This window comes from Pseudophryne corroboree, chromosome 1 (genome assembly GCF_028390025.1).
Source record: "Pseudophryne corroboree isolate aPseCor3 chromosome 1, aPseCor3.hap2, whole genome shotgun sequence".
Lineage (NCBI taxonomy): Eukaryota > Metazoa > Chordata > Amphibia > Anura > Myobatrachidae > Pseudophryne > Pseudophryne corroboree.
The window spans coordinates 1,219,062,144-1,219,134,232 of record NC_086444.1 but is presented as its reverse complement, the minus strand read 5'-3'; the positions used below and the strand labels follow the sequence as shown (position 1 = coordinate 1,219,134,232).

At 43.6% G+C, this 72,089-nt stretch overlaps 1 protein-coding gene and 3 pseudogenes across 1 annotated transcript; 3 read left to right on the top strand and 1 right to left on the bottom strand.

Moving 5' to 3' along the window:
* Positions 1-18,219: 18,219 nt before the first annotated feature.
* LOC134954563 (5S ribosomal RNA) lies at positions 18,220-18,338 on the bottom strand (annotated as a pseudogene).
* An 8,417-nt stretch (positions 18,339-26,755) lies between these two features.
* On the top strand, positions 26,756-26,874 carry LOC134933153 (5S ribosomal RNA; annotated as a pseudogene).
* Positions 26,875-33,325: 6,451 nt separating this feature from the next.
* Positions 33,326-33,444, top strand: LOC134936011 (5S ribosomal RNA; annotated as a pseudogene).
* A 1,919-nt stretch (positions 33,445-35,363) lies between these two features.
* On the top strand, positions 35,364-56,645 carry LOC135051978 (vomeronasal type-2 receptor 26-like). Its single transcript, XM_063957415.1, has 2 exons — positions 35,364-35,490; positions 55,741-56,645. Exons 1-2 carry the CDS (start codon positions 35,364-35,366, stop codon positions 56,643-56,645), a joined length of 1,032 nt encoding a protein of 343 aa, XP_063813485.1.
* Positions 56,646-72,089: the final 15,444 nt, after the last annotated feature.

Below are 72,089 nucleotides of genomic sequence, written 5' to 3'. Positions count from 1 at the left end.
CAAGTCCTGTAACTGGATAAGTAAGGACGTAGTGTCCTTTAAGTAGGACGGTATGGATTGTACACACGGGTTAAGGTTCGCGTCTAAATAGACAGAAATGGGCTGATACAGCGATCCCCTGGCCGACACTATAGGTTGGCCTGGGGGAACAATAATAGTTTTGTGGACCTTGGGGACCGTGTAAAACAATGGAGCTTTAGGAAAATCAACTAGCAGGGCCTTATGGACTTGTGGACTAATGATCCCCTGTTCTAGGGCATTCTTCAACATCAAATCATCGAACAGGACATTTTGTACAGCTCACGTTTGTGATTCATGAGGAAACTATTAATTATCTGGACGTAACCATAACAAATAAGGATGCCCATTTGGCCACCTCTTTGTATGTTAAAACTACTGATAGAAACACTTTATTAAAGTACCAGAGTTTTCATCCAGCTCCCTTACGTAAGGTGCTCCCATACTCGCAATTCTTGCGAGTGCGGCAAATCACTTCAGATCCAGAGGAAACCCATAGGGCACTGGAGGAGATGGTGCATAAATTTGTGGAGCGAGGTTACCCCATAAGGGAACTGGAGTTCTCTAAACAACGGGTATTGAATATGACAAGACAACAGGTGTTGGAGTCGGGCCCTAGAAAGCAGCCGACTCGAGACATTTTTCCCTGGGTTAACAAATACACTAGTGGGAGTCAGAAAGCAGTCAAGAAAGCAAAATAGATGTGGCCCATCAAACAAACAGATGGTGCATTGTCATCTCTGGCTAATACAGCTTTACTACCAAGTCACACCAGAGGGAGAAATATCAATGACCATATAGTTAAATTAGACATCACAGAATTGGCAAGGAATAGGGAAACCCATTTTCTAAGGCCAAAGAACGGATGTTTTCGTTGTTTGGGGTGTGCCACATGTAACACATTAACAGTAGGCACAGCCTTTACTCATCCGTCCACAGGTCGCAAAATCCCTATCAAACACCGACTGACGTGCACTACCACACATGTGGTTTACTTACTCACGTGTCCCTGTGGTCTTGCATATGTTGGCAAGACCATAAGACAATTTCGTGAACGTATGGCTCTCCATAGGAGTGCCATTAAGAAGGCTTTTGAAAAGAGGGAGAGCGAACAACCGTTTGCACGGCATTGTATGCTTAATGGCCATGGGGTAGCCAGTATTAGGGCCATTCTAATTGACCATGTCCCCCGTAATCTCAGGGGGGGCAATAGGGATAGGGCCTTGTTACAGTTAGAATCCAGATGGATTTTTAAATTGGGAACACTGTCCCCCGGGGGGCTCAATGAGAACCTGGGGTTACAGTGTTTTCTCTAGATCATAGAATAGGCCCCACTATAGGTTAGTTATGGCTCTTCTATACTCCTCTATATACTCTTTTATATACTTAGTTAATTCTAAGAAATATACACCTGATCAAGCACATTAATGTTGTGATTAGTAATGTATTGGTCCCCGCTGTCCACACTGTGTTGGGCGCACTATGAGTTTTTATTATCCTTTACACATCTATGTATGTTTTTTATCCATTATATAATTGATGTATGTGTAATTTTTCCCTTCCATAGCTGACGTATCGCTCTTTGTGTTCAGTCACTATGGTTACCTCTCTGCGAAGCGGAGCACCGTGACGTCAGCGGAAGCAACACGGAAGTGAGGCCACTCGGACTGACGGGCGGTCGCGCCGTGGAGCAGGTGAGTATGATCTGCCTTAATGTCTTTGTCTGTGTTCTATAAAATGTTGTTTGTCTGATCCATTCGGCTTGTCTGGCCCTGAGGACGGGGCATTGTCCCATGAAACATGTTGGCAATAAAATGACTTAATTCAACATTGTTGCTGAGTCTGCTCGAGTGCCGCCCGTGAACCTATTGCTGTTTATCTGGGATCAAGTATCTCACATTGGGAGGGCACCGCAGCAAGTTGTTACTAATACCGAGTGGAGTGCCGGGATATCCACCCCTATTTATATATATATATATATATATATATATATATATATATAGATGTAAGGATATGCATGCTGATCCACACAGTCCAAGTATTAATCAAGGAATATTTGATGCTCCTGAAGAATCCTCAATGGAAACAATTAGCAGTCCTTTGCAGCCTCCTCAAGATATTAACCGTACCAAAGGCTCAATAGAAGTACATGTGAAAAGTACAGATAAGGGGCGCAAAGTATAAGTAAAATCATACAGCACTTGCTTTAATTGTAGTATACATATACATACATTTAAGTTTAAAAAAAATGGCTCAGTAGGTCACCCTCGGTGACTCCGGATAGCGTCCTATACGGAAAGACCTCCTGCCGGCAAATTCACCGCTCTCGAGTTGAAACTCAAGCAGAGTCAGGGTAGCACTTGTGACGTCAGCACGTCTGGTTTTGTCATTACCACAAGAATGCATTTCGAGCAATCGTGGTCTTCGTCAGGGGAAGTGGCTACAAAATGCTCTGTCTTATATTTATACCACTGGTATTAATTATCTAATCACATTACTAGTGTTCAGCAATAAAACATTATCAGCACTAATATAACATTCATTTGATCAAAAATACATTAATATAATACTAAAAATACATACAGCTATATAACATATCATAAATATAAAAAAATAACGCATTTATTTAAAAAGGGGGGGGGTTAATTCCCATAGAATGCATACAGAAGACTTCAATCTTAATTAGAAGCAGGTGATATTTACTTCTACTAAGATACACCCGATACAAGCAGGGAGTAAGATTTAAAAATAAAGAACCAAATTCATATTAAAAAAGCACATAATGTATTAAAAATGGCATCTTAGGGGAATGACCATTAATTCTTAATATCTAAAAAATAATCAATTATTATAATACAACTAGGTGCTTCATCGCGCCCTACGGGCGCTCTTCACACCGTCGCAAGGGGCTACGCCCCCTTAACCCTTGCATGCCTTTCTGGGGTTCAATATTTGTATTATATGGAGTATTACCTGCATTCCTTTGTTAGTGGTTAAATATTGCACAATGAAAGGGCGTGCGATGGTGAAGGAGGCGCAGCCCTTTGCGATGGCGTGAACAGCACCTGCAGGGCACGATTACAGAATGTAGTGGGAACGGGGGGGGACTGCGGATGGGGGGAGGGTGTCTGTAGATGCTGCGGGTGAAGGGGCGGCAGAAGCGGGGGGTCCCGGATGGGGAAGGGTCGGGAGGTGCTGTTGGTGGGGGAGGGGCAGAAGAATGGGGGCCGCAGATGGGGGAGGGGTCCGGAGGCACTGCAGGTGGGGTGGGGAAGGGATGCCACGGGTGGGAGAGGGGCAGGTGTGGGGATGTTGTGGATGGGTGAAGGGTTCCGGAGTTGCTGTGGGATGGGAAGGGGCAGGGGTGCCGGGGGTGGGGTAGGGGTCCGCAGATGCCGTGTGTAGGGGAGGGGCAGGTACGGGTGGTGCGGTGGAAGGGGAAGGAGGTCCGGAGGTGCTGCAGGTGGTGGAGGGGCAAATGCGAGAGTGCCATGAGTGGGGGAGGGGTAGGTGAGGGGGGACCGCGGATGGAGGAGGGTGTCTGCAGATGCTGCGGGTGGAGGGGGAAGGTGTGCGGGGAGACATATATGTGGGGTGGATGGTGGAGGGGGTCTGGAGGTGCTGTGGGTGGTGAAGGGGCAGAGGAGTGGGAGCCGCGGGTTGTGTAGGGGGTCTGGAGGCACAGCGTTTGGGGGAGGGGTGGAGTGTCGCATGTGGTGGAGGGGAAGGTGCAGAGGTGTGGTGCATTGGGTAGGGGTCTGGAGGCGCTGCGGGTACTGTACCTGCCAAAAAGGTAGTTGGAGGGTATGCAGTAACAGGGCCAGGACAGGGGTGACAGAGTCAGAACAGGGGTGACGGGACCAGGACCGGGGTGACGGGGCCAGGACAGGGGTGACGGGGCCAGGACAGGGGCGACGGGTCCAGGACAGAAAGGACAGGGCAGGATAGGGGTGACAGGTCCAGGGTAGGGGCGGCAGGACCAGGACAGGGCCAGTATAGGGTTGACAGGGCAAGCACAGGGGTGACAGGGCCAGGATAGGGGTAACAGGACCAGCATAAGGGTGACAGGGCCAGGATAAGGGTGAAAGGGCCAGGATAAGGGTGAAAGGGCCAGGATAAGGGTGACAGGGCAAGGCCAGGGGTGACAGGGCCAGCATAGGGGTAACAGGGCCAGCATAAGGGTGACAGGGAAAGGATAAGGGTGAAAGGGCCAGGATAAGGGTGAAAGGGCCAGGATAAGGGTGACAGGGCAAGGCCAGGGTTGACAGGGACATGACAGAACACAGGGCACGGGAGAGATTGGTATTAGGGACAGAACAGTGGTGACAGACAGATGTGTTACCGGAGTCACTGCTGCTGCTGTTCCACTCCAACCTGTTGGGATCTGCTGCTGGTGGAGACTTGGCATGGCTGACTCTCTCATGCTGGAGTCCTGCTTCCTCTGCCCGTCCACATCCCTCCCCCCCTCCTCAGTCACACACCACAGACCTCGCACAGCTGCCGGGCAATGTGGTAAGGGGAGACTGGGAGTGACTGGTTAGCCCCCAGGTAACGCTGCGGCTGGAGGGAGAAGGGGGTCATAGCATGCACGCGGTGCGGACCTCGCGGCTGCTGGGCACTGTGGTAAGGGGAGACTGGGAGTGACTGGTTAGCTCCCAGGAGACACTGCGGCTGGAGGGAGGACGGGGTCGGAGCCTGCAAGCAGCTCGGACTTCTGCAGCGCTACCCGCTGGCTAAAGTGTGTGAAGGAACTGGGCGCACCTCACTACGGGCGGCAGCGCTGCAGCTAGCGGTGGGGTTCCCGGAGCTGGAGATAACAGAGGCAGTATGGAACCTGCACAGCGGCAGGTGCCCCACAAAACTGCAGCTAAGAAGCGTAGAGTGTGCCAGAAAGTGACGTTCCTCCGTGCCAGAGAGACCCTGAGTATGCTGATGTGGAGGGTCAAGCACACAGTGAGCCGGTGCCCGTCTGTCTGTACGGCATACCCCCTCACTCCCATACCTCCCAACTGTCCTGATTTTCGCGGGACAGTCCCATTTTTTGGGGTCTGTCCCGCTGTCCCACCCACGGGTCGCAGTGTCCCGCGGTGGGGGTGGGGCAGTTGGAAAGCTCCTGTACTCGCTGTTCTGCTTAGCAGAGCAGCGTTGAATAGTGGAGACAGAGGGAGAGGGGGCATCAGGGAGTACGGATTAAGGAGGGTTCCAGCAGCATAGCCGAATTAAGGGGGGGGCAGGGGGTACATACCATTGGCCCCACAGTTTTAGGGGGCCCCCCGGCTCGAGTAGCTCTGTCCCAGCTCAGAAGCTCCCCCGTCCTGCCAGCAACAGCGGCAGCATTGTGCTACAGTCAGCACACGCTGCTGCGTGTTGGCAGGTCTGTGGTATTGCATGGAGGCAGCAGTCTCCCTGCTTTCTTCTGCCTGTGCGGGTGTGTAGGGGGAGCGACCACCCCCTCTGGATTTACCCCTAGCTGAGGGGCCAAAATTCCATTAAAAAAAACAACGGAATTTGCATAAGGGGTTGTGGCCTCGTGGGCGCGATTAGGCCACGCCCCCAGTCCCCCAGCAGGCACAGCAATGAGATAGGGCTCCACTGTATCAAGAGCCCTGGGCGCTCTGGACTCATAATCAGCCCCGGGGGGCATGCCAGCAGCTCACAGAGCACTGGGCATTCCCCCTCACTGATGAAAACGGGGACCATCCCGTGAAGCCAAGCCCCCTTTTCGCTGAGTGTGTTTCCCTCCTTCTGCCTGGAGAAAGCTCCTGAAGAAAGCTGGGAGGTATGCACCCCTGTCTGCCTGAAGAAACTGGGAGGTATGCACCCCAGCCTGTGCTATGCCCATAATATCTGCTTCTGCTCCTAGTCTCCTATAGATTTGGCCAGATCTGTGACTCATTTGACTAACTCCACCCAGTGTTGTGACTCCGCCCAGTGTTAGCAAATGAATCACAAAGTCACAGATCTGGGCTATTATATAGGAGATGTTTAAAAAAGAAGAAACACTTCTAAATTGCACAAATAAATCATATAAATAAATATTTTCCTAAGAGAGAGAGAGAACAGAAAACGTAAGTACAAAGCAGGGATGTACATAAAATGTATTTTACTACGATATCAAAATATTGCACAGAACTAATACAGAGATGGAGCACTGATAAGCAGAACAAAGAATCCATTGGATCAACAACAATGTACTGCAAAGTAAACCATTCCCATATATAGTCTAATGCAAAAAAGGAGTGATATCATATGTTTCATTCAATCCGTCTGGGCTTAATGTTTTCAATGTATGTATCCAATATGTCTCTCTCCTGCTGAATTTTTTCAAAATGTCACCACCTCTAGGATCTGGAATAACGTGCTCAATAGCTTTAAAGCTAAAGTTATTATGCAAAGACCCTCCACTACAGGATACAAAATTTCACCACCTCTAGGATCCGGAATAACGTGCTCAATAGCTTTAAAGCTAAAGTTATTATGAAAAGACCCTCCACTACAGGATACAAAATGTCACCACCTCTAGGATCTGGAATAACGTGCTCAATAGCTTTAAAGCTAAAGTTATTATGCAAAGACCCTCCACTACAGGATACAAAATGTCACCACCTCTAGTATCTGGAATAACGTGCTCAATAGCTTTAAAGCTAAAGTTATTATGCAAAGACCCTCCACTACAGGATACAAAATGTCTAGGGACAGAATGATTAATTAATTTATTATTTATACTCCTCATATGTTCGAGTATTCTTATTTTGAGTTGGTGTTTACTCTTGCCAATATATCTAGCCCCACATTGACACTCAAGGAGATAGATAAATGTAGTTGGACAATTCATTAACTCCTTAATATTCCAATTAATTGTATGAGCCTGGTTCCAAACCTTTTTTCTATCCTTACTAACAAAAGGACACACTTTACAGTGATTGCACGGAAAACACCATGGACATCTTTAACCAAACATCTTCTTTAATGCTAGGTAGAATACTTGGTGCCAAAGTATTTTTAAGAGTTCTTGTTCGTTTAAATATTACCTGAGGCTTTTTTGGGAGAACCCCTTTAATAACCGGATCTAACTCTAAAACATCTCAATGTTTACTGAGAATTTCTTTTACTTGTCTATTTTTAATGTTATAACCAGTAACAAATGGTATAAAGGGTTTGCAAATTTTATTATTTTCCTTAAACACCAATAAATCACTTCTCAGCAACTTATCTGCTCTCTCCTTACAATTATTAATCACTTTTAAAGGGTATTTCTTTTCCCTGAAACTCTCCTTATAAAGTTTTGATTGTTCTTCATACATAACAACATCCGTACAATTTCTCTTTACCTACAGGAATTGAGAACAAGAAATTTTAGAAACCCAATTCTTCAGGTGACAACTATTAAAATGGACGTAGTTTTTACTGTCCACCTTTTATATAAGCATAGGTACTAATACTTTTCCATGGAATCCATTTAATAGTATCTAATACAAGGTCAAGGTATTCAGTTTTTCACTTTGAAAATTTGAAGTAAATTTAAGATTATATTGATTAACTTTAATATATTGCACAAAGGAATTGAACTCTTCCTGGGTTCCTTTCCAAACAACCAGTATATCATCTATAAAACGATTATATTGAACAATATTATCTTGGAAGAGATTATTACTGTAAATAACTTCCGACTCCCACTTCCCCAAGTAAAAATTAGCGAAGCACGCGTATAGGGAGTTCCCATCGCGTAGCCTCACTGTTGATTATAAAACTGACTCTCAAAAACAAAGTAATTATTTTTTTAAACATAATTAATACACAATAGAATAAATTCTCTCATGGACTCTCCCTTTTCATCATCACTTCTCAGAAAAAAATCAATGGCTTCTGCAACTTCTTGATGTGGTATGCTGGTGTACAACGATTCTACATCTATTGTACACCAGCTATACCCAGGGTTCCATTCCAACTTACTTAAAATGTCCATATATACCTCATCTTATACCTTGTATTGAGTACTGAGGTCTGATCACCATCACCACTAAAGACAGATACCCCTTACCCCCGATTTCAGTGCTTTTTAATATAAATAAAGGGGCAGAGGACTTCACCTTACAAAAACATAGTGGGGCCTATAAAATAATCAGAATAAGAGCCAGTTTTGACTATGAAAACAGGCATTTAAATAAACTGATGGGCATTACAAGTACTTGGCTATGCCTTTTGGCTTAAACCAGGGGAAGGGAGATTGACGAGAAGATCTGAGCACTGGTAAAGTAGCCTGAGATGCAAATAACACAAAGGGTAGCTTCACTCTGTCCATCTCTAATCCACTCAAGTATACAAGTAGAAAAGAGAGAAAGGTTCTGTACTCTCTTGGTTGGGACACTGATCGATCAAAATATATTGAGTAATACAAAATTTAACAACTTTTAGTTAGAGATGAGCCAGAAAATCTAGATCCAAAACCAGTGATGTATCTGTAAATTATTGAAATAATATTATTTTGAAACTACTGTAATTCCTTATCTGTACTGTGTGTATCACAGATCCAGAATCAATGTATCAGTGATATTTGGCTTGCAGATACTTTGCTCTTTACATCTTGCCTCTGGTGTATTGAACGAGTAGGACTGAGTTTCCAACAACCTTAGATCTGAATATAATATAAGATAATGTTATCTTTTGGGCTTTCCCTCATCCTCTGCTTATTCTCCAGTGGGTACACCTCAGCATCTATCCATATGGATGTCTATCCTGGCTGCTCTGTGCCAGGTACATAATTACAGTGGTGACACCATGAGGTCTTTGTAATTATACAGTAGTTGTGTGAAAGTCAGATCTGCAGAATAATAATAAGTATTACAGCAGAACGACATTTCTGAAAGCTCCCTTGGGAATCAACACTGAGCTTTCATGTTAACCATCTGCTTGTCATAAAAGACCTACAGTCTGTGAGAAATATAATCATTTGATCCTAGGATTATGTTACATAAGACTGCATAATTATCTCACACACCCTTTATGTAATCAGATAACGTGTAATGGATTATCATATATTCCCCATCTATCACATTACATGACTGAGAATTCTGATTTATTTCTAATAAATATTTAAAATGCCAGTGTTAATATATGCTGAAGACGCAAGACACATCTTATTACCATATACGATAAAAGTGCACTGTACATCGCAAACACTACATCCTTTAAGAGAAAACAAGTACTCGCACCCATAGGCTGAGGTCCAATGCTCAGAGATGTATATATTTGATATTAAAAAGGGTATGCATAAAATATAACACATGTACAGTCTATATATGGTTAAAGAGTTACAATTACACAAGAAGCAGTTGTAGTTACATATCAATCACAGCCAGTATACTTTACCATGTCCCTCAATGCACAGCCCTCTCCATATTTAAACCTGCCTCAACAGCAACTGAGCAAAATCGAACTTCTTGGGTGAGGTTAAATACCTATATACTCTGTATCAGGGTGGAAGTACATGTCTGGGACTGAGTCTTCTGTTATTGGTCCAGGGGAGGGAGATATATCATTCATGATGTGTCATTGGTCAGTTAATATGCAAGTAGCATCCAGCCTTGAAGATGCCATCATAGGGGTTAGCCACTTGTTTCTTTCTGCACACATGCTGTCTTTCAGGAGATTCTTTTGATCACTTTAGAACAGTGTTTCCCAACCACGGTCCTCAAGGCACACTAACAGTCCTAGTTTTGGTGATATCCCTGCTTGAACACAGGTGACTTATTTAGTACCTCAGTTATTTTGATTTAACCATCTGTTCTGAAGCCTGAATATCACTAAAACCTGCACTGTTGGTGTGCCTTGAGGACCGCGGTTGGGAATGCCTGCTTTAGAATGTGGCTTCATATTCATACATTTAATCATAACTAATTGTTGCAATGTGCTACAACCTAACCACAGCTATCAAATGAACACACTCATTCCCCTAATTATTTGGACACCAAGCATGACATGTCTATATTGTTCCGATACAATAATACATATATATCTGATGGTAAACTCTATTATATAATTACATTATAATGTCTGGTGCTTGACATGTGTGATTTATGTGTGGTAAGAAATACGTGTTGAATATATCTTTGTGGCTTGTCTGTATGAATGCGTATGCTACCATATATCGCTTTGCACACTGTGTGTATGCTCATGCACAGCAATCCATCTGTTTGGAGTTTGTATGTGATGTGTATGTAATATTTTTTTACTTCAACAGTTCACCCTTTGAAGTAGACAATAACTGTCATAACTATCACACTAAACATAATTACAAAAAAATATTTCAAACACATAATCGATGACCTAGACACACGTATGTTTTAATTTCACAAATCAGACATTGACTATATTTTGGGAGGACAGGAAGGAGGACAGGACATCTTCTATATGCACTCGGCAGTCACGGAACCACTGGTTGGGTGTGGGATGACATTCAACTTATAGAGTATGCTGGGACAGTGCTATGGCCTATGATATCTGATTTGAACAAACGTTGCCTACATACATGTACCTACAACTTTGCACACTGATGTTCGAATTCAATAGAGGTTTTGCTGGGTAGAGGGAGAAAACACAAACAAATCGTGAAAGAGACATATCCTATCGCTCCCTGAACATTGTTTCCATTTCAGGAACATATTGCTAGGTATGTTTCATCATTGGAGAAGGGTTATTATTTCAGGTAGTGTCCTTCCTAGATAACATAAACCTTCGGCGTTCAGGAAAAGCCACTCATACACTTCTCTTCAACATAAACTAATGAGCTCTTTATCTGCTATGTGTGAATAGCCATTGTCTGATTGTTCCTGATTACCTCCCAGTTTCCTGATTTCCTGAAATTGGTGAGATTTAAACATACCAGGGATTTTTCAATGGTACTGGTGGATCTTAAGACTAGGGGGTCTTGTTATATTATATTTCTTGTCCACTGGTCCCCTCCGTTCTGTGTCATTCAAGTAACTCAGCAAACTCTAAATAATATGGCACTAGTCCTGCATTATTTCATCTTAGAGGTACCTGTGAGCACATCCAACATTCCGTTTGGTTTAAGACTTTACCGACTAGTGAGTGGTAATCACTCAAGGATGTCTGTCAAATGCTGCCTTACTGTTAGACTGACATCTCTGTATCATCTTCAATTATGGGGTCACAATAACTACAAAATACAGCATTCTTCAAACAATAGCCTATCACGTTACCTCTGAACTCCGTAACTTCTAGACCTTTGATTATTTTCTGGCTTTAACAAAGTGATAGGCTGATCATTGGATGCTATATAGACATCACTCCTTTCTCCAGAACCAGTTCCAGTCCCACACTTAACTCCTCATGAAAACCTCACAAAAATAGAATATCCCAGAAAAAAAAATGTTGTCAACAGGAAAAAAAAGATAGAACAAAACAAATCTTGCTTATAGCAAATCCATTACTATGACTGGTGCCACCTCTCAGTCTACACGGAACAGACTCTTGGGTGATACTTCTACAATCTCACTCCCTTTACGAGTTCCTTCTGGACTACTGACTTTCCTGCGATGGGAATCGTGGACCCAAGTCTCTCTCTCGGCTACTTTCACTGGGATTGTGATGTCAACAAAGCTTTGTATGGTCCTTCCCACCTGTCTATTAGGCAAGCTGAGCATAAGAACAATCACACAGTCTCTTGGTTCACAATCAAGACAGTTAGTAGTTGGCATACCAGGAATCAGTTTCAAGTTCTTTTGTTATGTTCTCAAATGCTGGCTCATCTTGATAAGGTACTGCACTGTCACCTCATTTGTGTATTTCTGATCATGGTGCAGATCAATTATGGCATGAGATTGTCTTCCAAAAAATATTTTTTTTTAAAAAGAGGGTGATTCATTAAGTGGGGATCTGGGAGTGGTGCAGATGCTACGTATCACTAGTGGCAGTGTCTATGACCACAATAGTCCAGTTTCAAGCTATCACTTAGCTCCTACTGCTAAGGATACCCTATCTACATGCAAATTTTTGCACAATTTTCTTTGCGGTAAACACAGCAGTATTTGTGGCAGCAGGAAATGCCTCAACCCAGTTTGAGAAAACATCAGTGCACACCAATACATATTTCAAATTTCTACAGGGTGTTAACTGTATGAAGTCAATTTGTATTACCTGAAAAGGTCTGTCTGTAGGAGGAGTATGGGATGGCTCTGTTAGTACTAACTTACCAACTGTTCTTCCTCATGCAAGTAAGACAGGTCATTGCTTTCCTGCTTGCCTGAAAAGAGAACCCTTATGCATGCCAGTAAGCTCTTACCAATTTGCACATACCTTCCTTACCCTAGGTGAGTCACCATGTGCCGCCTCAGCTGGGCCTAGGAGATACGTCTTGTGGGCCACTGGCTTACCTTGTCCTTGTCCATCTCTCCAGAGTTCTGAGGACCCCTTTTCCTTCCAGACCTCCTTTTCCTGTAGGGAACAGAAATTTGCATCTCAATTTAATTGTTGTGTTTTTGCAATGTAGAGTACCATGAGCATAACGCAAAAAAAAAAAAGAAAAAAAAATCTCTAGGGGGAAGAAGAAAAAAAAATATCAGGTCTGCATTTGCCAATGGGCTGTCACTTATGTCTGGTCTTGTAGTAAAGGTCTGATTCAGATATTCCATACCATCATGCATATCAGTGTCTATTAAAAATTTCCCTTCACCGGTATTCTCATCCTCCACCATTTGTGCATGACAAGGCACACTGCAGTAATATACTGGTGCCATTGTGACAGTCATCGTGCTGATAAAACATACCTGGTTCGCGCAGAACTTTGAAGGACCAATACGGCATGTGATGTATGAACTGTCATATCTTGTACCAATACTACGTACTAGGTATGTGTCCCTTGTCCTACACAACTGTAGTTTATCCCTAGAGACCTGGTGTCCTGTTTGGAAGAGATGAAACAGAAACTATTTTGTATCTGCCAGGGACGACTCAAATGAATCAACGCATAACAAGTCATGAACATATTGTATCAGCACCGACCCATTCTCAGGCTGAAAGGACTGTAAACAGTCATGCAGGGCTTGGGAGAAAATGCTCAGGCTGTCACTTGAAACCTTGGGAGAATCGGGTCCATGTATTGTACCCCCTTTGTGAACACAAAGATGAAGAGGAAACTGTGAAGAAAAACAGAATAGAGGTTGGTAACAGAAAAGTTTGTAGAGGTGGAGATGATTTTATTAAAATGACAACTGTATTGGGCAATACGGGGAATTCATTAACTACTTGGTCTACCTCCCTTAAAGCTTGTGCTTGCTGTATCACTACTGGGACTACCTCAGCCATCAATCGTGTCCTGTTCATCCTAAATTCATAGGGAACCCAGTATCTGTGAGATAATTTCCTCTACCTGTGATGGACATGAATCTAGAACAGTGGAATGCAACATTAATCTTTGAGGAGTATCTAACATACCTTGTACTTCCTGAGCGGGAGCACAAGATATGCCTTTCACATTTCAATTTACACAACAAAATCTTTATCAAATAAGTTAATCAGTGGCCACTGCTGCTAGGATAAAAATAAAAAGGGTTTAGCATATTAGAGGCCCAATCGTAACTTCAGCAGGTTTTGTCAAAGGGTAATGTTGCACTTCTCTCGTTCCTCCCATTTGCCAAATTAGCGTTTATCAGTGGTCTGGTCCTGATGGAGAATATTCTAGTACTGCAAAAAAAATAAGCTTCTAGGTCATGCAAAGTATTCATTCAATCCTTCTCATTCCGTATTAAGGGTCTGTACATGGTCAAACAAACATTTCTGAGCTTATCTAGACAAGAGCATTCCTAGAAATAAATACTTCTTATGTGGTAATTAAAAAGAAATACCCTGGGTATTTCTTTGGGTTACCCCATCTCTGCCGCTTTCCTTCTGGGAAATACTAATGTGCGTATAGGATATTCTTAATTTATTACACTGCTTTCTTGATTTATATTTTATTTTTGGGTTTTACCATATATGTACTAGAATGGCTCCATACTTACCAGTTTCACTGGTCTCAGCCACTTCCCCTGCAGGCTACAGCTCCTCTTTTACCAGTTGGATACTCCTCTGAGTGCATGAGAAATGGCTGAAACCAGATTCGAGTTACCTTCTCCTCCTAAATAAAACTTTGACATTCATTAGTACATATATAGGTTACATTCATATTTTTCATATTCTTATTATTTTCTATAGTTTGCATGCTGGCTATAACTACTTCCACATCCACATATGGCAGTGCACTTGCTTTCTCTTTTTTTTTCTTATTTATTGTTGCTACAAGATCAAACAGTTATTATGTGTTCATTCTTGTCTTATATGACTTTGGTTAAACATACTACCTGCAATACCTCAGGATCAAAACCATCAATCACTGGAAATGATATTTCACCATTTATATGTTCTCAGTCAAAAAGCCTCTGCGTGTGGACCATAATTACCACACATATTATACCGAGCGGACACTCTTGGCTTCTGCTCCTCAGCCTGAACCCTGGCTCCTAAATTCCTCTCGCATGCCCATTTGGCTCCCATTGTGGGCTTTTTTCACAACACACCAAATGGCCCACACGAGACGACGGTGAAAAGTCCGCTGGACAGTACCATGACTCACTCCATTGGTGAACCCTGCATACCCAGACTAGGCCATTATCAGACCCCTTAGCACTGGAAGTACTGAAGTGTTAAAAGCAATAATTAATACCCCACCTTTTTCATACTTGTTATTTGTGTGCCTTTCAATTCTACAAAACAATTTTACTTTTAGAAGGGTATGTCTCTGTCACCTGGGGTAAACTGGATAACCCCACACCTGGCCTTAAGCGTGCAGTTGCAATCCGCCACGCAACTGTAGCTTCTCCTAGCTTGAGTGTCTCGCCCTATGGGATCCCAAATTTCAGGGTTCAATACAATCACACTTTTCAACAACCCATACTTTTAGCTTTCCTGTGCAGAAAAAAAGTAATTTACCAGTGATTGATAACCTCCTCTTAAAGGTTTTACACTTTAAACAAAGTATTATAGTAATGTGCTTTAAAATTGGTTAGTTACCTGTTAAAATGTGTTTTATCCCACCTTAGCAATCAATTTCTATCATGTAGCTAACTTTCGTTTGCGTAAATACTCACTCACGTTTCCCACCTATGCGTCCACGTGTGTACCCCTGCGTCGCTATATATATGTCCACGTACTATGACACGTGTATACTTGCATACATAAATGTGTATCGCTGCATATCATTGCAAGCGGCTTGCCACACTCTTTTTCCCAACTCTAGTAATAAAATAAAAAAACACTATTTGTATTGTAGTAATTAGATAAATGCTTCCACATTCCTTTTGACCACAGGAAGTCCCCTGTCGGAAACCTTCCGCTACGTGCTACCTAAACCTTTAGGCATGAATGGAGCTTCACTTATTAAAATGCAAATATTTTGCGAATTTTCGTCAACAAATAACACTTTAACAAACAATTTTTAAAACACTTTAATATAATATGGCTATTGACTATAATTTAAATGCCATGATTCAGATTGGATAGCTATCTTGCAGAACATGCACTGATATAAATATCCATATAATAATAGAACATTTTATATATATATATATATATATATATATATACACGCATACATATATATATACACATACTCACACACATTATTTATTGCACTTTCATGAAACCCCTCACACAGTATATGTATTCATATACACATACTGAGTGAATGTAATTTCTACAGACCCTCTAATTTGCATATCAACAGATGTTTACATGCTTGCTGTTCCCTGGTTGAACAGGTTCATTAACATTTCAATTGAGCAAGCAGAGGGTTAAGAAAACCTGAAGAAAATCTGTGTGAAAATTCTTACATTAAGCCAAGTATTTATCTCACTATTAACTCTCACTAGGCCCAATTGAAACTCTGTGTATAATTGACTCTGGCATGGGATAATTAAATTAATTGGTAGCTTTTAAATGGTGTTGGATTTGAACATATATATTGTTTATTTGTGACAAAGGAAACAGATTGTTTAAACACACTGAAAGTCAGCTGTTAGCTAAGTAGATAGAGAGTGGCTTTATGTACCTAAAATGGCCACTGCTGCTCTCCCTTATTCCCAGCCATGTGCATGGACAAAATGGTGGTCACACCATGCAGCCAGAAATAAAAACTAGCTCCTTTGTCACAAATAAATCACAAGTTATACAAGCTCCAGAAGTCTGTTATTTCAGGCCTATGTTAACAGTATGTAAATAGGTCTCAGCATGCTAACACAGCTATATCATACCTATGCACCAACTTTTTAAAATACTTTTTAAATTTACTTAACAGGTAAACAATCCAATCTGAATCAAACACAATATGACTTATTTGAACTTTGTGTGCAACAATAAAAAAATGCTGTAGCATTTCAAATATTGTGCATGTTTTTCACACTCACGCAACAAAGAGATATATTGTCCATTGAATTTCATATTAGCGCATTACTGATAACACATAAAAACAAACGTCATAAGGTTCAGCAGCATCTAGATGCATACACCCTTATCTGGTAGACCACAGCAGCGTCTGTACTGTGCATCATTTATTAAGTTATATCACGGATGGAGCCCCCAACTAAGAATTATGATTTATTTCTAATGAATATTGAAAATGCCAGCATTAATATATGCTGTGGATGCAAGGCGCATCTTATTTCCATATACGATAAAAGTTTGCTGTACATCGCAAACACTACATCCCTTAAGAGAAAACAAGCACTCGCACGCATAAGCTGAGGTCCAATGCTCTGAGATGTATATATTTGATTTTAAAAGGGTATGCATACAATATAACACATGTACAGTATATATATGGTTACAGAGTTACAATTACATAAGAAGCAGTTGTAGTTACATATCAATTACAGCCAGTATACTAAACCCTGTCCCTCAATGCACAGTCCTCTCCATCTTTGAATCTGCCTCAACAGCAACTGAACAAAACAGAACTTCTTGGGTGAGGGGAAATACCTATATACTGTGTATTGGGGGGAAGTACATATCTGGGACTGAGTCTTCTGTTATTGGTCCAGGAGAGGGAGATATCTCATTCATGACTTGTCATTGGTCAGATCATATACAAGCAACATCCTGCCTTGAAGATGCCATCATAGGGGTTTGACACTAGTTTCTTTCTGCACACATGCTGTCTTTCAGGAGATCCTTATGTTCACTTTAGAATGTGGCTTCATATTCATACATTTAATCATAACTAATCATTGCAATGTGCTACAATCTAATCACAGATACGAAATTAACAAATTCATTCCCCTGATTATTTTGACACCAAGCATGACATGTTTATCTTGTTCTGTTCCAATAATATATATATATATATATATGATGTTAAACTCTATTATATAATTACATTATGCTTGACATGTTTAATTTATGTGTGGTATGAAATATGTATTAAATATATATGTGTGGCTTGTCTGTGTGAAGCTATAGAGAAAGTGATACAAAAATGAAATGCAATTAAAATAGAGAAATAGTGTTAAGAAATTAATAAGTGAAAAGTGTTAATAGAATGGAAAGGTATTCCACACTAAGGCCGTCCAGCTCAGCCAGTCCAGAGGCACCACACCTCACACCTGCATTACCCCAATCTGGGTCTAAGATTAACCAGCTAGGAGCCACGTGATAATGGCTCCTTACTACAATATGTCTAAGCTAAGAGCTACCTACCTTGGAGCAACCCCATAACATATAGAAAGAAGTACTTAAAAATTAACTTTTAATGTTGACATTTATAACAAAGTTACCCATATAGTTGATCCATATAAGAGAAAGATAGAATAATAAAGATTTTAAAATGTTCTGGTCTGTTTAATCACAGTGTGTGATTGGAATGGTTGTAGACATTTGATCGTCTTCCCCCCATTTCCCCTGACCAGTACAGAATATCTGTATTGATGGGACCAAGGAGTGGTCATAAGGAATATCTGATAAGTACGTCCCAATAGGGCTACTTAAATTCAAAGGTAGATAGTCTTCTGCATTCGAAGGGACCTGACTTTCTGACGTAAGCCACAATAATTGGTCGTAGGCCTCAAGTATGAAAAAATCTGATAGGAGTGAGAATTAGTGGTGATACTGCTGTTGGCGTCGCAAATTCACATAGGAAGGGAAATAATCCCTGCTCTACAACACCAGGTATTCGCAGGAAGTCTCCTCTCCCGGTACTAACCCGGCCCAACGCTGTTTGGCTTCCAAGATCGGACGAGATCGGGCATTGACAGCGTGGTATGATAGTAGAGAATTTATATGAAAGTACACCAATGAGAGTGCACCTATATATGAGAATTAGAGAAAGATAAAGGGATGAAAGCAATGAGGACAGTTTGCCAAGGAAAGAGATGAAATAGTAAAGTACAACTAGGTGGATCTGCTTTCTGCGTTTAGACACAGTTCATCAAAACCCACATCTGTGGTATTGTGCTCTGTGATACTCAAGCGGTTATTTATTGTATAACCTGCAGATGTAACCTTAAATATGTCAGCATGACTACATGAAAACTCAAAGAAAGAGTTCTGGAACACCTGGGCAGCATACGTAATGCAGCGAAAGACCTTGCCCGCATGAAACAACTCACTTCGGTTGCCAGGCATTTCCACTATCACCACAAGGGATCCATTAAGGAATTCAAAGCCTTTGGCCTAGATCGTGTCCACCTGGGCATACGAGGTGGTGACATTACCAAGGAACTCTACAAGAAAGAGAGCGAATGGATTTTTTGTCTCAACAGCCTCAGGCCTCATGACCTGAATGAAAATATCAATTATGCAGTTTTCTTGTGAATAATCCTCCCAGAACTTTAACCAGCTCCAGTTCCCTTTGTTTCTCCCTAACAGATTTATTTTCTCCTCCCTTCTCTTTCACCTCCCCCCTTTCTGTCTTCCTTTCTTCCCCTCTTCCCCTTTCTTCCTTCCCCCCCCTTTTTTTCCCCACTTCCCATTCTTTTTCCCCCTCCCCCCATGTGTGTATGTGCAGTTAATGTGTATATATATATGTATATATGCAGAGGCGTATCTAGCACGGGGCGAGCAGGGCATGTGCCCTGGGCGCCATGACAGCCCCAACAGAGGGGGGCGCCACCGGCACGGCCCACTCGCCCCATGCGTCAGGGATTCCGCCGGCGCTACCCGCGGCGGTTTCCCTGTCTCCCCGGCTGCTGTGCCTGTCACAATAGACAGGCAGCGGCAGCCAGGAGCCTCCCCCTACTCCCCCCTGCAAAGTGTACGCGATCGCGACCGCGGAGGTGCGCGCATGCGCGTGCGCGACCTCGGGGGGGGCGCGGCCCCTGAACAGCAGTGAGTGCAGCCTTGCAGGTGAGCGGGGTAATCTTCTTTATACTTCCCTGTCGGGACAGGGGGTGCGGGACATTTTGTGTGTGTGTGTTAAGTGTGTGTGTGGGACAGTGTTCTTGTGGGACAGTGTGTGTGTGTTAATTGTGTGTGTGTCGGACAGTGTGCGTGTGTGTTGTGTGTGGGACAGTGCGTGTGTGTTAATTGTGTGTGTGTTAATTGTGTGTGTGTGTGTGTGTGTGACAGTGTGAGTGTGTTAATTGTGTGTGTGGGACAGTTTGAGTGTGTAAATTGTGTGTGTGTGTGTGTGTGTGTGGGACAGTGTGAGTGTGTATTAATTGTGTGTGTGTGGGACAGTGTGCATGTATTAATTGTGTGTGTGTGTGTGGGACAGTGAGTGTGTTCATTGTGTGTGTGTGTGGGACAGTGCGTGTTTGTTAATTGTGTGTGTGGGACAGTGTGTGTTATTTGTGTGTGTGGGACAGTGTGCGTGCGTGTGTGTTAATTGTGTGTGTGTGTGGGACAGTGTGCGTGTGTTAATTGTGTGTGTGTTAATTGTCCCGGCGGTTACTGGCGTCTGTAGTGTGCGCCCCGTCCTCCTCCGCTGCCGCTGACAGGAGCGGCGGTGTGCGGCTCTCCCCCTCCCTCGCCGGCTCCGTCCTCCCGTCGTGGCCCTGCAGTGTGTGCCGGTCTCCCCAGCAGCAGCAGGTTAGTCTCTCTCTCCCCCCCCCCACTCCTCCTCCTCCTCCTCCTCCCCTCTCTCTCTCTCTCTCTCTCTCTCTCTCTCCTCCTGTGGATTGAAGTTTGTAAGTATCATTTTCATTTTTACAGGTACCCCTATTGGATTCTACTTGACAAGTGGACGTGACCAGCGTGGGATGTAGGTAAGTAATCTGTCTCTTATTTTTACAGGTACCCCTATTGGACAAGTGGACGTGACCGGCGTGGGATGTAGGTAAGTAATCTGTCTCTCATTTTTACAGATTCCCCTACTGGATTCTACTGACAAGTGGACGTGATTGGCGTGGGATGTTGGTAAGTAATCTGTCTCTCATTTTTACAGGTACCCCTATTGAATTCTACTGGACAAGTGGACGTGATCGGCGTGGGATGTAGGTAAGTAATCTGTCTCTCATTTTTACAGGTACCCCTATTGAATTCTACTGGACAAGTGGACGTGATCGGCGTGGGATGTAGGTAAGTAATCTGTCTCTCATTTTTACAGGTACCCCTATTGAATTCTACTGGACAAGTGGACGTGACCAGCGTGGGATGTAGGTAAGTAATCTGTCTCTCTATTTTACAGGTACCCCTATTGGATTCTACTGGACAAGTGGACGTGACCGGCGTGGGATGTAGGTAAGTAATCTGTCTCTATTTTACAGGTACCCCTATTGGATTCTACTGGACAAGTGGACGTGACCGGCGTGGGATGTAGGTAAGTAATCTGTCTCTCATTTTTACAGGTACCCCTATTGGATTCTACTGGACAAGTGGACGTGACCAGCGTGGGATGTAGGTAAGTAATCTGTCTCTCATTTTTACAGATTCCCCTACTGAATTCTACTGACAAGTGGACGTGATCGGCGTGGGATGTAGGTAAGTAATCTGTCTCTCATTTTTACAGGTACCCCTATTGGATTCTACTGGACAAGTGGACGTGACCGGCGTGGGATGTAGGTAAGTAATCTGTCTCTCATTTTTACACATTCCCCAACTGGATTCTACTGGACAAGTGGACGTGACCGGCGTGGGATGTAGGTAAGTAATCTGTCTCTCATTTTTACAGATTCCCCTACTGAATTCTACTGACAAGTGGACGTGACCGGCGTGGGATGTAGGTAAGTAATCTGTCTCTCATTTTTACAGATTCCCCTACTGAATTCTACTGACAAGTGGACGTGACCGGCGTGGGATGTAGGTAAGTAATCTGTCTCTCATTTTTACAGATTCCCCTACTGAATTCTACTGACAAGTGGACGTGACCGGCGTGGGATGTAGGTAAGTAATCTGTCTCTCATTTTTACAGATTCCCCTACTGAATTCTACTGACAAGTGGACGTGATCGGCGTGGGATGTAGGTAAGTAATCTGTCTCTCATTTTTACAGGTACCCCTACTGGATTCTACTGGACAAGTGGACGTGACCGGCGTGGGATGTAGGTAAGTAATCTGTCTCTCATTTTTACAGATTCCCCTACTGGATTCTACTGGACAAGTGGACGTGATTGGCGTGGGATGTAGGTAAGTAATGTGTCTCTCATTTTTACAGCTACCCCTATTGGATTCTACTGGACAAGTGGACGTGACCGGCGTGGGATATAGGTAAGTATGTGTGAGTGTGTCAGTGTGCTTTAATAAATTTTTACTGTCACGGTGTGTGAGTTGTGTTTTTATTTGGGTATTTTTTCTGTTGTAGAACTACAGGTACCGGCGGGCCCGTTATTTCCCTGCATGTTGGTACTTGAGGTTCTCCAAGTACCAGCAAGCGGGGGAGGCTTTCTGGGCCTTGTAGTTCCACAACAAAAAACAATATTCTTTTTTTACTTACATGGTTATCAGCCTCCCATCCACAGCCCACGGATGGGGGGGACAGACTCGGGCTTCACCCCTGGCCCTTGGGTGCCTGGAGGGGGGGTGACCCCTTGATTTAAGGGGTCCCCACTCCTCCAGGGAACCCCGGCCAGTGGTGACTAGTTGGGGGGGTAATGCAACGGCCGCAGGGACCTACATAAATGTGTCCCCCGGCTGTGGCATTATGTCCCTGGCTAGTGGAGCCCGGTGCTGGTTTTAAAAATACGGGGGGACCCCTACATCTTTTGTCCCCCGTATTTTTGGAACCAGGACCGGACTAAGAGCCCGATGCTGGTTGTCTAAATACGGGGAACCCCTGTCCAATTTTTTCCCAGTATTTAAACAACCAGGACCGGCTCAAAGAGCCCGAGGCTGGTTATACTTAGGAGGGGGACCTCACGCAGTTTTTTTTTTACATTTTTAACCCATTCAGACCCTTCTCCATTAAGTTAATGGAAACCCTGGACAACAAAATTGCATTCATGTCCTCCCACTCCCTTCCCAGTCCCAAACACTAATTATTAATTTTTTCTATAAAAATGTACAATATATCACAAGTATGATGAGCAGGCATGCAGCGGGCATTGGCGGCTTTGGACTGAGTTGCAAATTAGTGGCGGAGGGCTGGGTCAGTTGATGGTGGGCGAGTTTGTAAGCCATTGGTGGTGGCAGCGGGCATCGGCTCAGAAGCAGTGGCGGGCATTGGCTTGGTGGCGGTAGGGGTCATCGGCAGGATTCGGCGGACATTATGGCTGTAGTGCCTCACCGCACGCCACTGACCTCACCGCATGCCACTGGTGTGTGGGACAGTGTGCGTGTGTGTTAATTGTGTGTGTGGGACAGTGTGAGTGTGTGTTAATTGTGTGTGTGTGGAACAGTGTCAGTGTGTGTAAATTTTTGCAGTCCAGTGTGTGTGTGGGGGAGAGGAAAGTATGAGAATGTGTGTGTGTAGTCTGAGTGGGTGTGTGTAGGATTTGGGGGTGGCAAGTCTGTGTGTGTGTAATCAGTGTGTGTGGGATGTACTAATGGCCATTTACCGAAGACAGATATGTATTAAACCACGGGCACTGAGATGCCCTTCTCACTCACCATCCAGCTAGGTGGGCGAGCCGGGCGGGTGGAAAGCCAGCAGCAGGGGCAGCATGCCGGATATCAGCAGCCGAGGGTGGGGGCTGTAATGCACGTGTGGAGCCCAAAGCCGGAGATCAGCAGCATGCTGACCGGCAATAAGCAGCTTCTGCTTCCGCGTTCAACATGCTGCTGATCTCCGGCTTTGGGCTACGCAGGGTTCGGGGGATGGGTGTCCTCTGCCGGTGTACTGCAGCTCCGGGGGTGCGGGCTCCGGAGGCTTTCAGCACTGTTGAATATCCAGCTGCCTCAAGTATGTACAGCCCGCACCCTCTGCTGCTGATATCCGGCATGCTGCTGCTGGCTGTCCCCCCGCCCGGCTCGGCCACACAGCTGTATGGTGAGAAGGGCATCTCAGTTCCTGAGGTTTAACACATATGCCTCAGAAAATGGCCTCTGCGGTAAACGATACTAATGCTTACCATGACAGTAACAGCGGGGAGGAAGGCGCACATCGGGATCCTGCAGCATGAAACAAGAACCCCTTCGGAGCGCAGCAGACCACACTGAAAAGGGTGCATACCCGGTGCGGTGCTCTGCATCCCGGGTGGTGCCGAAGATGTGGAGTGTCGGAGGTGGCAGAAGCGCCGCAGCTTGGGGTGAGAAACCGCTGCAGCCCTTCCGCTGCTAAACTCTGCAATTAGTCTATTAAGGGGGTGGGCTCCCCTCATCATAGTGCCCCACAGGCCATGTTAATTCTGGGGGTAGGATCCCCTAACTCTATAATGGGAATTTTGGCTCATATCATGTGCTGTAATGTGAATTTTGGCTCATACCGTGTGCTATAATGTGAATTTCGGCTCATACTATGTGGGGTAATGTGAATTTTCGCTCATTCCGTGTGCTGTAATGTGAATTTCGGCTCATACCGTGTGCTGTAATGTGAATTTCGGCTCATACCATGTGGGGTAATGTGAATTTTGGCTCATACCATGTGGAGTAATGTGAATTTTGGCTCATACCGTGTGCTCTAATGTGAATTTCGGCTCATACCGTGTGCTATAATGTGAATTTTGGCTCATGTGGGGTAATGTGAATTTCGGCTCATACTGTGTGCTATAATGTGAATTTCGGCTCATGCCGTGTGGGGCAATGTGAATTTCGGCTCATACTGTGTGCTATAATGTGAATTTCGGCTCATACCGTGTGCTATAATGTCAAAGGGGCACCAGTACTAGATAGTATAAGGGGTCCTACTACACTGAAGGACACGCCCCTTTTGAGTGACCACGCCCCTTTTCTGGAGCGCGCGCGCCTTTGGCGCGCGCATAATTGCTCTCTGCACTCTTACATTCCACCTTCAAAAATTCAACTTCGACCACTGCACCTACATACACATACATACACACCCTGACATCTTTATATGCAGTGACACCGGTGGCGTCTGCACATACTTTCCTTTTGTTTTGTTTTTTTATTATCATTTTATTAATTTACTATTTTTATATAAAAATTATTATTTTTTTTTTTTGGGGGGGGGGGGCGGCGCCATTATTGATCTTGCCCTGGGCTCCAAAAACCCTAGTTACGCCTCTGTATATATGTATGTCCATATATATGTAGATACACATATATACCTCTTTCATTTCTTTCTTTTTTTCAAATTTTTTTTTTTATTTTTTTCCTTTTCTCATCCTTCTCTATTTCCCAGCCCATTCTCCAACCCTTCCCCCCCCCACCTTCCCCATCACCATCACCACCACTGACCCCTTCCCATACAGTCCATCCCCCTTCACCTATTTCACACTCACTTATTCCTACATTCCTGTTTAGATCAACACGGTCACTATGATCTCCCCACACCATTGCATTCCCTTACACGCTCACTCTGTTGACTGGCACACACCCCGCCCCTTTCACCTTCAGTGAGTGCCAGCATTTCCCTCTCCCCCCACCATTCCTTTCCCCAATTTTATCTGCACACTGTCTCCCTCAAGTTATCATTCAACACGGCCCCCCATTACCTTAATCATTCCTCCCCACACTTTATCCCTCACATACACCCATTTCCAGACACATAATTGACAAATGCCTATATCTTTAGCAGATTCACACTAATCACTATTTCACTTTAATACCCACACATTCACACTCCTCTATATTTTATTATCATCATGATCCATAAATCTCAATTATTTATTTTCAAATCAATTTCCTTTTAATTCATTTCATTTAGTATCCTATGTTAATTTGATCCAGTCATCCACCTATGTTAATCCCATGCTATCTAAATTCCCATTCACCCCTTTCTCTGTCTAAAGCTCCTATCCATTACAATGTTCTGTCTATTCTGTTTTCTTACCCATTGCGCAATGTTATTTCCTCTATTACACATTTGGCACTTTCTAAAATGGCGCCCAATGTCTACCTGCCCCTGTACTATACACTTGCCATCTACAAAGATGGCGCCCGGGATCTCGCGGCTGTTCAGGGCCACCTGACCATCTCTCCCCACACGTGTGTGCACGGACAGCCAGCGACAGTGTGCCTCGAGACGGCATAATCCCCGCCCCCTACTCTACGTCACGCTCCGTCTCTGTCACATCTTAATGAAGCTCCTCAGCGGCAGCTGGTATCTCCAGCCTACCGTCCAACAATCGTCCAGCCATTGGTTAGTACTTGTATATTAGCTGCTTCCCAACCTCATTCCCCACCCATCCCTCTATACCCGGAAGTGAACAAGCCCGCCAGGGTGAAACGCGTTTTCCACGGGGGGGGGGACCACACATGGAGTGAACTTTCAGCTCCTGCACGGGCACCTGACGATGCCCTGACCTGCCTACTTTTTCCAAATCTTGGTGACCGTAAGCCCACTGCTGTTCTGTGTACAATATACACAGACAGCAACATTCTATATGCATTTATTAATTTGCTTTATCTCTGTACAATACACACAGACAACAATATTTTATGTGCATTCATTAATATGCTTTATTTTTTCAATATATGAATTGATCTGTGTAGTACACTTGCAGAGTTTTGTGATAAGCTCGATTTTCTGACAGCAAAACGTATATCACAAAATCCTTTTCTTATTTCTGATTCATTTCCTGTAATTTGCTAAACCAACACCTGGTAGAGATTTTTTTACTGGCATGCTGAGCTCTCACCAGCAGAGGCCAGTATACTGTTATAAGATTATTTCATTCACTGTGATTCTCAGTACTACTTTTTTTCTGTCTTTGATAATATTATTATTTTCCTAACTCAGTTTGTGGGAATCACTACACCTGATTCTGTTAAATTCAACTGAACTTTTACACTCAGCCCAGGCTGTACTAGGATTAATAATAGTAGGATCTTACAAATTAATGTTTAAAATACCATGTGGATTTCTTTGATGACATGTATAATCTTATTTTAATTTAATTTCTCACCAGTCCTTTGCGGCAATTTTTCACTGATAATTTAATCAAAATTGTATATTTCACACCTCTTGCTCATGCTTTACTATTTTTCCGTGGACTCTCATCCGCGATTCACAGAGCACAATACCACAGATGTGGGTTTTGATGAACTGTGTCTAAACGCAGAAAGCAGATCCACCTAGTTGTACTTTACTATTTCATCTCTTTCCTTGGCAAACTGTCCTCATTGCTTTCATCCCTTTATCTTTCTCTAATTTTCATATATAGGTGCACTCTCATTGGTGTACTTTCATATAAATTCTCTACTATCATACCACGCTGTCAATGCCCGATCTCGTCCGATCTTGGAAGCCAAACAGCGTTGGGCCGGATTAGTACCGGGAGAGGAGACTTCCTGCGAATACCCGGTGTTGTAGAGCAGGGATTATTTCCCTTCCTATGTGAATTTGCGACGCCAACAGCAGTATCACCACTAATTCTCACTCCTATGAGATTTTTTCATACTTGAGGCCTACGACCAATTATTGTGGCTTACGTCAGAAAGTCAGGCCCCTTCGAATGCAGAAGACTATCTACCTTTGAATTTAAGTAGCCCTGTTGGGACGTACTTATCAGATATTCCTTATCACCACTCCTTGGTCCCATCAATACAGATATTCTGTACTGGTCAGGGGAAATGGGGGGAAGACGATCAAATGTCTACAACCATTCCAATCACACACTGTGATTAAACAGACCAGAACATTTTAAAATCTTTATTATTCTATCTTTCTCTTATATGGATCAACTATATGGGTAACTTTGTTATAAACGTCAACATTAAAAGTTAATTTTTAAGTACTTCTTTCTATATGTTATAGGAATTTTCCTTCCTTTCTAAAGAGTGCGCCCACACAAGAGCCTTCTTTTTCTCCCCTTCCCTAGTACATGTACTCTCTGGCTCTGGGCGCACCACCAACTAGGACAATGTTATCCATTTAAGTAAAAAACAGGTGTTTTTTTCTTCCGTCTCCTACTTTGGAGTGTTTAATTGTCCAATTATTGGTTTTCTAGTATCAATACTGTATTAATCTGACTGGTGCCCGATCGCCTCCTGTCTAGTCATAAGTATTAGTCTATACTGTTTTAACAACAGTCTCTGATCGTCTGGCACAGTTCTCTACCTAATTATTGTTCACTGATTAAATCAATATTCTTCTTTTCTTTACCCATTGATCCTTTTTAGCAGCTAAGAATAATCAATATTCTGTTTAGTTTTTGGTACTGTGGAGCAACTCGCGATACCAAACAAGATTTAGTAGCAATATATTGCGTAAGACTTATATCAGAATCCAGTATGACTACATTCTCACTGAAGACGGAGCTACTAAGATGCCAGAATTTGTAAAATTTTGGGGACCCGTTCTCTGAGACCTATGAACAATCTACTCCTAATCTAGACTGGCGGACCACCTTCTCCAGACTACAGAAAAGCCTGCAGAAGAGGACACGCCTATCGTGGGATGTTACGACTCTAGAAAACTATATCAAACATAAGATTGTACCCCGGGGCCTGAGGCCAAAAATATTTCCATCTTTTCCTCTTGCAACTGACAATTTGAAAACCGAATGGGAAGCAGTTTTGCTTAAATGCTCTCATGAACTATTGCACCTCCTGGTCAAACATGACACTCTACTTATAGACCAGGTCGAGAAAGAGATTGACGAACTTGGCAAAACACTGGAAATGTGGGAAAAAGATCTATCCTTTCAAACAGCCTTCGAGAAACACAAGAAAGAAATTGTCCTGTATGAACAAGCAATAGTTGATCGAAAACGCAGTAAATTCATTAGGGATAAACACGATTTCTCACGTGGCGACGTTTTCAGGTGGAATCCTATACCTCTCAATAAGAACAGAAAAAGAAGGGAAGATCCCACCTTCTCTGAATTTGAATCTTCCAATAGTGGAGACTCGGCCAGTGAAACTTTTGAAAGTACCACATACAACCGTGAAGAGGCAGAAGACTTATCCCCACGTTTTTTAGGTCAAGGACAAAGGCCAAGAGGTCGCATCAGAACTCGGGGAAAACAAGGAAAGGGGGAAAGAAGAGGCGACGGACGCAATCAAGATTGGGACATACAGAGGACTGCCCGATATCCAGTCCGACAGAAGAAGACATTACGTTAAACCCGGCCAATTCTGTCAAACTGCAGGTCATTAATTTATCCACAAGGTCTCTCTCTCCTGATCACATGGAGGTACACGCCAAGGGACTTTCCTTCTCCCCGGCAAGATCCTTTAACAGATTTTCTTGGGAAAAGGACTTGAGGTTATTCGGGAGGAAGCTCCTACTTAAAAAATTCTTTGCAAAACAAGAATCAAGACTCTCTGAGAACTCTGCAGATCAGGATTGGTCTGCGGAAGATCTCAATGCTATCCAGGAATTAGATCAACTTCGTATGGAATCTAACATGGATGAAGTATCCACTCAGAGACCCAAGTGCAGACCTAAATCCTCTTTTTTCCCTCCCGATAACACCAGCCCAGAGATCAAGTTTTTTTTTAATAGAGTGTCGAAAGAATTTGATGACATCTACGTACAAACCAAAAGCGGTATTAACCAATTTCCGAATAACCTCAAATTTAAGGTGAGAAAAGCACTCCAGGAATTAGGAACATGGCACGATATCATTATAAAACCCTCGGACAAAGGTGGTAACATCGTTCTTTGGCCCCAAGAAATGTACATCACTGAAGCTCACAGACAGCTACATAATCCAGCATGTTACAAAAAACTTCTCAGTAATCCCACCGTCCGATTCTTGAATGCCTACAATAAGTTAATACAGGAAACCGCAGCCCATTGCACAATTACAAAGCAGGAATCACAATACCTTACAGTCCAGAGTCCGAAGACACCCACATTCTATCTTTTGCCCAAGATACATAAAAATGCCCTTAATCCACCAGGGAGACCTATTATGTCTGGCAATGGCGGTCTCTTAGAAAAACCTAGTAGGTTTTTTGGACCTACACCTTCGGGATTTCATCCTCTCCTTGCCCTCCTACCTACAAGACACATCTGATTTACTACGAAAGATCCATGATATACATTTTGAAACCAACTTTCTTCTGGTGACTTTAGATGTAGAAGCACTCTACACGAGTATTAATCATCATCATGGCCTTGCAGCTGCCAAATATTATCTGGATCAAGGGGGCGAGAAAGATTTTTCAAATTTCCTTCTAAGATTACTTGATTTTGTCCTCTCCAAGAATTATTTTGTCTTTCAGGAACAATTTTTCTTGCAGGTAAGGGGTACAGCAATGGGCGCAGCCTGCGCACCAACTTATGCTAATCTGTTTTTGGGATGGTGGGAGCATTTTTATGTCTTTAAAGCCATCAATGAGAAATATACCGTGCATGTGATATTATGGCTAAGATATATTGATGATATATTTATCATCTGGGACGGAGAGAGAGACCTTCTGATGGATTTCATAAAAATTCTTAATACTAACGGTCTCAACATCACACTGACATACACCATCAGTGCGGAAAAAGTTCCATTCCTGGACCTGAACATTTACAAATCTACCACAGGCTTTCTCGAGACCGAGCTATACCGTAAAGAGACGGCAACAAATAGTCTTCTTTTCCAGACCAGCTCACACTTCCCTCCTACGGTTGAAAACATCCCCGAAGGGGAGTACCTAAGGCTGAGGCGTAATTGCTCAGAGGAACATACCTTTAAAATCAAGAGCAGAGAACTTACTAATCGCCTCCTAACCAGGCGCTACAGCAGACGCTCACTTAAACGCGCATACTCAGCCACAGCAATGGTAAAGAGAGAAAGCCTGATCTTCAAGAAGAAGAAAGAGGACCCGGAACAGGACAATGTTATCAGATTTATAGGAACATTTTGCCCTGAGTGGAAAATGCTCAAGAATGCGATAACAAAACATCTCTCCATACTACAGTTGGATCCAGATTTATCCCCTTTTCTGAATTCACCCTTACAGATGAGCTGGCGTAGATCCAAGAACATTAAAGATCAGTTAGTTCGGAGCCACCTTGCAACATCGACACTCAAGAAACCCACCGTCATAGGCTCCTTTCCCTGTGGCAAATGTAAATCATGCCCTCAGATATCGAAAACCAATACTGTCATAGACAGGTATGGTCAAACAGTGAAGCTACAACATTTCTTCAACTGTGATACTCAAGCAGTTATTTATTGTATAACCTGCGGATGTAACCTTAAATATGTCGGCAAGACTACACGAAAACTCAAAGAAAGAGTTCTGGAACACCTGGGCAGCATACGTAATGCAGCGAAAGACCTTGCCCGCATGAAAGAACTCACTTCGGTTGCCAGGCATTTCCACTATCACCACAAGGGATCCATTAAGGAATTCAAAGCCTTTGGCCTAGATCGTGTCCACCTGGGCATACGAGGTGGTGACATTACCAAGGAACTCTACAAGAAAGAGAGCGAATGGATTTTTTGTCTCAACAGCCTCAGGCCTCATGGCCTGAATGAAAATATCAATTATGCAGTTTTCTTGTGAATAATCCTCCCAGAACTTTAACCAGCTCCAGTTCCCTTTGTTTCTCCCTAACAGATTTATTTTCTCCTCCCTTCTCTTTCACCTCCCCCCTTTCTGTCTTCCTTTCTTCCCCTCTTCCCCTTTCTTCCTCCCCCCCCCCCCTTTCCATTCTTTTTCCACCCTTCCCCCATGTGTGTATGTGCAGTTAATGTGTATATATATGTATATATGTATGTCCATATATATGAAGATACACATATATACCCCTTTCATTTCTTTCTTTTTTTCAAATTTTTTTTTTCTTCTTTTTATTCCTTTTCTCATCCTTCTCTATTTCCCAGCCCATTCTCCAACCCTTTTCCCCCCCACCTCCCCAACATCACCATCACCACCACTGACCCCTTCCCATACAGTCCATCCTCCTTCACCTATTTCACACTCACTTATTCCTACATTCCTGTTTAGATCAACACGGTCACTATGATCTCCCCACACCATTGCATTCCCTTACACGCTCACTCTGTTGACTGGCACACACCCCGCCCCTTTCACCTTCAGTGAGTGCCAGCATTTACCTCTCCTCCCACCATTCCTTTCCCCAATTTTATCTGCACACTGTCTCCCTCAAGTTATCATTCAACACGGCCCCCCATTACCTTAATCATTCCTCCCCACACTTTATCCCTCACATACACCCATTTCCAGACACATAATTGACAAACTCCTATATCTTTAGCAGATTCACACTCATCACTATTTCACTTTAATACCCACACATTCACACTCCTCTATATTTTATTGTCATCATGATCCATAAATCTCAATTATTTATTTTCAAATCAATTTCCTTTTAATTCATTTCATTTAGTATCCGATGTTAATTTGATCCAGTCATCCACCTATGTTAATCCCATGCTATCTAAATTCCCATTCACCCCTTTCTCTTTCTAAAGCTCCTATCCATTACAATGTTCTGTCTATTCTGTTTTCTTACCCATTGCGCAATGTTATTTCCTCTATTACACATTTGGCACTTTCTAAAATGGCGCCCAATTTCTACCTGACCCTGTACTATATACTTGCCATCTACAAAGATGGCGCCCGGGATCTCGCGGCTGTTCAGGGCCACCTGACCATCTCTCCCCACACGTGTGTGCACGGACAGCCAGCGACAGTGCGCCTCGAGACGGCATAATCCCCGCCCCACACTCTACGTCACGCTCCGTCTCTGTCACATCTTAATGAAGCTCCTCAGCGGCAGCTGGTATCTCCAGACTACCGTCCAAGAATCGTCCAGCCATTGGTTAGTACTTGTATATTAGCTGCTTCCCAACCTCATTCCCCACCCATCCCTCTATACCCGGAAGTGAACAAGCCCGCCAGGGTGAAACGCGTTTTCCACGGGGGGGGACCACACATGGAGTGAACTTTCAGCTCCTGCACGGGCACCTGACGATGCCCTGACCTGCCTACTTTTTCCAAATCTTGGTGACCGTAAGCCCACTGCTGTTCTGTGTACAATATACACAGACAGCAACATTCTATAAGCATTTATTAATTTGCTTTATCTCTGTACAATATACACAGACAACAATATTTTATGTGCATTCATTAATATGCTTTATTTTTTCAATATATGAATAGATCTGTGTAGTACACTTGCAGACTTTTTTGATAAGCTCGATTTTCTGACAGCAAAACGTATATCACAAAATCCTTTTCTTATTTCTGATTCATTTCCTGTAATTTGCTAAACCAACACCTGGTAGAGATTTTTTTACTGGCATGCTGAGCTCTCACCAGCAGAGGCCAGTATACTGTTATAAGATTATTTCATTCACTGTGATTCTCAGTACTACTTTTTTTTCTGTCTTTGATAATATTATTATTTTCCTGACTCAGTTTGTGGGAATCACTACACCTGATTCTGTTAAATTCAACTGAACTTTTACACTCAGCCCAGGCTGTACTAGGATTAATAATAGTAGGATATCACAAATTAATGTTTAAAATACCATGTGGATTTCTTTGATGACATGTATAATCTTATTTTAATTTAATTTCTCACCAGTCCTTTGCGGCAATTTTTCACTGATAATTTAATCAAAATTGTATATTTCACACCTCTTGCTCATGCTTTACTATTTTTTCGTGGACTCTCATCCGCGATTCACAGAGCACAATACTGTGTCTAAACGCAGAAAGCAGATCCACCTAGTTGTACTTTACTATTTCATCTCTTTCCTTGGCAAACTGTCCTCATTGCTTTCATCCCTTTATATTTCTCTAATTTTAATATATAGGTGCACTCTCATTGGTGTATTTTCATATAAATTCTCTACTATCATACCACGCTGTCAATGCCCGATCTCGTCCGATCTTGGAAGCCAAACAGCGTTTGGCCGGGTTAGTACCGGGAGAGGAGACTTCCTGCGAATACCTGGTGTTGTAGAGCAGGGATTATTTCCCTTCCTATGTGAATTTGCGACGCCAACAGCAGTATCACCACTAATTCTCACTCCTATGAGATTTTTTCATACTTGAGGCCTACGACCAATTATTGTGGCTTATGTCAGAAAGTCAGGTCCCTTCGAATGCAGAAGACTATCTACCTTTGAATTTAAGTAGCCCTATTGGGACGTACTTATCAGATATTCCTTATGACCACTCCTTGGTCCCATCAATACAGATATTCTTTACTGGTCAGGGGAAATGGGGGGAAGACGATCAAATGTCTACAACCATTTTAATCACACACTGTGATTAAACAGACCAGAACATTTTAAAATCTTTATTATTCTATCTTTCTCTTATATGGATCAACTATATGGGTAACTTTGTTATAAACGTCAATATTAAAAGTTAATTTTTAAGTACTTCTTTCTATATGTTATAGGAATTTTCCTTCCTTTCTAAAGAGTGCGCCCACACAAGAGCCTTCTTTTTCTCCCCTTCCCTAGTACATGTACTCTCTGGCTCTGGGCGCACCACCAACTAGGACAATGTTATCCATTTAAGTAAAAAACAGGTGTTTTTTTCTTCCGTCTCCTACTTTGGAGTGTTTAATTGTCCAATTATTGGTTTTCTAGTATCAATACTGTATTAATCTGACTGGTGCCCGATCGCCTCCTGTCTAGTCATAAGCAACCCCATAATGCTCCCTGTGGCATGTCAGGGCCTGCACCTCCTCCTAATGCAGGAACCTCTCTGCCTCTCACAACAAACATATATATTGGTATATGCTCAATTAGCTTAGTGATATCATTCAGGTGCTCGAAAGGGAGGGGTATTTCTAGCAAGAAAAAAAGCATTTGTTTCCCCCAGCACCGTGAATGATAACCGTAACCAGATATAAATTCCACATGATAACAGAATTCAGAGATCTTCGTTACACATATTTGCGCAAATGTGTGAATAAGCCCCAAAGCCGCATCAAGGCGTCTCTGTATATTTGGGGTCCCTAGTGCTATATCTAGGTGCAGGGTGTGGCACCCCAAAACACCAGCATAAGCCAGAAAGCCCTGCGTAGCATACCAGTGAAAAAACAATAGTGTTAATAAATTAGTATTTAGGAAGCCGAAGCTATAGAGAAAGTGATACAAAAATGAAATGCAATTAAAATAGAGAAATAGTGTTAAGAAATTAATAAGTGAAAAGTGTTAATAGAATGTAGAGGTATGCCACACTAAGGCCATCCAGCTCAGCCAGTCCAGAGGCACCACACCTCACACCTCCATTACCCCAATCTGGGTCTAAGATTAACCAGCAAGGAGCCACATGATAATGTCTCCTTACTACAATATGTCTAAGCTAAGAGCTACCTACCTTGGAGCAACCCCATAATGCTCCCTGTGGCATGTCAGGGCCTGCACCTCCTCCTAATGCAGGAACCTCTCTGCCTCTCACAACAAACATATATATCATACACTGCTGTCTTCAAAATAAGCACAGCTTTACTTACAATAATTAACTTTTTGCAATGCCGCTGTTGCACAGTTGAGTGATTACTGTTGTGTTGAGCAAGCATTTGAGTCACACTTTGCAGATTATTGACAGTCGGTGAATTTTGTGGGAGATAGTGGGGGTGGCAAGTTAAACAGAGGCATGTTGTGACCATTTGAGCTGCATGTTTCAGCCTGCATCTACATCTTCATATGCAGTTATAAAGTATCTGGCTGCTTATTTGAGAAGGCACTCTCAGCACCCATAGATTTATCCAGAGGTCCTTCAGTTGGTGTCTGTACAGATCACAGACGTTACAGCAAAACCATTTTTTCTACATATCCGCTGCATTCGAATATGCATCTACAGTTGCCTCTGAATAGGTCCTTCAGCCTTTAATGGAAAGCAGCACAGTGAAACCGGAGATTCAGGATGTGGCATAAAAATGCCAGCCAGAGTGTACACTTAAATCAGGATATCCCAGGCACAACCTGTTGTTACAATTCACCTGCATCTAATGTTTGGCTGGTGTATTACAAGAAGAGGATTAACACTGGAGGTGCAGGCAGATGCAGAATGGCACAGAAATGGTTAACCAGACTTGACTGTGGAATACTGAAGCAGATTGTAATGTTTAGCATATTATGGACTCTCCCTATAAGAATGGAATGTGCAGTACCATACTTTAACACTGGTGATGAACAGCATATGAGTAGATACACAGCTATGAGCCAGGGCTTGAATACAGGACCAGAATGTATCACAATCACTGCTGCAGGCAATGAATGTCCACAGAAGTACAGGAATACTTAGTACTTTATTGAAGCCGTGGTATGATAATGTATAGCAGGAAAATCACAGTTACAATCCAACGTACAACATGAGCAGAGAGTAAATGGTTGCCCAGAATGAGACTTGCAGCAGAGTAATGACATAGTTGAACAAGAATCCCAAGTTATAATCCACAGAACTCAGATTGCAGGACTTGCACAATAAATCAGAAATGCATGCAGGCATAGATGAATTCCACAGTAATATGTAAACATAGGTAATGAATGCAGAGAAAATCCACAGGGCACAGTGAAAGTCCATAATACTTAGCGAAGGTAGACCATGAAACACAAGCTGGCATTAACAGGAGTTGCTGGATAACATGACCCAGCAGACCAGGTTTCTCAGCATGAACAGGAGCTTGGACTAAGACACCAGGCAATGCAGATAGTCCAGACAGGAAAATAGTATATCACCAGCATGGGAGAACTGGTTTATAACAGCCACACTAAACAATCAACAAAGCAAGGCTCAGAGTGCTAATTCTAATTACAAACCCTGTGCACCTGTAGAACTGCATGTACACAGAGCCTAAAATTCTTAGCAAAGCACAGGTATTTAAATAGTAAACAATAATATATATACAGTGGGGATTGAAAGTTTGGGCGCCCCAGGCAAAAATTCATTTTAATATGCAAAAAGAAGCCAAGGAAAGATGGAAAAATCTCCAAAAGGCATCAAATTACAGATTAGACATTCTTATAACTTGTCAAAAAAAAAGTTGATTTTAATTCCATCATTTACACTTTCAAAAGAGCAGAAAACAAAAAATGGCATCTGCAAAAGTTTGCTCACCCTGCAGAGTTAATACCTTGTACTGCCCCCTTTGGCAAGTATCACAGCTTGTAAACGCTTTTTGGAGCCAGCCAAGAGTCTTTCAATTCTTGTTTGAGGTATCATCGCCCATTCTTCCTTATAAAAGTCTTCCAGTTCTTTGACATTCCTGGGCTGTCTGTGACGCACTGCTCTTTTAAGGTCTAGCCATAGATTTTCAATCTGATATCCTTATATTTTCCCAAGATATAGCAAGTGACCATGAGCATATATGCAAAGTCTTGTCCAAACTCTGAGAACAGCAATTGTATTGTAAATTGTAAAAGTACTTATTCAAGCAGCAAGATATTGCATTCCTGGGATACACTGTATCTGGATCTAGTCTGCAGATGGATCTGGAAAAACTTTCTGCCATGGCTTACTGGCCTCACCCAGTTGGACTGAAAGAAATAAAATGCTTCCAAGGATTCTGCAATTCATAAGAAATTACTTGTTAGTAGTGACAGCAATCACTGCACTCATATGGAAAGGTCAAGATACCAGAGGTTGGCCTCCTGAAGCAGAACAAGCATTCTCACACTTAAAACAGTGTTTCTTTAACTTCAGCGCCCATACACAGGCACCCCAATCCAGACCAATCTTTCTTTTTGGACATGATTACATTTATAGTCGGTGTTGAAGAAGAAACATGCCAAAGGGAAGTGTTATTCATGTGGTTTCTACTGACACAAGTTTTTGCCTCCTGAGAAAAACGTTATGGTTGACAAAGAGCTATTGGGTACCAAATTGGCTTTGTTAGAAGGAGGCAGAAAAATAACCAAACAGAAAGGTGTTTGGAAAGTAGACTCTTTTTTGGGAGCACTCTAATTCAGAGGTTTAAGATTATAACATCACTGGTAAAATCGATTTAATTAGATAGTATTTTCAAGTTGAATTTAAGGAGTACAAATATAGAGTGAATTTGCCTCGCGAACATATGAGCATAAATATTAAACATAAGTGATCAAAATGTCACAATTTACTAATTGCCGGAGATTAATGGCTGTGGTGCAAAGAATATTATGACATTGCATGATATTTCTCGTATAGAGTATGACCATCATTTGTTCTGCATATATCCATTATACTTTTTTACATGACCAATGATTTAATTCTCTGCGACCCAAATGATCCATAATGGATATATGCAGAACAAATGATGGTCATACTCTATACGAGAAATATCATGCAATGTCATAATATTCTTTGCACCACAGCCATTAATCTCCGGCAATTAGTAAATTGTGACATTTTGATCACTTATGTTTAATATTTATGTTCATATGTTCGCGAGGCAAATTCACTCTATATTTGTACTCCTTAAATTCAACTTGAAAATACTATCTAATTAAATCAATTTTACCAGTGATGTTATAATCGTAAACCTCTGAATTAGAGTGCTCCCAAAAAAGAGTCTACTTTCCAAACACCTTTCTGTTTGGTTATTTTTCTGCTAACTATATTTTGACTCAAGGGAGCACCACTGAAAGCAATAAGAACATGTACAGGGACTATAATTTTTCCAATTACATAAGTTTGCTGCACTGTGAAGCAATTCAGGAATAATTCAGTTTTTCAGAGGTCATTTATCTGTTTAAATACTGTACTTGTGCGGTCCCCAACACCATTTTCTTTCATTTGTTAGAAGGAGGTAAATTCCCTGTGATGGTTTACACTGATAACAAAAACCTCATTGCTTAAATTATGGCCAGACCAAATGGTTATTGTTCTTCAATCGATTCAATCTAGTCATCACATTCTGCCCAGAAAAGAAGAACATCAAGGCTTATACATTGTCTTGTGCATTCATTTCCTTTGAGAAAGAAGAAACTTATGAAAACAGACCAATACTGAATCCTATTTGTTTTGTGTCTGTAACCAAAGTTTAGATTCCTCCAGAAAACATATTTGTGGCACCAGAACTATGTGCAAAGTTGCACCAGTGTGCATATTCATCATACTTCTCTGGTCATGCAGGGTTAAAGAAAACTTTGAAATTACTTCCCAGAGGGTATTTGTAGCTGACTGTTCATTGAGATGTGAAGAATTTTGTGGCAGCCTGTCCTATCTTTGTTCATACCAAGATTTTACCTCATTCACCATTGGGTTCATTACATCCATTACCAGTGCCCAATCATCCAAGGACTCAATACTCCAATAACCTCAGCCCCAAAGATGGCAGAAGTATTAAGTAGAGAGATCTTCACACTGCATGGGTTTCCAAAGTACAACGTTTCAGACTGAGGGGTAAAAATTCTGTTGAGCACTGTGTGTTTTAACATTAATAAAAGTTTCTCCTAGGCTTATAATCCTCAGAGCAATTGGCAATCTGAGTGAGTGAACCTGTAGAAGTTTATTAGAGTTTAATTTTCTGCCAGCCAGGATGATTGAGCCAAATTCTCTCATAATAATCTCTATCACGAAGCCTCATGGCACTCTCCATTCTTAATCCAGTATGGATTCCATCCTGTTTTACCTGAGCTGCCAGCATGCAGATCAGTATCCCTACCAACAGTTTGAGGTACAGTTTAACAACTTATCAAGATCTGAAATGAAGTGAAAAAGAAGATGGACAAAGTTTCTGCTTTAAACTAGAGATGAGCGCCGGAAATTTTTCGGGTTTTGTGTTTTGGTTTTGGGTTCGGTTCCGCGGCCGTGTTTTGGGTTCGACCGCGTTTTGGCAAAACCTCACCGAATTTTTTTTGTCGGATTCGGGTGTGTTTTGGATTCGGGTGTTTTTTTCAAAAAACACTAAAAAACAGCTTAAATCATAGAATTTGGGGGTCATTTTGATCCCAAAGTATTATTAACCTCAAAAACCATAATTTACACTCATTTTCAGTCTATTCTGAATACCTCACACCTCACAATATTATTTTTAGTCCTAAAATTTGCACCTAGGTCGCTGGATGACTAAGCTAAGCGACCCTAGTGGCCGACACAAACACCGGGCCCATCTAGGAGTGTCACTGCAGTGTCACGCAGGATGTCCCTTCCAAAAAACCCTCCCCAAACAGCACATGACGCAAAGAAAAAAAGAGGCGCAATGAGGTAGCTGTGTGAGTAAGATAAGCGACCTAGTGGCCGACACAAACACCGGGCCCATCTAGGAGTGTCACTGCAGTGTCACGCAGGATGTCCCTTCCAAAAAACCCTCCCCAAACAGCACATGACGCAAAGAAAAAAAGAGGCGCAATGAGGTAGCTGTGTGAGTAAGATAAGCGACCCTAGTGGCCGACACAAACACCGGGCCCATCTAGGAGTGGCACTGCAGTGTCACGCAGGATGTCCCATCCAAAAAACCCTCCCCAAACAGCACATGACGCAAAGAAAAAAAGAGGCGCAATGAGGTAGCTGTGTGAGTAAAATAAGCGACCCTAGTGGCCGACACAAACACCGGGCCCATCTAGGAGTGGCACTGCAGTGTCACGCAGGATGTCCCTTCCAAAAAACCCTCCCCAAACAGCACATGACGCAAAGAAAAAAAGAGGCGCAATGAGGTAGCTGTGTGAGTAAGATAAGCGACACTAGTGGCCGACACAAACACCGGGCCCATCTAGGAGTGGCACTGCAGTGTCACGCAGGATGTCCCTTCCAAAAAACCCTCCCCAAACAGCACATGACGCAAAGAAAAAAAGAGGCGCAATGAGGTAGCTGTGTGAGTAAGATAAGCGACCCTAGTGGCCGACACAAACACCGGGCCCATCTAGGAGTGTCACTGCAGTGTCACGCAGGATGTCCCTTCCAAAAAACCCTCCCCAAACAGCACATGACGCAAAGAAAAAAAGAGGCGCAATGAGGTAGCTGTGTGAGTAAGATAAGCGACCCTAGTGGCCGACACAAACACCGGGCCCATCTAGGAGTGGCACTGCAGTGTCACGCAGGATGTCCCTTCCAAAAAACCCTCCCCAAACAGCACATGACGCAAAGAAAAATTAAAGAAAAAAGAGGTGCAAGATGGAATTGTCCTTGGGCCCTCCCACCCACCCTTATGTTGTATAAACAGGACATGCACACTTTAACCAACCCATCATTTCAGTGACAGGGTCTGCCACACGACTGTGACTGAAATGACGGGTTGGTTTGAACCCCCACCAAAAAAGAAGCAATTAATCTCTCCTTGCACAAACTGGCTCTACAGAGGCAAGATGTCCACCTCATCATCATCCTCCGATATATCACCGTGTACATCCCCCTCCTCACAGATTATCAATTCGTCCCCACTGGAATCCACCATCTCAGCTCCCTGTGTACTTTGTGGAGGCAATTGCTGCTGGTCAATGTCTCCACGGAGGAATTGATTATAATTAATTTTAATGAACATCATCTTCTCCACATTTTCTGGATGTAACCTCGTACGCCGATTGCTGACAAGGTGAGCGGCGGCACTAAACACTCTTTCGGAGTACACACTTGGGGGAGGGCAACTTAGGTAGAATAAAGCCAGTTTGTGCAAGGGCCTCCAAATTGCCTTTTTCCTGCCAGTATAAGTACGGACTGTGTGACGTGCCTACTTGGATGCGGTCACTCATATAATCCTCCACCATTCTTTCAATGTTGAGAGAATCATATGCAGTGACAGTAGACGACATGTCCGTAATCGTTGTCAGGTCCTTCAGTCCGGACCAGATGTCAGCATCAGCAGTCGCTCCAGACTGCCCTGCATCACCGCCAGCGGGTGGGCTCGGAATTCTGAGCCTTTTCCCCGCACCCCCAGTTGCGGGAGAATGTGAAGGAGGAGATGTTGACAGGTCGCGTTCCGCTTGACTTGACAATTTTCTCACCAGCAGGTCTTTCAACCCCAGCAGACTTGTGTCTGCCGGAAAGAGAGATCCAAGGTAGGCTTTAAATCTAGGATCGAGCATGGTGGCCAAAATGTAGTGCTCTGATTTCAACAGATTGACCACCCGTGAATCCTTGTTAAGCGAATTAAGGGCTCCATCCACAAGTCCCACATGCCTAGCGGAATCGCTCCGTGTTAGCTCCTCCTTCAATGTCTCCAGCTTCTTCTGCAAAAGCCTGATGAGGGGAATGACCTGACTCAGGCTGGCAGTGTCTGAACTGACTTCACGTGTGGCAAGTTCAAAGGGCATCAGAACCTTGCACAACGTTGAAATCATTCTCCACTGCGCTTGAGACAGGTGCATTCCACCTCCTATATCGTGCTCAATTGTATAGGCTTGAATGGCCTTTTGCTGCTCCTCCAACCTCTGAAGCATATAGAGGGTTGAATTCCACCTCGTTACCACTTCTTGCTTCAGATGATGGCAGGGCAGGTTCAGTAGTTTTTGGTGGTGCTCCAGTCTTCTGTACGTGGTGCCTGTACGCCGAAAGTGTCCCGCAATTCTTCTGGCCACCGACAGCATCTCTTGCACGCCCCTGTCGTTTTTTTAAAAATTCTGCACCACCAAATTCAAGGTATGTGCAAAACATGGGACGTGCTGGAATTTGCCCATATTTAATGCACACACAATATTGCTGGCGTTGTCCGATGCCACAAATCCACAGGAGAGTCCAATTGGGGTAAGCCATTCTGCGATGATCTTCCTCAGTTGCCGTAAGAGGTTTTCAGCTGTGTGCGTATTCTGGAAACCGGTGATACAAAGCGTAGCCTGCCTAGGAAAGAGTTGGCGTTTGCAAGATGCTGCTACTGGTGCCGCCGCTGCTGTTCTTGCGGCGGGAGAACATACATCTACCCAGTGGGCTGTCACAGTCATATAGTCCTGACCCTGCCCTGCTCCACTTGTCCACATGTCCGTGGTTAAGTGGACATTGGGTACAGCTGCATTTTTTAGGACACTGGTGACTCTTTTTCTGAGGTCTGTGTACATTTTCGGTATCGCCTGCCTAGAGAAATGGAACCTAGATGGTATTTGGTACCGGGGACACAGTACCTCCAACAAGTCTCTAGTTGGCTCTGCAGTAATGATGGATACCGGAACCACGTTTCTCACCACCCAGGATGCCAAGGCCTCAGTTATCCGCTTTGCAGTAGGATGACTGCTGTGATATTTCATCTTCCTCGCAAAGGACTGTTGGACAGTCAATTGCTTGGTGGAAGTAGTAAAAGTGGTCTTACGACTTCCCCTCTGGGATGACCATCGACTCCCAGCAGCAACAACAGCAGCGCCAGCAGCAGTAGGCGTTACACGCAAGGATGCATCGGAGGAATCCCAGGCAGGAGAGGAATCGTCAGAATTGCCAGTGACATGGCCTGCAGGACTATTGGCATTCCTGGGGAAGGAGGAAATTGACACTGAGGGAGTTGGTGGAGTGGTTTGCGTGAGCTTGGTTACAAGAGGAAGGGATTTACTGGTCAGTGGACTGCTTCCGCTGTCACCCAAAGTTTTTGAACTTGTCACTGACTTATTATGAATGCGCTGCAGGTGACGTATAAGGGAGGATGTTCCGAGGTGGTTAACATCCTTACCCCTACTTATTACAGCTTGACAAAGGCAACACACGGCTTGACACCTGTTGTCCGCATTTCTGTTGAAATACTTCCACACCAAAGAGCTGATTTTTTTGGTATTTTCACCAGGCATGTCAGTGGCCATATTCCTCCCACGGACAACAGGTGTCTCCCCGGGTGCCTGACTTAAACAAACCACCTCACCATCAGAATCCTCCTGGTCAATTTCCTCCCCAGCGCCAGCAACACCCATATCCTCCTCTTCCTGGTGTCAACACTGACATCTTCAATCTGACTATCAGGAACTGGACTGCGGGTGCTCCTTCCAGCACTTGCAGGGGGCGTGCAAATGGTGGAAGGCGCATGCTCTTCACGTCCAGTGTTGGGAAGGTCAGGCATCGCAACCGACACAATTGGACTCTCCTTGTGGATTTGGGATTTCGAAGAACGCACAGTTCTTTGCGGTGCTTTTGCCAGCTTGAGTCTTTTCAGTTTTCTAGCGAGAGGCTGAGTGCTTCCATCCTCATGTGAAGCTGAACCACTAGCCTTGAACATAGGCCAGGGCCTCAGCCGTTCCTTGCCACTCCGTGTGGTAAATGGCATATTGGCAAGTTTACGCTTCTCCTCCGACAATTTTATTTTAGGTTTTGGAGCCTTTTTTTACTGATATTTGGTGTTTTGGATTTGACATGCTCTGTACTATGACATTGGGCATCGGCCTTGGCAGACGACGTTGCTGGCATTTCATCGTCTCGGCCATGACTAGTGGCAGCAGCTTCAGCACGAGGTGGAAGTGGATCTTGATCTTTCCCTAATTTTGGAACCTCAACATTTTTGTTCTCCATATTTTAATAGGCACAACTAAAAGGCACCTCAGGTAAACAATGGAGATGGATGGATACTAGTATACTTATGGATGGACTGCCGAGTGCCGACACAGAGGTAGCTACAGCCGTGGACTAACGTACTGTGTCTGCTGCTAATATAGACTGGATGATTGATAATGAGATGAAATCAATATATATATGTATGTATATATAATATCACTAGTACTGCAGCCGGACAGGTAGATAATATATTTATTAGGTAATGATGACTGATGACGGACCTGCTGGACACTGTCAGCTCAGCAGCACCGCAGACTGCTACAGTAAGCTACTATACTCTATAGTAGTATGTACAAAGAAGAAAGAAAAAAAAAACCACGGGTAGGTGGTATACAATTATGGATGGACTGCCGAGTGCCGACACAGAGGTAGCTACAGCCGTGGACTAACGTACTGTGTCTGCTGCTAATATAGACTGGATGATTGATAATGAGATGAAATCAATATATATATGTATGTATATATAATATCACTAGTACTGCAGCCGGACAGGTAGATAATATATTTATTAGGTAATGATGACTGATGACGGACCTGCTGGACACTGTCAGCTCAGCAGCACCGCAGACTGCTACAGTAAGCTACTATACTCTATAGTAGTATGTACAAAGAAGAAAGAAAAAAAACACCACGGGTAGGTGGTATACAATTATGGATGGACTGCCGAGTGCCGACACAGAGGTAGCTACAGCCGTGGACTAACGTACTGTGTCTGCTGCTAATATAGACTGGATGATTGATAATGAGATGAAATCAATATATATATGTATGTATATATAATATCACTAGTACTGCAGCCGGACAGGTAGATAATATATTTATTAGGTAATGATGACTGATGACGGACCTGCTGGACACTGTCAGCTCAGCAGCACCGCAGACTGCTACAGTAAGCTACTATACTATAGTAGTATGAACAAAGAAGAACGAAAAAAAAAAAACCACGGGTAGGTGGTATACAATTATGGATGGACTGCTGAGTGCCGACACAGAGGTAGCTACAGCCGTGGACTAACGTACTGTGTCTGCTGCTAATATAGACTGGATGATTGATAATGAGATGAAATCAATATATATATATGTATGTATATATAATATCACTAGTACTGCAGCCGGACAGGTAGATAATATATTTATTAGGTAATGATGACTGATGACGGACCTGCTGGACACTGTCAGCTCAGCAGCACCGCAGACTGCTACAGTAAGCTACTATACTCTATAGTAGTATGTACAAAGAAGAAAGAAAAAAAAAAACACGGGTAGGTGGTATACAATTATGGATGGACTGCCGAGTGCCGACACAGAGGTAGCTACAGCCGTGGACTAACGTACTGTGTCTGCTGCTAATATAGAGTCTAGACTGGATGATAAATTATTGATAATGAGATGAAATCAATATAATATCACTAGTACTGCAGCCGGACAGGTACTATATATATTTATTATGTAATGACTGATGACGGACCTGCATATATCCATTATACTTTTTTACATGACCAATGATTTAATTCTCTGCGACCCAAATGATCCATAATGGATATATGCAGAACAAATGATGGTCATACTCTATACGAGAAATATCATGCAATGTCATAATATTCTTTGCACCACAGCCATTAATCTCCGGCAATTAGTAAATTGTGACATTTTGATCACTTATGTTTAATATTTATGTTCATATGTTCGCGAGGCAAATTCACTCTATATTTGTACTCCTTAAATTCAACTTGAAAATACTATCTAATTAAATCAATTTTACCAGTGATGTTATAATCGTAAACCTCTGAATTAGAGTGCTCCCAAAAAAGAGTCTACTTTCCAAACACCTTTCTGTTTGGTTATTTTTCTGCTAACTATATTTTGACTCAAGGGAGCACCACTGAAAGCAATAAGAACATGTACAGGGACTATAATTTTTCCAATTACATAAGTTTGCTGCACTGTGAAGCAATTCAGGAATAATTCAGTTTTTCAGAGGTCATTTATCTGTTTAAATACTGTACTTGTGCGGTCCCCAACACCATTTTCTTTCATTTGTTAGAAGGAGGTAAATTCCCTGTGATGGTTTACACTGATAACAAAAACCTCATTGCTTAAATTATGGCCAGACCAAATGGTTATTGTTCTTCAATCGATTCAATCTAGTCATCACATTCTGCCCAGAAAAGAAGAACATCAAGGCTTATACATTGTCTTGTGCATTCATTTCCTTTGAGAAAGAAGAAACTTATGAAAACAGACCAATACTGAATCCTATTTGTTTTGTGTCTGTAACCAAAGTTTAGATTCCTCCAGAAAACATATTTGTGGCACCAGAACTATGTGCAAAGTTGCACCAGTGTGCATATTCATCATACTTCTCTGGTCATGCAGGGTTAAAGAAAACTTTGAAATTACTTCCCAGAGGGTATTTGTAGCTGACTGTTCATTGAGATGTGAAGAATTTTGTGGCAGCCTGTCCTATCTTTGTTCATACCAAGATTTTACCTCATTCACCATTGGGTTCATTACATCCATTACCAGTGCCCAATCATCCAAGGACTCAATACTCCAATAACCTCAGCCCCAAAGATGGCAGAAGTATTAAGTAGAGAGATCTTCACACTGCATGGGTTTCCAAAGTACAACGTTTCAGACTGAGGGGTAAAAATTCTGTTGAGCACTGTGTGTTTTAACATTAATAAAAGTTTCTCCTAGGCTTATAATCCTCAGAGCAATTGGCAATCTGAGTGAGTGAACCTGTAGAAGTTTATTAGAGTTTAATTTTCTGCCAGCCAGGATGATTGAGCCAAATTCTCTCATAATAATCTCTATCACGAAGCCTCATGGCACTCTCCATTCTTAATCCAGTATGGATTCCATCCTGTTTTACCTGAGCTGCCAGCATGCAGATCAGTATCCCTACCAACAGTTTGAGGTACAGTTTAACAACTTATCAAGATCTGAAATGAAGTGAAAAAGAAGATGGACAAAGTTTCTGCTTTAAACTAGAGATGAGCGCCGGAAATTTTTCGGGTTTTGTGTTTTGGTTTTGGGTTCGGTTCCGCGGCCGTGTTTTGGGTTCGACCGCGTTTTGGCAAAACCTCACCGAATTTTTTTTGTCGGATTCGGGTGTGTTTTGGATTCGGGTGTTTTTTTCAAAAAACACTAAAAAACAGCTTAAATCATAGAATTTGGGGGTCATTTTGATCCCAAAGTATTATTAACCTCAAAAACCATAATTTACACTCATTTTCAGTCTATTCTGAATACCTCACACCTCACAATATTATTTTTAGTCCTAAAATTTGCACCTAGGTCGCAGGATGACTAAGCTAAGCGACCCTAGTGGCCGACACAAACACCGGGCCCATCTAGGAGTGTCACTGCAGTGTCACGCAGGATGTCCCTTCCAAAAAACCCTCCCCAAACAGCACATGACGCAAAGAAAAAAAGAGGCGCAATGAGGTAGCTGTGTGAGTAAGATAAGCGACCTAGTGGCCGACACAAACACCGGGCCCATCTAGGAGTGTCACTGCAGTGTCACGCAGGATGTCCCTTCCAAAAAACCCTCCCCAAACAGCACATGACGCAAAGAAAAAAAGAGGCGCAATGAGGTAGCTGTGTGAGTAAGATAAGCGACCCTAGTGGCCGACACAAACACCGGGCCCATCTAGGAGTGGCACTGCAGTGTCACGCAGGATGTCCCATCCAAAAAACCCTCCCCAAACAGCACATGACGCAAAGAAAAAAAGAGGCGCAATGAGGTAGCTGTGTGAGTAAAATAAGCGACCCTAGTGGCCGACACAAACACCGGGCCCATCTAGGAGTGGCACTGCAGTGTCACGCAGGATGTCCCTTCCAAAAAACCCTCCCCAAACAGCACATGACGCAAAGAAAAAAAGAGGCGCAATGAGGTAGCTGTGTGAGTAAGATAAGCGACACTAGTGGCCGACACAAACACCGGGCCCATCTAGGAGTGGCACTGCAGTGTCACGCAGGATGTCCCTTCCAAAAAACCCTCCCCAAACAGCACATGACGCAAAGAAAAAAAGAGGCGCAATGAGGTAGCTGTGTGAGTAAGATAAGCGACCCTAGTGGCCGACACAAACACCGGGCCCATCTAGGAGTGTCACTGCAGTGTCACGCAGGATGTCCCTTCCAAAAAACCCTCCCCAAACAGCACATGACGCAAAGAAAAAAAGAGGCGCAATGAGGTAGCTGTGTGAGTAAGATAAGCGACCCTAGTGGCCGACACAAACACCGGGCCCATCTAGGAGTGGCACTGCAGTGTCACGCAGGATGTCCCTTCCAAAAAACCCTCCCCAAACAGCACATGACGCAAAGAAAAATTAAAGAAAAAAGAGGTGCAAGATGGAATTGTCCTTGGGCCCTCCCACCCACCCTTATGTTGTATAAACAGGACATGCACACTTTAACCAACCCATCATTTCAGTGACAGGGTCTGCCACACGACTGTGACTGAAATGACGGGTTGGTTTGAACCCCCACCAAAAAAGAAGCAATTAATCTCTCCTTGCACAAACTGGCTCTACAGAGGCAAGATGTCCACCTCATCATCATCCTCCGATATATCACCGTGTACATCCCCCTCCTCACAGATTATCAATTCGTCCCCACTGGAATCCACCATCTCAGCTCCCTGTGTACTTTGTGGAGGCAATTGCTGCTGGTCAATGTCTCCACGGAGGAATTGATTATAATTCATTTTAATGAACATCATCTTCTCCACATTTTCTGGATGTAACCTCGTACGCCGATTGCTGACAAGGTGAGCGGCGGCACTAAACACTCTTTCGGAGTACACACTTGGGGGAGGGCAACTTAGGTAGAATAAAGCCAGTTTGTGCAAGGGCCTCCAAATTGCCTCTTTTTCCTGCCAGTATAAGTACGGACTGTGTGACGTGCCTACTTGGATGCGGTCACTCATATAATCCTCCACCATTCTTTCAATGTTGAGAGAATCATATGCAGTGACAGTAGACGACATGTCCGTAATCGTTGTCAGGTCCTTCAGTCCGGACCAGATGTCAGCATCAGCAGTCGCTCCAGACTGCCCTGCATCACCGCCAGCGGGTGGGCTCGGAATTCTGAGCCTTTTCCCCGCACCCCCAGTTGCGGGAGAATGTGAAGGAGGAGATGTTGACAGGTCGCGTTCCGCTTGACTTGACAATTTTCTCACCAGCAGGTCTTTCAACCCCAGCAGACTTGTGTCTGCCGGAAAGAGAGATCCAAGGTAGGCTTTAAATCTAGGATCGAGCATGGTGGCCAAAATGTAGTGCTCTGATTTCAACAGATTGACCACCCGTGAATCCTTGTTAAGCGAATTAAGGGCTCCATCCACAAGTCCCACATGCCTAGCGGAATCGCTCCGTGTTAGCTCCTCCTTCAATGTCTCCAGCTTCTTCTGCAAAAGCCTGATGAGGGGAATGACCTGACTCAGGCTGGCAGTGTCTGAACTGACTTCACGTGTGGCAAGTTCAAAGGGCATCAGAACCTTGCACAACGTTGAAATCATTCTCCACTGCGCTTGAGACAGGTGCATTCCACCTCCTATATCGTGCTCAATTGTATAGGCTTGAATGGCCTTTTGCTGCTCCTCCAACCTCTGAAGCATATAGAGGGTTGAATTCCACCTCGTTACCACTTCTTGCTTCAGATGATGGCAGGGCAGGTTCAGTAGTTTTTGGTGGTGCTCCAGTCTTCTGTACGTGGTGCCTGTACGCCGAAAGTGTCCCGCAATTCTTCTGGCCACCGACAGCATCTCTTGCACGCCCCTGTCGTTTTTTAAAAAATTCTGCACCACCAAATTCAAGGTATGTGCAAAACATGGGACGTGCTGGAATTTGCCCATATTTAATGCACACACAATATTGCTGGCGTTGTCCGATGCCACAAATCCACAGGAGAGTCCAATTGGGGTAAGCCATTCTGCGATGATCTTCCTCAGTTGCCGTAAGAGGTTTTCAGCTGTGTGCGTATTCTGGAAACCGGTGATACAAAGCGTAGCCTGCCTAGGAAAGAGTTGGCGTTTGCGAGATGCTGCTACTGGTGCCGCCGCTGCTGTTCTTGCGGCGGGAGAACATACATCTACCCAGTGGGCTGTCACAGTCATATAGTCCTGACCCTGCCCTGCTCCACTTGTCCACATGTCCGTGGTTAAGTGGACATTGGGTACAGCTGCATTTTTTAGGACACTGGTGACTCTTTTTCTGAGGTCTGTGTACATTTTCGGTATCGCCTGCCTAGAGAAATGGAACCTAGATGGTATTTGGTACCGGGGACACAGTACCTCCAACTAGTCTCTAGTTGGCTCTGCAGTAATGATGGATACCGGAACCACGTTTCTCACCACCCAGGATGCCAAGGCCTCAGTTATCCGCTTTGCAGTAGGATGACTGCTGTGATATTTCATCTTCCTCGCAAAGGACTGTTGGACAGTCAATTGCTTGGTGGAAGTAGTAAAAGTGGTCTTACGACTTCCCCTCTGGGATGACCATCGACTCCCAGCAGCAACAACAGCAGCGCCAGCAGCAGTAGGCGTTACACGCAAGGATGCATCGGAGGAATCCCAGGCAGGAGAGGAATCGTCAGAATTGCCAGTGACATGGCCTGCAGGACTATTGGCATTCCTGGGGAAGGAGGAAATTGACACTGAGGGAGTTGGTGGAGTGGTTTGCGTGAGCTTGGTTACAAGAGGAAGGGATTTACTGGTCAGTGGACTGCTTCCGCTGTCACCCAAAGTTTTTGAACTTGTCACTGACTTATTATGAATGCGCTGCAGGTGACGTATAAGGGAGGATGTTCCGAGGTGGTTAACATCCTTACCCCTACTTATTACAGCTTGACAAAGGCAACACACGGCTTGACACCTGTTGTCCGCATTTCTGTTGAAATACTTCCACACCAAAGAGCTGATTTTTTTGGTATTTTCACCAGGCATGTCAGTGGCCATATTCCTCCCACGGACAACAGGTGTCTCCCCGGGTGCCTGACTTAAACAAACCACCTCACCATCAGAATCCTCCTGGTCAATTTCCTCCCCAGCGCCAGCAACACCCATATCCTCCTCTTCCTGGTGTCAACACTGACATCTTCAATCTGACTATCAGGAACTGGACTGCGGGTGCTCCTTCCAGCACTTGCAGGGGGCGTGCAAATGGTGGAAGGCGCATGCTCTTCACGTCCAGTGTTGGGAAGGTCAGGCATCGCAACCGACACAATTGGACTCTCCTTGTGGATTTGGGATTTCGAAGAACGCACAGTTCTTTGCGGTGCTTTTGCCAGCTTGAGTCTTTTCAGTTTTCTAGCGAGAGGCTGAGTGCTTCCATCCTCATGTGAAGCTGAACCACTAGCCTTGAACATAGGCCAGGGCCTCAGCCGTTCCTTGCCACTCCGTGTGGTAAATGGCATATTGGCAAGTTTACGCTTCTCCTCCGACAATTTTATTTTAGGTTTTGGAGACTTTTTTTACTGATATTTGGTGTTTTGGATTTGACATGCTCTGTACTATGACATTGGGCATCGGCCTTGGCAGACGACGTTGCTGGCATTTCATCGTCTCGGCCATGACTAGTGGCAGCAGCTTCAGCACGAGGTGGAAGTGGATCTTGATCTTTCCCTAATTTTGGAACCTCAACATTTTTGTTCTCCATATTTTAATAGGCACAACTAAAAGGCACCTCAGGTAAACAATGGAGATGGATGGATACTAGTATACTTATGGATGGACTGCCGAGTGCCGACACAGAGGTAGCTACAGCCGTGGACTAACGTACTGTGTCTGCTGCTAATATAGACTGGATGATTGATAATGAGATGAAATCAATATATATATGTATGTATATATAATATCACTAGTACTGCAGCCGGACAGGTAGATAATATATTTATTAGGTAATGATGACTGATGACGGACCTGCTGGACACTGTCAGCTCAGCAGCACCGCAGACTGCTACAGTAAGCTACTATACTCTATAGTAGTATGTACAAAGAAGAAAGAAAAAAAAAACCACGGGTAGGTGGTATACAATTATGGATGGACTGCCGAGTGCCGACACAGAGGTAGCTACAGCCGTGGACTAACGTACTGTGTCTGCTGCTAATATAGACTGGATGATTGATAATGAGATGAAATCAATATATATATGTATGTATATATAATATCACTAGTACTGCAGCCGGACAGGTAGATAATATATTTATTAGGTAATGATGACTGATGACGGACCTGCTGGACACTGTCAGCTCAGCAGCACCGCAGACTGCTACAGTAAGCGACTATACTATAGTAGTATGTACAAAGAAGAACGAAAAAAAAAAACCACGGGTAGGTGGTATACAATTATGGATGGACTGCTGAGTGCCGACACAGAGGTAGCTACAGCCGTGGACTAACGTACTGTGTCTGCTGCTAATATAGACTGGATGATTGATAATGAGATGAAATCAATATATATATGTATGTATATATAATATCACTAGTACTGCAGCCGGACAGGTAGATAATATATTTATTAGGTAATGATGACTGATGACGGACCTGCTGGACACTGTCAGCTCAGCAGCACCGCAGACTGCTACAGTAAGCTACTATACTCTATAGTAGTATGTACAAAGAAGAAAGAAAAAAAACACCACGGGTAGGTGGTATACAATTATGGATGGACTGCCGAGTGCCGACACAGAGGTAGCTACAGCCGTGGACTAACGTACTGTGTCTGCTGCTAATATAGACTGGATGATTGATAATGAGATGAAATCAATATATATATGTATGTATATATAATATCACTAGTACTGCAGCCGGACAGGTAGATAATATATTTATTAGGTAATGATGACTGATGACGGACCTGCTGGACACTGTCAGCTCAGCAGCACCGCAGACTGCTACAGTAAGCTACTATACTATAGTAGTATGAACAAAGAAGAACGAAAAAAAAAAAACCACGGGTAGGTGGTATACAATTATGGATGGACTGCTGAGTGCCGACACAGAGGTAGCTACAGCCGTGGACTAACGTACTGTGTCTGCTGCTAATATAGACTGGATGATTGATAATGAGATGAAATCAATATATATATATGTATGTATATATAATATCACTAGTACTGCAGCCGGACAGGTAGATAATATATTTATTAGGTAATGATGACTGATGACGGACCTGCTGGACACTGTCAGCTCAGCAGCACCGCAGACTGCTACAGTAAGCTACTATACTCTATAGTAGTATGTACAAAGAAGAAAGAAAAAAAAAAACACGGGTAGGTGGTATACAATTATGGATGGACTGCCGAGTGCCGACACAGAGGTAGCTACAGCCGTGGACTAACGTACTGTGTCTGCTGCTAATATAGAGTCTAGACTGGATGATAAATTATTGATAATGAGATGAAATCAATATAATATCACTAGTACTGCAGCCGGACAGGTACTATATATATTTATTATGTAATGACTGATGACGGACCTGCTGGACACTGTCAGGTCAGCACAGCACCGCAGACTGCTACAGTAAGCTACTATAGTAGTATGTATAAAGAAGAATGAAAAAAAAAAAACCACGGGTAGGTGGTATACAATATTATATATATATATTATATACAATTATATATATATATATATATATATTAAACTGGTGGTGATTGATTATTAAACTGGTGGTCACTTCAGGACAGGTCACGTTGCAACTTGCAACTAGTACTCCGAGGCCTAAGCAGACAATCACAAAATATATTATTATACTGGTGGTCAGTGTGGTCACAACAATGGCAGTGTGGCACTGACTCTGGCAGCAAAAGTGTGCACTGTACGTTATATGTACTCCTGAGTCCTGCTCTCAGACTCTAACTGCTCCCCACTGTCAGTGTCTCCCCCACAAGTCAGATAATACACTTACAGTCACACTATCTAATCTATAAATATCACTTCAGCAAGTAGTATGGTAGTATACAGTAGTACTCCTCCTAATAATGCTCCCCGAAAATACTGTGTCTCTCTCTTCTCTAAACGGAGAGGACACCAGCCACGTCCTCTCCCTATGACTCTCAATGCACGTGTGAAAATGGCGGCGACGCGCGGCTCCTTATATAGAATCCGAGTCTTGCGATAGAATCCGAGCCTCGCGAGAATCCGACAGCGTGATGATGACGTTCGGGCGCGCTCAGGTTAGCCGAGCAAGGCGGGAAGATCCGAGCCTGCTCGAACCCGTGTAAAAAACCTGAAGTTCGGGCGGGTTCGGATTCAGAGGAACCGAACCCGCTCATCTCTACTTTAAACATGTTCTTTTCTGACAAGAAAAGGAAGAAAATTCCCTAATCTTACCTGGTGATAGCATGTTGCTTTTAACTCAACTCAGACAGTTAAATGTGGTTACTGTGAAGCTTACTACAAAATATATAGGTCCATTTAAAATTCCCCAGCCAATTTGTCTAATGTATTTAGACTGAATATTTAAGGTACACTTAAGATTTCAAATATATTCAATGTTTTCCTTCTGAAACCTCAAGTCCTTAATTGATACTCGGTTCTGTACAATACTCCCTCCGCCATTCCCGTAGACCATCAGGAGGAATACAAAGGAAAACATATTCTGGACTCCTGAATTACTTGAGGCACAGTTCAAACTCTGGTGGACTGGGAGGGATATAGGGGATTGATACAGACCTGATCGCTAGGGTCCATTTCTTTGCATCCCCACGATCAGGTAGTTGCCATCTAACAGGGAAAGGGGGATTTTGCTGTGCAGGTCTATTATCGCATCGCATGTCCAGAGAGCTGCACAAACAAAAGTTTGTGCAGTCTCTGCACAGCCCAGGACTTACTCACATGCTATGATGATCGGGGCTGGAGCTGATGTCAGAAACTCTCCCTCCAAACACCTGAATCCTCATCTTTATGGACACTCATCTAAAATGGTCAGTTGACACCCTCAAACGGCCTCTTCCTGTCAGTCACCTTGCAATCGTCCATGCGATCGATTTGCTCGCACCATCCCATCGCTGTCCTTTGCTGTGGACCAACGCGCCTGCGCATTGCATATGCATGCACAGTTCAGACCCGATTGCCCGCTGTGTGAAATTGCACAGCAATGATCAGGCCTGAATTACCCCCATAGACCCAAAGAATGTTGTTGTGTCAAAGCCTCAGATATTCATTCTCTTAAGCTTCTTTGAAAAATAAAAAAATAGATTTTTTTGCGGTGTTTGGTGCTGACCCTAGAGGGGGAAGGTAATGTCACAGTGTGCAAGAGCCTGAGGTTCACTTTCTGGGTCTGGAGGTGCTAGTCCCTCCTGTGGTGGCATCTTAATGTGGCATCCATCATTGCTAACAGCTTTCCCTGGCTTCAACTTCCCCTGTCTGTAACAGGTGGTCGTAATGTTAATGCAGCAGTGACCGACATGCATAGTCTGCCAACTATCACTTAGTTGTGACACCATCAACGTTGTGACCGCATCTGAATCAGGCCTTCTTGGTATCTAAACGTTTTGTCACATTTGGCATGAAATTTTAACTATAAAAGGAAGTATGGGCTAGTATCATCTACATTTATCGGTGTTGCAACAACCAGTATTTACACTAGTCTTAAGTGATTCAATTAAATCATTTCAAGAAATACTGTAATAAATTTTGGCAGGATTTATAATCTTATGTACTTAATATATTTCCACAAACTCTTTCAACTTGTCAATGTTTTAGCTAATAAATGAAGCAGAGAGTATATTTGATACAAAAAAAGCCCCACAAACACTTTTCACAAATAAATAATGAAAATATGAAATTAATATGGAGGTTTTATTTATTTAATATAGAAACACAACTGACAAATATTTTTTTTTCCCATTACATTTTTACAGACAGCGAGACCTGCCATAGATGTCCTGATGAAGAGTGGCCGGATGAGAGAAAAAGTAGATGCATTCCAAAAACATACGACTTTCTGTCATATGAAAAGGACAATGTGGTATTAATTTTTGCAGTAACAGCTTTATCTTTTTCTGCCATAATATTATTTATATTAGGGAACTTTATATATTACTGGGACACTCCAATTGTGAAAGCCAATAATCGGACTGTAAGCTTCATTCTCCTGGTCTCCATCTTGCTGAGCTTCCTCTGTGTGTTCTTGTTCCTTGGCCGGCCGGTGGATGTAACCTGCAGGCTGAGACAGACGTCATTTGGGATCTTCTTCTCCACAGCTGTCTCTTCTGTACTGGGCAAGACAGTCACTGTCTGCATTGCTTTCAAAGCCACCAAACCTGGCAGCTCCTGGAGGAAGTGGATCACACTCAAAGTATCTAATTATGTGGTCATTGTGTGCTCCTCTGTCCAAGCTGTGATCTGTCTTATATGGATGTCTGTTTCTCCTCCCTATCAGGAGTATGACCATCACTCCTATCAGGGAATGATCATCATTCAGTGTAATGAGGGGTCAGTGATTGGGTTTTACTCTATGTTGGGCTACATGGGGATCCTGGCAGCTGTGAGCTTTATTCTGGCTTTCATGGTGAGGACATTACCAGACAGCTTTAATGAGGCCAAGTACATCACCTTCAGCATGCTGGTGTTCTGCAGTGTCTGGATTGCAATGATCCCGGCCTATCTGAGCACCAAAGGGAAAGACACAGTGGCTGTGGAGATATTCGCCATCCTGACCTCATGTGCTGGAGTTCTGGGCTGTATATTTTTCCCAAAAATCTATATTCTGCTTATGAAACCTGAACTGAATGCCAGAAAACTCATTATAGAAAAAAAATTATAGACAATGTATAGAATAACACAAACACCATTTTTACACATCTATTTTATTTATAGCTAATGCAATATTGTATAACATATGTACTTTTTAACACTGTATTTTAAAAGTTTGTATATTTAATGGGTTTGTGTTTATTATTCAGACTTACTGTATTACAGTAAATAATGTAGTTATTATCAAGGCTAAAACTTTATAATGATATTTTAATCTATTTCTTAAAAATCATTCTATTTTACAAGCAATCAAATTTCACAAGTACAGTACAGAACATACTACATGACAACTCAAAGCAGTGCAGAGCATATTGTAGCAGGATTCAGGATTCAATACAGTGCAGTGCCTGTCTGAGTCAGTAATATCAGAGCTTCTGCTCAGAAGTAGGGGTAACAGATAGTATGATTGGGGAAAGGGAGAGAACATGAGGGTAGAGGGACCCATTCATTTGTGCTAACAATATATGAGAGGGATATTTTAAGCTTTGGGATGTTATGGAGACTCTGATAGGGACGGCAGAGGATAAGAGTTCCAGTGAGAAGAATCTACACAGAGGAAATGCTGGTGGTGGGACTGGGGGTGAGGTAATCACTTGGTAGGAGAGGCAGCAGTAATTGGAAGAGAAGGTTGAAGAGGTAGAAGTGTGGAAGGCATTAAGGATTGAGATATATTGTAGAGGGGAGAAGATTAGATGATAATATTTTACATGATAGTGATGAGTTTACCCAAGCAAGGCATTGCAGATAAAGGAAGAAGAAACATTTTGGTCAGAGAGATTATAAGCCAGGCAGCAGCAATAAGGAGTGATTGGAGTATACAGAGTCAGGAGTCAGGGAAGCCAGATATAATTCCAGTGATTTTGCCATTTATTTCCAGTGATTTGGACATATAATTCCAGTGATCCTGCCGTATAATTCCAGTAATCCTGCCGTATTATTACAGTGATCCTGCTGTATAAATCCAGTGATCCTGCCGTATAAGTCCAGTGATCCTGCCATATAATTACAGTGATAGCGGCGTATAAGTCCATTCCAGTGATACTGCAGTATATATATATATATATATATATATATATATATATATATACAAATCTGGTGAGTTCGGCACTTTCTCTATAGAAACAACTGCCCAGGTGCCTTCCTACTATCCAATATTCAAAGGTGATGTTCTTCTAGAGAGGGGTACAGATCCATCCACTCTCAATATGCAAAGAACAGGCGGCACTCCAGGGTCTTAATGAAAGATCAATATATTGTGTCACTTGCATATAGCCTTGAGAAAAGCGCCCTGCGTGGCGCTGAAACGTTGGCACAAATATGCCACTGATTTGATTTTTTTTGCACAATATATTGATCTTTCATTAAGACCCTGGAGTGCCGCCTTGAGAGTGGATGGATCTGTACCCCTCTGTAGAAGAACGTCAACTTTGTATATATATATATATATATATATATATATATATACACCCTGTTGCAAAGCCGATTACACCATTAGTGTAGTGGGACTGCAGTGCGAACTAGAGATGAGCGCCGGAAATTTTTCGGGTTTTGTGTTTTGGTTTTGGGTTCGGTTCCGCGGCCGTGTTTTGGGTTCGACCGCGTTTTGGCAAAACCTCACCGAATTTTTTTTGTCGGATTCGGGTGTGTTTTGGATTCGGGTGTTTTTTTCAAAAAACCCTAAAAAACAGCTTCAATCATAGAATTTGGGGGTCATTTTGATCCCAAAGTATTATTAACCCCAAAAACCATAATTTACACTCATTTTCAGTCTATTCTGAATACCTCACACCTCACAATATTATTTTTAGTCCTAAAATTTGCACCGAGGTCGCTGTGTGAGTAAGATAAGCGACCCTAGTGGCCGACACAAACACCGGGCCCATCTAGGAGTGGCACTGCAGTGTCACGCAGGATGGCCCTTCCAAAAAACCCTCCCCAAACAGCACATGACGCAAAGAAAAAAAGAGGCGCAATGAGGTAGCTGACTGTGTGAGTAAGATAAGCGACCCTAGTGGCCGACACAAACACCGGGCCCATCTAGGAGTGGCACTGCAGTGTCACGCAGGATGGCCCTTCCAAAAAACCCTCCCCAAACAGCACATGACGCAAAGAAAAAAGAGGCGCAATGAGGTAGCTGACTGTGTGAGTAAGATAAGCGACCCTAGTGGCCGACACAAACACCGGGCCCATCTAGGAGTGGCACTGCAGTGTCACGCAGGATGGCCCTTCCAAAAAACCCTCCCCAAACAGCACATGACGCAAAGAAAAAAAGAGGTGCAATGAGGTAGCTGACTGTGTGAGTAAGATAAGCGACCCTAGTGGCCGACACAAACACCGGGCCCATCTAGGAGTGGCACTGCAGTGTCACGCAGGATGGCCCTTCCAAAAAACCCTCCCCAAACAGCACATGACGCAAAGAAAAAAAGAGGCGCAATGAGGTAGCTGACTGTGTGAGTAAGATAAGCGACCCTAGTGGCCGACACAAACACCGGGCCCATCTAGGAGTGGCACTGCAGTGTCACGCAGGATGGCCCTTCCAAAAAACCCTCCCCAAACAGCACATGACGCAAAGAAAAAAAGAGGCGCAATGAGGTAGCTGACTGTGTGAGTAAGATAAGCGACCCTAGTGGCCGACACAAACACCGGGCCCATCTAGGAGTGGCACTGCAGTGTCACGCAGGATGGCCCTTCCAAAAAACCCTACCCAAAAAGCACATGACGCAAAGAAAAAAAGAGGCGCAATGAGGTAGCTGACTGTGTGAGTAAGATAAGCGACCCTAGTGGCCGACACAAACACCGGGCCCATCTAGGAGTGGCACTGCAGTGTCACGCAGGATGGCCCTTCCAAAAAACCCTCCCCAAACAGCACATGACGCAAAGAAAAAAAGAGGCGCAATGAGGTAGCTGACTGTGTGAGTAAGATAAGCGACCCTAGTGGCCGACACAAACACCGGGCCCATCTAGGAGTGGCACTGCAGTGTCACGCAGGATGTCCCTTCCAAAAAACCCTCCCCAAACACCACATGACGCAAAGAAAAAAAGAGGCGCAATGAGGTAGCTGTGTGAGTAAGATAAGCGACCCTAGTGGCCGACACAAACACCGGGCCCATCTAGGAGTGGCACTGCAGTGTCACGCAGGATATCCCTTCCAAAAAACCCTCCCCAAACAGCACATGACGCAAAGAAAAATTAAAGAAAAAAGAGGTGCAAGATGGAATTGTCCTTTGGCCCTCCCACCCACCCTTATGTTGTATAAACAGGACATGCACACTTTAACCAACCCATCATTTCAGTGACAGGGTCTGCCACACGACTGTGACTGAAATGACGGGTTGGTTTGGAACCCCACCAAAAAAGAAGCAATTAATCTCTCCTTGCACAAACTGGCTCTACAGAGGCAAGATGTCCACCTCATCATCATCCTCCGATATATCACCGTGTACATCCCCCTCCTCACAGATTATCAATTCGTCCCCACTGGAATCCACCATCTCAGCTCCCTGTGTACTTTGTGGAGGCAATTGCTGCTGGTCAATGTCTCCACGGAGGAATTGATTATAATTAATTTTAATGAACATCATCTTCTCCACATTTTCTGGATGTAACCTCGTACGCCGATTGCTGACAAGGTGAGCGGCGGCACTAAACACTCTTTCGGAGTACACACTTGGGGGAGGGCAACTTAGGTAGAATAAAGCCAGTTTGTGCAAGGGCCTCCAAATTGCCTCTTTTTCCTGCCAGTATAAGTACGGACTGTGTGACGTGCCTACTTGGATGCGGTCACTCATATAATCCTCCACCATTCTTTCAATGGTGAGAGAATCATATGCAGTGACAGTAGACGACATGTCCGTAATCGTTGTCAGGTCCTTCAGTCCGGACCAGATGTCAGCATCAGCAGTCGCTCCAGACTGCCCTGCATCACCGCCAGCGGGTGGGCTCGGAATTCTGAGCCTTTTCCTCGCACCCCCAGTTGCGGGAGAATGTGAAGGAGGAGATGTTGACAGGTCGCGTTCCGCTTGACTTGACAATTTTCTCACCAGCAGGTCTTTCAACCCCAGCAGACTTGTGTCTGCCAGAAAGAGAGATCCAAGGTAGGCTTTAAATCTAGGATCGAGCACGGTGGCCAAAATGTAGTGCTCTGATTTCAACAGATTGACCACCCGTGAATCCTTGTTAAGCGAATTAAGGGCTCCATCCACAAGTCCCACATGCCTAGCGGAATCGCTCCGTGTTAGCTCCTCCTTCAATGTCTCCAGCTTCTTCTGCAAAAGCCTGATGAGGGGAATGACCTGACTCAGGCTGGCAGTGTCTGAACTGACTTCACGTGTGGCAAGTTCAAAGGGCATCAGAACCTTGCACAACGTTGAAATCATTCTCCACTGCGCTTGAGACAGGTGCATTCCACCTCCTATATCGTGCTCAATTGTATAGGCTTGAATGGCCTTTTGCTGCTCCTCCAACCTCTGAAGCATATAGAGGGTTGAATTCCACCTCGTTACCACTTCTTGCTTCAGATGATGGCAGGGCAGGTTCAGTAGTTTTTGGTGGTGCTCCAGTCTTCTGTACGTGGTCCCTGTACGCCGAAAGTGTCCCGCAATTCTTCTGGCCACCGACAGCATCTCTTGCACGCCCCTGTCGTTTTTTTAAAAATTCTGCACCACCAAATTCAAGGTATGTGCAAAACATGGGACGTGCTGGAATTTGCCCATATTTAATGCACACACAATATTGCTGGCGTTGTCCGATGCCACAAATCCACAGGAGAGTCCAATTGGGGTAAGCCATTCCGCGATGTTCTTCCTCAGTTGCCGTAAGAGGTTTTCAGCTGTGTGCGTATTCTGGAAAGCGGTAATACAAAGCGTAGCCTGCCTAGGAAAGAGTTGGCGTTTGCGAGATGCTGCTACTGGTGCCGCCGCTGCTGTTCTTGCGGCGGGAGTCCATACATCTACCCAGTGGGCTGTCACAGTCATATAGTCCTGACCCTGCCCTGCTCCACTTGTCCACATGTCCGTGGTTAAGTGGACATTGGGTACAACTGCATTTTTTAGGACACTGGTGAGTCTTTTTCTGACGTCCGTGTACATTCTCGGTATCGCCTGCCTAGAGAAGTGGAACCTAGATAGTATTTGGTAACGGGGGCACACTGCCTCAATAAATTGTCTAGTTCCCTGTGAACTAACGGCGGATACCGGACGCACGTCTAACACCAACATAGTTGTCAAGGCCTCAGTTATCCGCTTTGCAGCAGGATGACTGCTGTGATATTTCATCTTCCTCGCAAAGGACTGTTGGACAGTCAATTGCTTACTGGAAGTAGTACAAGTGGGCTTACGACTTCCCCTCTGGGATGACCATCGACTCCCAGCAGCAACAACAGCAGCGCCAGCAGCAGTAGGCGTTACACGCAAGGATGCATCGGAGGAATCCCAGGCAGGAGAGGACTCGTCAGAATTTCCAGTGACATGGCCTGCAGGACTATTGGCATTCCTGGGGAAGGAGGAAATTGACACTGAGGGAGTTGGTGGGGTGGTTTGCGTGAGCTTGTTTACAAGAGGAAGGGATTTACTGGTCAGTGGACTGCTTCCGCTGTCGCCCAAAGTTTTTGAACTTGTCACTGACTTATTATGAATGCGCTGCAGGTGACGTATAAGGGAGGATGTTCCGAGGTGGTTAACGTCCTTACCCCTACTTATTACAGCTTGACAAAGGCAACACACGGCTTGACACCTGTTGTCCGCTTTTCTGTTGAAATACCTCCACACTGAAGAGCTGATTTTTTTGGTATTTTCACCAGGCATGTCAACGGCCATATTCCTCCCACGGACAACAGGTGTCTCCCCGGGTGCCTGACTTAAACAAACCACCTCACCATCAGAATCCTCCTGGTCAATTTCCTCCCCAGCGCCAGCAACACCCATATCCTCCTCATCCTGGTGTACTTCAACATCTTCATCTTCAATCTGACTATCAGGAACTGGACTGCGGGTGCTCCTTCCAGCACTTGCAGGGGGCGTGCAAATGGTGGAAGGCGCATGCTCTTCACGTCCAGTGTTGGGAAGGTCAGGCATCGCAACCGACACAATTGGACTCTCCTTGTGGATTTGGGATTTCGAAGAACGCACAGTTCTTTGCGGTGCTTTTGCCAGCTTGAGTCTTTTCATTTTTCTAGCGAGAGGCTGAGTGCTTCCATCCTCATGTGAAGCTGAACCACTAGCCATAAACATAGGCCAGGGCCTCAGCCGTTCCTTGCCACTCCGTGTGGTAAATGGCATATTGGCAAGTTTACGCTTCTCCTCCGACAATTTTATTTTAGGTTTTGTAGTCCTTTTTTTACTGATATTTGGTGTTTTGGATTTGACATGCTCTGTACTATGACATTGGGCATCGGCCTTGGCAGACGACGTTGCTGGCATTTCATCGTCTCGGCCATGACTAGTGGCAGCAGCTTCAGCACGAGGTGGAAGTGGATCTTGATCTTTCCCTAATTTTGGAACCTCAACATTTTTGTTCTCCATATTTTAATAGGCACAACTAAAAGGCACCTCAGGTAAACAATGGAGATGGATGGATACTAGTATACAATTATGGATGGACTGCCGAGTGCCGACACAGAGGTAGCTACAGCCGTGGACTATTGTACTGTACTGTGTCTGCTGCTAATATAGACTGGATGATAATGAGATGTAGTATGTATGTATAAAGAAGAAAGAAAAAAAAACCATGGGTAGGTGGTATACTATTATGGATGGACTGCCGAGTGCCGACACAGAGGTAGCTACAGCCGTGGACTACCGTACTGTGTCTGCTGCTAATATAGACTGGTTGATAATGAGATGTAGTATGTATAAAGAAGAAAGAAAAAAAAAACCACTGGTAGGTGGTATACAATTATGGACGGACTGCCGAGTGCCGAAACAGAGGTAGCTACAGCCGTGGACTATTGTACTGTACTGTGTCTGCTGCTAATATAGACTGGATGATAATGAGATGTAGTATGTATGTATAAAGAAGAAAGAAAAAAAAACCACGGGTAGGTGGTATACAATTATGGACGGACTGCCGAGTGCCGACACAGAGGTAGCTACAGCCGTGGACTATTGTACTGTACTGTGTCTGCTGCTAATATAGACTGGATGATAATGAGATGTAGTATGTATGTATAAAGAAGAAAGAAAAAAAAACCACGGGTAGGTGGTATACAATTATGGATGGACTGCCGAGTGCCGACACAGAGGTAGCTACAGCCGTGGACTACCGTACTGTGTCTGCTGCTAATATAGACTGGTTGATAATGAGATGTAGTATGTATAAAGAAGAAAGAAAAAAAAAACCACGGGTAGGTGGTATACAATTATGGACGGACTGCCGAGTGCCGACACAGAGGTAGCTACAGCCGTGGACTATTGTACTGTACTGTGTCTGCTGCTAATATAGACTGGATGATAATGAGATGTAGTATGTATGTATAAAGAAGAAAGAAAAAAAAACCACGGGTAGGTGGTATACAATTATGGACGGACTGCCGAGTGCCGACACAGAAGTAGCTACAGCCGTGGACTACCGTACTGTACTGTGTATGCTGCTAATATAGACTGGATGATAATGAGATGTAGTATGTATAAAGAAGAAAGAAAAAAAAACCACGGGTAGGTGGTATACAATTATGGACGGACTGCCGAGTGCCGACACAGAGGTAGCTACAGCCGTGGACTATTGTACTGTACTGTGTCTGCTGCTAATATAGACTGGATGATAATGAGATGTAGTATGTATAAAGAAGAAAGAAAAAAAAACCACGGGTAGGTGGTATACAATTATGGATGGACTGCCGAGTGCCGACACAGAGGTAGCTACAGCCGTGGACTACCGTACTGTACTGTGTCTGCTGCTAATATAGACTGGATGATAATGAGATGTAGTATGTATAAATAAGAAAGAAAGAAAAACCACGGGTAGGTGGTATACAATTATGGATGGACTGCCGAGTGCCGACACAGAGGTAGCTACAGCCGTGGACTACCGTACTGTGTCTGCTGCTAATATAGACTGGTTGATAATGAGATGTAGTATGTATAAAGAAGAAAGAAAAAAAAAACACGGGTAGGTGGTATACAATTATGGACGGACTGCCGAGTGCCGACACAGAGGTAGCTACAGCCGTGGACTATTGTACTGTACTGTGTCTGCTGCTAATATAGACTGGATGATAATGAGATGTAGTATGTATAAAGAAGAAAGAAAAAAAAACCACGGGTAGGTGGTATACAATTATGGATGGACTGCCGAGTGCCGACACAGAGGTAGCTACAGCCGTGGACTACCGTACTGTACTGTGTCTGCTGCTAATATAGACTGGATGATAATGAGATGTAGTATGTATAAAGAAGAAAGAAAGAAAAACCACGGGTAGGTGGTATACAATTATGGATGGACTGCCGAGTGCCGACACAGAGGTAGCTACAGCCGTGGACTACCGTACTGTGTCTGCTGCTAATATAGACTGGTTGATAATGAGATGTAGTATGTATAAAGAAGAAAGAAAAAAAAAAACACGGGTAGGTGGTATACAATTATGGACGGACTGCCGAGTGCCGACACAGAGGTAGCTACAGCCGTGGACTATTGTACTGTACTGTGTCTGCTGCTAATATAGACTGGATGATAATGAGATGTAGTATGTATGTATAAAGAAGAAAGAAAAAAAAACCACGGGTAGGTGGTATACAATTATGGACGGACTGCCGAGTGCCGACACAGAAGTAGCTACAGCCGTGGACTACCGTACTGTACTGTGTATGCTGCTAATATAGACTGGATGATAATGAGATGTAGTATGTATAAAGAAGAAAGAAAAAAAAACCACGGGTAGGTGGTATACAATTATGGACGGACTGCCGAGTGCCGACACAGAGGTGGCTACAGCCGTGGACTATTGTACTGTACTGTGTCTGCTGCTAATATAGACTGGATGATAATGAGATGTAGTATGTATAAAGAAGAAAGAAAAAAAAACCACGGGTAGGTGGTATACAATTATGGATGGACTGCCGAGTGCCGACACAGAGGTAGCTACAGCCGTGGACTACCGTACTGTACTGTGTCTGCTGCTAATATAGACTGGATGATAATGAGATGTAGTATGTATAAAGAAGAAAGAAAGAAAAACCACGGGTAGGTGGTATACAATTATGGATGGACTGCCGAGTGCCGACACAGAGGTAGCTACAGCCGTGGACTACCGTACTGTGTCTGCTGCTAATATAGACTGGTTGATAATGAGATGTAGTATGTATAAAGAAGAAAGAAAAAAAAAAACACGGGTAGGTGGTATACAATTATGGACGGACTGCCGAGTGCCGACACAGAGGTAGCTACAGCCGTGGACTATTGTACTGTACTGTGTCTGCTGCTAATATAGACTGGATGATAATGAGATGTAGTATGTATAAAGAAGAAAGAAAAAAAAACACGGGTAGGTGGTATACAATTATGAATGGACTGCCGAGTGCCGACACAGAGGTAGCTACAGCCGTGGACTACCGTACTGTACTGTGTCTGCTGCTAATATAGACTGGATGATAATGAGATGTAGTATGTATAAAGAAGAAAGAAAGAAAAACCACGGGTAGGTGGTATACAATTATGGATGGACTGCCGAGTGCCGACACAGAGGTAGCTACAGCCGTGGACTACCGTACTGTGTCTGCTGCTAATATAGACTGGTTGATAATGAGATGTAGTATGTATAAAGAAGAAAGAAAAAAAAAACCACGGGTAGGTGGTATACAATTATGGACGGACTGCCGAGTGCCGACACAGAGGTAGCTAGAGCCGTGGACTACCGTACTGTACTGTGTCTGCTGCTAATATAGACTGGATGATAATGAGATGTAGTATGTATAAAGAAGAAAGAAAAAAAAAACCACGGGTAGGTGGTATACAATTATGGACGGACTGCCGAGTGCCGACACAGAGGTAGCTACAGCCGTGGACTACCGTACTGTGTCTGCTGCTAATATAGACTGGTTGATAATGAGATGTAGTATGTATAAAGAAGAAAGAAAAAAAAAACCACGGGTAGGTGGTATACAATTATGGACGGACTGCCGAGTGCCGACACAGAGGTAGCTACAGCCATGGACTACCGTACTGTACTGTGTCTGCTGCTAATATAGACTGGATGATAATGAGATGTAGTATGTATAAAGAAGAAAGAAAAAAAAAACCACGGGTAGGTGGTATACAATTATGGATGGACTGCCGAGTGCCGACACAGAGGTAGCTACAGCCGTGAACTACCGTACTGTGTCTGCTGCGACTGGATGATAAATAATGATATAAAAAATATATATATATCACTACTGCAGCCGGACAGGTATATATTATATAATGACGGACCTGCTGGACACTGTCTGTCAGCAGAATGAGTTTTTTATTTTATAGAATAAAAAAACACCACACAAGTCACACGACGTGTGTTTAACTTTTACAGGCAGACATTCACAATACAATATAGTATACTATATACTGGTGGTCAGGTCACTGGTCAGTCACACTGGCAGTGGCACTCCTGCAGAAAAAAAGTGTGCACTGTTTAATTTTTTAATATGTACTCCTGGCTCCTGCTATAACCTAACTGCTCCCCAGTCTCCCCCACAATTAAGCTGTGTGAGCACAGTCAGATATTATACATAGATGATGCAGCAGCACACTGGGCTGAGCACAGATATGGTTTGTGACTGAGTCACTGTGTATCGTTTTTTCAGGCAGAGAATGGATTATATTAAATAATATAAAACTGCACTGGTGGTCACTGGTCAGTCACTAGTATAACTAACTAATACTATCAGCAAAATTCTGCACTCTCTGTCTGAGTACTCCTCCTAAGCTCCAGTAAATGAAGTGTCACTGTCTCACTCTGTCACTAGTATAACTAACTAATACTATCAGCAAAATTCTGCACTCTCTGTCTGAGTACTCCTCCTAAGCTCCAGTAAATGAAGTGTCACTGTCTCACTCTCACTCTCCTATCTATTTCTTCTCTAAACGGAGAGGACGCCAGCCACGTCCTCTCACTATCAATCTCAATGCACGTGTAAAATGGCGGCGACGCGCGGCTCCTTATATAGAATCCGAGTCTCGCGATAGAATCCGAGCCTCGCGAGAATCCGACAGCGTCATGATGACGTTCGGGCGCGCTCGGGTTAACCGAGCAAGGCGGGAAGATCCGAGTCGCTCGGATCCGTGTAAAAAAAGCTGAAGTTCGGGCGGGTTCGGATTCCGAGGAAGCGAACCCGCTCATCTCTAGTGCGAACCCTAGATGGGCCAGATGTTTGTGCCGCACAATTGTGTCGCTTAGCTCAGTCATACAGCTACCTCATTGCCCTCTTTTACTTCTTGGCATGATGTGCTGTTTGGGGCATCCTGTCTGACACTTCCGTATATGTCCAGTGGTACTGACATTTAATTCCAGTGATTTTGCCGTATAATACCAGTGACTTGGACGTATAATTACAGTGATTTTGCAGTATAATTCCAGTGATTTTGCCATTTAATGCCAGTGATTTGGACGTATAATTCCAGTGATTTGGACGTATAATTCCAGTGATTTGGATGTATAATTACAGGGATTTTGCAGTATAATTCCAGTGATTTGGGTGTATAATTCCAGTGATTTGGATGTATAATTACAGTGGGAATTGTTTGTGTCACTTGGCTTAGTCATACAGCTACCTCATTGCACCTCTTCAACATCTTTTCATGAGGTGCTGTTTGGGGCCTAGTTTTTGAAAAGTGCCATCCTGTCTGACACTGCCATATGAGTCCAGGGGTATTGCCATATAAGTCCACCAATTGCAGATTTTTTTTTTAAATGACAGGGGCGTGCTGGAGATGCTGTCAGTGGACCGAATAATTGTGGCCCACTCTGCGTGACACTACTAGATGGGCCAAGTGATTGTGTTACTTAGCTTAGTCATACAGCATCCTTGGTGCACCTTTTTTTCTTCTTTGCATCATGTGCTGTTTGGGGCCTAGTTTTTGAAAAGTGCTCTCCTGTCTGACACTGCAGTGCCACTCCTAGATGGGCCGGGTGTTTGTGTTGCACACTTGTGTCGCTTAGCTTGGTCATACAGCTTCCTCTGTGCAACTTTTAGGCCTAAAAACAGTATTGTGAGGTGTGAGGTGTTCAGAATAGACTGGAAATGAGTGGAAATGAATGTTATTGAAGTTAATAATACCATAGGATCAAAATTACCGCCAAATTCTGTGATTTTAACAGTTTTTATGTTTTTTTCAAAATTCATCCAGATTCAAAACCAAAACCAAAACACGAAAGGGTGGTTTTGGCAAAACCAAAACAAGAAATTGGAATTAGAACCGAAATCAAAACACAAAACAAGAAAAGTGCCCGCCGCACATCTCTAGTATGAAGATGCAGTTGCAGGCTGAAACACTACCTCACCTTCCATTGACTTTACTTTTACTCAAGTGTTTTGACTATAAATATGATTAGAATAATACAAATAAGATATGTCTCATTTATTCTTTGTATTTTTCATATACTTTATTGTAACACTGTAGGGGTGCAAGGCGCCTCTTCCTGGGGAATATGGCAGCACGCAGCAGCTGAGGAACAACACAAGTCCAGTTTCTGGTACAACGGGCCCCGGCCAGTTTTATTGGAACAGAAAATAAAACAAACACCAAAAGAAAATACCTTGCCTGTCCGGCACTAACTAAACACAAGATGTTCCTAACTATCACTAAACAAAAAACACAGAGTTCTCCAGTAAACACTGTACAGCTCACTTGTATCAGGAAGCGTGTTTCTCTCACACAGATCCCTCCAGTCTTCCCAGGCAGTCTGCCCATACTAATCAGGCTAGCAGCCCTATAACACTCTTACACAGCTGAAACCCTGATTAGCCCTCTGTGAGGCCAAAGACCTGAAATGGGCCCAATGTCTAGAACTCGCCTTATCTCTCTCTCAGAGCCTTCACCCAGCTTTTACAGCAAACTGAAAAGGTTCTGACAAAACAAAAGCATTTTTCCTAGAAGTTTTCATTTTCTAAAACATGTAAGACAAGAACTTGGGACAAACATACCATACCCTCCAACATGACCCGCCCCACTAGGTACAAAATGCTCTGTTTCTGAACTTCCCTCTTAATTTATGATTTCCATCACCTGTGAAAAAACAGCTTTCTTATCATTTAACTAGTTCAACACAGGTGATGGAAATCATAAATTAAGAGGGAAGTCCAGAAACAGAGCATTTTGTACCTAGTGGGGCGGGTCATGTTGGAGGGTCTGACATACCTGCCCTCAAACACTATCCCAGTGCTCTTGTCACATTATATAGTCAAAACTCTGTCATTTAAGTTATTATGACAGGAAAGGATCTGCCTCACCTGCCTCACCTTATCGCATGTCACTGCCTTCTCATGATCAACCCTTCAAGCTGGCCGGGTGGGATTCCTGGGTAACTGGACAATAGTGATGAGCGGGTTCGGTTTCCGAGAAACCGAACCCCTCCCCGAACTTCAGCCTTTGTACACGGGTCCGAGCCATACTCGGATTCTCCCGTATGGCTCGGTTAACCCAAGCGCGCCTGAACGTCATCATCCCGCTGTCGGATTCTCGCGAGATTCGGATTCTATATAAGCAGCCACGCGTCGCCGCCATTTTCACACGTGCATTGAGATTGATAGGGAGAGGACGTGGCTGGCGTCCTCTCCATACACTACTAATATGAGACAGTTGATCTGAGACTGAGAGACTGATTGCTTGTTTAAATTTATTTTACTATAATTGTGGGGAGGATTGGGGAGCAGCTGTTAGGAGGAGTACAGTGCAGAGTTTTGCTGATAAGTAAAGTGACCACCAGTTTTTTATCCGTTCTCTGCCTTAAAAAAAAAGCTCTATACCATATCTGTGCTACTGCTCAGTGTGCTGCATGATATATCTGTGCTGAGTGCTCACACTGCTTAATTGTGGGGACTGGGGAGCAGCTATAGCAGGAGTACAGTGCACAGTTTTGCTGACAGTGACCACCACTATACGTTTGTCTGCCTGAAAAACACTCCTGTGGTGGCTTTCTTTTATACTAGTTTAGCAATTTGCTGACAGTGTCCACCAGGTCCATTAAACTGTATATAGCAGTACGGTAGGCCACTGCTGTACCTACCTCTGTGTCGTCACTCGTCATCCATAAGTATACTATCCATCCATCTACATTGTATACCTGTGGTGGCTTTTTTTTTATACTAGTTTAGCAGTTTGCTGACAGTGTCCACCAGGTCCATTATACTGTATATAGCAGTACGGTAGGCCACTGCTGTACCTACCTCTGTGTCGTCACTCGTCAAACATTAATAAGTATACTATCCATCCATCTACATTGTATACCTGTGGTGGCTTTTTTTCTTTATACTAGTTTAGCAGTTTGCTGACAGTGTCCACCAGGTCCATTTATTATACTGTATATAGCAGTACGGTAGGCCACTGCTGTACCTACCTCTGTGTCATCACTCGTCATCCTTTAATAAGTATACTATCCATCCATCTACATTGTATACCTGTGGTGGCTTTTTTTCTTTATACTAGTAGTACTAGTTTAGCAGTCTGCTGACAGTGTCCACCAGGTCCATTTATTATACTGTATATAGCAGTACGGTAGGCCACTGCTGTGCCTACCTCTGTGTTGTCACTCGTCATCCATAAAGTATACTATCCATCCATCTACATTGTATACCTGTGGTGGCTTTTTGTCTTTATACTAGTTTAGCAGTTTGCTGAGAGTGTCCACCAGGTCCATTTATTATACTGTATATAGCAGTACGGTAGGCCACTGCTGTACCTACCTCTGTGTCATCACTCGTCATCCATTAATAAGTATACTATCCATCCATCTACATTGTATACCTGTGGTGGCTTTTTTTCTTTATACTAGTTTAGCAGTTTGCTGACAGAGTCCACCAGGTCCATTTATTATACTGTATGTAGCAGTACGGTAAGCCACTGCTGTACATACCTCTGTGTCGTCACTCGTCATCCATTAATAATTATACTATCCATCCATCTACATTGTATACCTGTGGTGGATTTTTTTCTTTATACCAGTTTAGCAGTTTGCTGACAGTGTCCATCAGGTCCATTTATTATACTGTATATAGCAGTATGGTAGGCAACTGCTGTACCTACCTCTGTGTCGTCACTCGTCATCCATTAATAAGTATACTATCCATCCATCTACATTGTATACCTGTGGTGGCTTTTTTTCTTTATACTAGTAGTACTAGTTTAGCAGTCTGCTGACAGCGTCCACCAGGTCCATTATACTGTATATAGCAGTACGGTAGGCCATGGCTGTACCTACCTCTGTGTCGTCACTCGTCATCCATAAAGTATACTATCCATCCATCTACATTGTATTCCTGTGGTGGCTTTT

Excerpts from the sequence above, each read along its gene's own strand:
- LOC135051978 (XM_063957415.1), top strand. The coding sequence starts at position 35,364 with ATGTGGCATAAAAATGCCAGCCAGAGTGTACACTTAAATCAGGATATC. Across the intron at positions 35,491-55,740 it reads GAAGAGGATTAACACTGGAG|ACAGCGAGACCTGCCATAGA; the intron begins GTGCAGGCAGAT and ends ACATTTTTACAG.